Source organism: Oreochromis aureus, linkage group 3 (genome assembly GCF_013358895.1).
Source record: "Oreochromis aureus strain Israel breed Guangdong linkage group 3, ZZ_aureus, whole genome shotgun sequence".
Classification (NCBI taxonomy): domain Eukaryota; kingdom Metazoa; phylum Chordata; class Actinopteri; order Cichliformes; family Cichlidae; genus Oreochromis; species Oreochromis aureus.
Genome location: NC_052944.1, coordinates 101,042,513 through 101,113,518, shown reverse-complemented (window position 1 = coordinate 101,113,518; position 71,006 = coordinate 101,042,513). Strand labels below are relative to the sequence as shown.

At 40.2% G+C, this 71,006-nt stretch overlaps 5 protein-coding genes and 1 long non-coding RNA gene across 7 annotated transcripts; 1 reads left to right on the top strand and 5 right to left on the bottom strand.

The window, feature by feature from the left end:
- The first annotated feature begins 1,701 nt into the window (after positions 1–1,701).
- Positions 1,702–6,790, top strand: LOC120438721. The gene is made up of 3 exons (XR_005612080.1): positions 1,702–1,736; positions 5,344–5,514; positions 6,704–6,790. It is a non-coding gene; the product is annotated as an uncharacterized LOC120438721 (long non-coding RNA).
- A 19,634-nt stretch (positions 6,791–26,424) lies between these two features.
- LOC116331588 (C-type mannose receptor 2-like) lies at positions 26,425–29,239 on the bottom strand. The gene is made up of 5 exons (XM_031754320.2): positions 29,221–29,239; positions 28,963–29,064; positions 28,397–28,774; positions 27,892–28,236; positions 26,425–27,267 (listed from the first exon to the last, which is right to left on the bottom strand). Exons 1-5 carry the CDS (start codon positions 29,234–29,236, stop codon positions 26,921–26,923), a joined length of 1,188 nt encoding a protein of 395 aa, XP_031610180.2. The 5' UTR covers positions 29,237–29,239; the 3' UTR covers positions 26,425–26,920.
- An 8,223-nt stretch (positions 29,240–37,462) lies between these two features.
- LOC120438626 (macrophage mannose receptor 1-like) lies at positions 37,463–40,481 on the bottom strand. The gene is made up of 5 exons (XM_039609050.1): positions 40,387–40,481; positions 40,131–40,232; positions 39,565–39,942; positions 39,049–39,405; positions 37,463–38,280 (listed from the first exon to the last, which is right to left on the bottom strand). The coding sequence occupies exons 1-5, from the start codon at positions 40,472–40,474 to the stop codon at positions 37,934–37,936; spliced, it is 1,272 nt and encodes a 423-aa protein (XP_039464984.1). The 5' UTR covers positions 40,475–40,481; the 3' UTR covers positions 37,463–37,933.
- Positions 40,482–50,736: 10,255 nt separating this feature from the next.
- LOC116331589 (C-type mannose receptor 2-like) lies at positions 50,737–53,359 on the bottom strand. The gene is made up of 4 exons (XM_039609066.1): positions 53,016–53,359; positions 52,450–52,827; positions 51,947–52,291; positions 50,737–51,479 (listed from the first exon to the last, which is right to left on the bottom strand). The coding sequence occupies exons 1-4, from the start codon at positions 53,083–53,085 to the stop codon at positions 51,133–51,135; spliced, it is 1,140 nt and encodes a 379-aa protein (XP_039465000.1). The 5' UTR covers positions 53,086–53,359; the 3' UTR covers positions 50,737–51,132.
- A 1,804-nt stretch (positions 53,360–55,163) lies between these two features.
- Positions 55,164–59,882, bottom strand: LOC116331585 (H-2 class II histocompatibility antigen, E-S beta chain-like). 2 transcript variants are annotated; one of them, XM_039609070.1, is made up of 9 exons: positions 59,770–59,863; positions 59,091–59,163; positions 58,176–58,448; positions 57,585–57,798; positions 56,939–57,006; positions 56,748–56,855; positions 56,477–56,623; positions 55,932–56,037; positions 55,164–55,715 (listed from the first exon to the last, which is right to left on the bottom strand). In XM_039609070.1, exons 2-9 carry the CDS (start codon positions 59,134–59,136, stop codon positions 55,694–55,696), a joined length of 984 nt encoding a protein of 327 aa, XP_039465004.1. In that variant the 5' UTR covers positions 59,137–59,163; positions 59,770–59,863; the 3' UTR covers positions 55,164–55,693. The 2 variants fall into 2 exon arrangements, with proteins under 2 accessions (XP_039465004.1, XP_031610175.1); XM_031754315.2 differs by lacking the exon at positions 59,091–59,163 and having other exon boundaries at positions 59,770–59,882.
- A 1,236-nt stretch (positions 59,883–61,118) lies between these two features.
- LOC116331587 (H-2 class II histocompatibility antigen, A-B alpha chain-like) lies at positions 61,119–65,936 on the bottom strand. The gene is made up of 4 exons (XM_031754319.2): positions 65,858–65,936; positions 65,141–65,386; positions 63,607–63,891; positions 61,119–61,883 (listed from the first exon to the last, which is right to left on the bottom strand). Exons 1-4 carry the CDS (start codon positions 65,922–65,924, stop codon positions 61,768–61,770), a joined length of 714 nt encoding a protein of 237 aa, XP_031610179.2. The 5' UTR covers positions 65,925–65,936; the 3' UTR covers positions 61,119–61,767.
- Positions 65,937–71,006: the final 5,070 nt, after the last annotated feature.

The window sequence follows — 71,006 nt, the reverse complement described above, 5'->3', positions numbered from 1 at the left end:
CCACCTCTTTTGCATCAGGTGTAGTCCCACCTCTTTCCAGGAAGCAGCTAACCTGTATGTTCATGTTTGGTGTCCAGGTGTGGAGTGGATCTTGTTGTTTGCGTGTCTCTGTGAAAAGAAACGGTAAGTTTGCTTTGTTTCCTCCTTTTAACAGTTTGTGTTTAGGAACTTTACTGTTTGTTCAGCTCATGTTTGATTTCTTAACACAACAAATTGTGTGTCTTTTTATTTCCAGGTCTCTCTCTCTCTCTTTTTAAAGTCAGTGTGTAATATTTTCCTGGCTAACATCAGCTGTGTGCAGCTGAGTTTCAGCACAAATCTGCCGCTCCATAATTCACGGTAACGGACTCACAGCTGGACCAAAGAGGCCGAGTTTGTTAGCCGTTCTGAGCTACATTTGTGTACTTATAGTTTGTACTCTGTGAGTTCCATCAATAGTTCACACAGAGACACAGCGTACATGATGACATCACAGCTCAGCTGCATTGTTTTTATCGCCTTTTCCTCCTTTACTGTCACTGTAATTAATATTACATCTGCAGAGCTTTTCGACAAAAAAAATATAGAAGAAAAAAAATTCTGTCAATGAAAAAGAGCATTAATGAGAAATAGAGGAAAAATTACATAAACATTGGACTAATGTTTTTATTAGAATGAATTAAAAAGGTGGAAGAAAGAACTGTACACCACTGTACTAAAATTATTTTTGTCTAGGCAGAGCAGGGCAGACTCAAGCGCAGACTGCAAATCACAAGAAACTTCTTTTTTTGCACAACTGCTAGTGTGTCATGTACTACACTTAAGTTGCTAAACTCTACAGATTCTAGGAAACTGTCTAAGGACAGGGCCTGGGAGTCTATATACAAGGACGAGGTATTTAATACTGAGAAAAGCATAAAGAGAACTCAAAATATTGCAAAGGCCAGGATTACACCGACGCGTGTTACACAATAGTCCAGAGAAGATTACTCACAGCCACTGTCTTAAGTGGCTGACAGACAGGATCATGAATCACAGATGAGTTATTACTTGCAGGTCCCAACACCAAAAGTGGGACCCTGCGAGGAGCTCCATCTAGGTAGAGTGTTGCGAGCAGGGAGGAGAGAGAAAGAAACCAAATCAAAAACGCATGCAACCTCACTGGGCTGACCGGGCAGACACAGGGACCGTGACAGATTGAATATACAGTGCCTTGACAAAGTATTCATGCCCCTTCGAACTTTTATACATTTTGTCTCCTTAAAACCACAAACTTAAATGATTTTATTGAGATTTCCTGTCAACCACCACAAAGTAGCACATTGAAGTGGTATGAAAGTGATACATGGGTTTCAAAAGTTTAAGCAGATAAAAATCAGAAAAGTGTCATACAATGCAATACTATAAAGACTGTTATCTCATTCTGCTGCTTAGCTCTAGCTGCCTTTATGATTTAATGATTTTATGATTTATTACATTCTCCTAATATCCAATAAAGTTCATCCTGTTTTTCCTCAAACTGTTTGAATTCAATCTGTCAGAGAAACATGACAGAAACATGGAGGTGTGTTCATGACAGCATTTGATTCCTGATGTCATAGGAACATAGATTATTCAGCAGAGCTGATGTGGGACTGAGATTTGCATATGAACTCACCTGTTTGTGGTTTACCTTTTAGACTGACTGACATCCACAAGAGGATGATGATGGACAAAGAGGAGAACAGAGCAGAGTCCGGTGAACCTAGACCAACGAGGTCAGAGAACTGAAGTCACTGAGTTAACAGTAATAATTCTAAACTGACATTATAATTAGTGTTGAGTGTGGTTGATTTTGACTGGGTTTGTGTGCTGAGAAGAAATGAAAATGAATTTATAAAAAAAAAAAAATCAGTTTTGTCCAGTTTTCCTGTAAAAAGCTGTAATCTAATGTAAGAGGACTCTTGCTCATAGGAAAAAGCTGCTTTGATGATGATATCTGTGGGGAAAGTCTGTACTGAGCGGGTTCCATGTTTGTCTTTAAAGAACAGAGCTGCTCGGTCTCTGATTCTCATGTCTTTGTGTTTGATCTGTTAAACGGTCTGAGAGGTCACAAAGAGACCCAGGGTAATTTCTAAGCAGCTAAAGCCTGGATCATACTGGTTGCTGTTAATGAAACCTCCATCAGGACAACACTGAGCAAACGGTGGTGTTCATGGAAATCAATAAATTAAATTCAGTGCAACTGTACATTATATTACCAAAAGTAAGTTTTTTTTCTTTAAAACTGTAAGAATATATTTCCCTTGCTTTGCTATGTAAATCTTTAATCAAATTTACTTTGGAAAAGTTGTGATTAGTTTGGTAACCAAACAACCTCTAGTGAAGCGGATGGCACAACACAGAAGAGCTACCTCATCAGGCCAGGACTCTGCAGTCTATTTACACCTACAGGCCAGTGGACACTCTTTCAATGATCAGGATGTTCACATCCTGGATAGGGAAGAACGCTGGTTTGAGCGCGGAGTCAAGGAGGCCATTTACGTGAAAAGGGAAAGACCATCTCTGAATCGAGGAGGGGGCCTAAGGGTACATTATTCGCCATCTTACAATGCTGTGATTGCAGCCATTCCCCAACTCTCTGTGAATGGTACTCATGGCCATTGATCAGTGTTCTTTGATCAGTGGGTTTTGGTCAGTGATTGTTGATCAATGGTCATGGGAATTTGCATAATTATGATTAAGGAACTGACCTCACAGCCCATTGTTCCTTCAGTGGGCTGGTTTCAGTCATTATGCAAATGTACTGTTTATAAGGTTTGGGGAAACCTGCAGTCAGCTGAGACTGAAGAAGTCACTTGGATGAGTGACGAAACATTTCTCCCACAGAACGCTACGTCCAGATGAACAGATTCAACTTTTGGAGATTTGGTTAAATTTGGACAATCCCACTTATTAAGGACCACACCTACAGAGCACGCTGTGAGGTGTGGTGGAAATGTTATTTTTTTGTTTGTTTGGGGTTTTTTTTATTATTATTATTTGTTTGTCAAATGTCAAGGGGGGAATAGGAAGGTTTAGAATGGTTTTTTTTTTTTTATCACTTTTTGAACTTTTGGAATCAGATTAGGTTAATTTTTGTTTATGTTTAGGTTGTAAGAAATTATTGTGTTGAATTTTGGTTTATATTTATCCACAAAATAAATACCATATATTTTTCAAAGATTTAATTTAGAAGTGAGTTCTGAAACAATCCATCTATTTCCACCCACAGCCTTTCCTTGGACCATTTTCATTTTTGGAACTTAAAAGGCCAATACATTTAATTTAAAAAATCATTTGAATTGGATGTCACCTTGGAATTTGGGGGAACTTGGAAGACTGGATGGTTGGACTTGGATGATTGGATCGTCACAGAATTGGCTGAAAAAGGATGCACAAAGTTCACTCAGTAATATTAGTAAAGCCTATAGTCTAAGCCAGTAAAATCTCCCAAGCAGCTTTAATGGTGCTGATGGAAGCTGAGGTGGAAAGAATCACTTTGAAGGCAAAGTTGGACGCATTGCAAGACAAATATGCACCCAAACTGGAAGAAGTTCAATTAAAAGCAAAAGAAGCATTGGCTTTAAGAACTAAGTTAGTGTAAAAATGCAAATTTTCACTTCTGTTCAGAATCAGCAGAGTCTGGATTCCAGGGCTTTATTATTTAGAATTGTTTACCACAGTCCACTGAGAATTTTAGTGAGTAGGTGCATGCACATGAGTCCACAGAAGCTTATGTTGAAGGAAAAAAGCAGCTTGAGTCAAACTTTGATAACAGAGCAAAAATAAAATCTGCATTTATAGATAAGGCTCTGAATTGGTCAGTTTTAAAATCTGATGGTGCTTCAGCATTATGAGCTTACACATTCTTTTTGAGAAGCTGCTTCAACACAATGGATGAAGCCGGGTTTACTGATGAGATGGAAAATTCAACCATTATATCAGGATTCTTGTTTCAAAGTTACCTTTTAGACTTTGCAATAAATGGCGAATGATAGTTGTTGATATAACAGAGAAATGCAATCACGGAGCGAGACTCAAAGAACTTGATTTTCTTGAAAAGCAAACAAGAGCTGCACAAGATCCTGTTTTTGGAGAGAGTCAAAACACAAAGAAAAGATGCCTTCAAAACCATCAAAGGCACCATTTATAACTAAAAGCAGTAGGTTTGCTGCTTCTCTTGCTGTCATAACAGAAAAATGACAAACAGGAATTGGAACAAATTTAATTAAGCCATGAAGACAAAGGGTTAGATCAAACTCAGTCCTTGGTGGACTGGGGATGTTTCATCTTCAGAACATCCTCTATTTGATTGTTTGAGGGATGTCAAAGACTGGTTATCATGTAACTCTCTTACCCTAAATGAAATGAAGACGGAAATTATTGTTTTTTATAGACATATTGCTCTGGGACAACTAACTAGTACACCCGAGCGTGTTGCTAATCACCTCACTGATGCTGCTAAGAATCTTGGAGTTTTTATGGATAGTTCCTTCAAATAGATAAACAGGTGTCTACTGTGGTAAAAAAGTAGCTTCCATCAACTATGCCAATTTCTAAGGCCAAACCTTATATACCACGTAAAGATCTAGAGAAACTTATTCATGCATTCATCACTTCAAGACTATTTTAACTCACTTTACTTGGGCCTCCAATTTTCCCTCCTTCAGCGATTGCATTTGGTACAAAATGATCCAGCATGTCACTTAAACAGCACTAGAAGATATGATTCCATCACCCCAGTTCTTCCCAACTTACATCGGTTTCCTATTAAATATCAAATTGAGTTTAAAATTTTATTGTTTACTTATAAAATTCTAAATAATATAGCGCCTAACTACTTAGCTGATCTCCTCTGTATAGCCCTAAGAGAGCACTAAGATCATCCGGTCAACTGCTCTTAGTGCTACCTAGGTCTCGGCTGAATACTAGAGAAGGTCATGCCTTTGCCGTTGCCACACCCAAATTATGGAATAATCTTCTTCTTGACATTCACACATCTGATTCTATTCAATCTTTTAAATCAAGTCTGAAAACTTACTTGTTTAATCTAGCATTCTAGGCTAATTAGGGTGATTTTCATCCAGCTCTGCATTTACTTTATGTAATTTGTGTGTGTGTGTGTGTGTGTGTGTGTGTGTGTGTGTGTGTGTGTGTGTGTGTGTGTGTGTGTGTGTATGTATGTATGTGATTTTACTGGTAAGCACTTTTGGTCTTTAAATGTGTTATACAAATAAATATGATATGATATATTGCATAGGCAAACTTAATTATTACATCTGAGAACAAACAATGTGGATTTTCTGGTTTTATAATAACACATTTTATTTTCTATAATTAAAGACAGACTAGTTCGGGATTCTCAGAAACTCACTGTGAAGTTATGGCCTCATCTCTGTCCAGCCCCTCCCATCTAACAGAGCTGGACATGAGTGGAAACACCCTGCAGGATTCAGCAGTGAAGCTTCTGTGTGCTGGACTGGAGAATCCAAACTGTCGACTGGAAACTCTAAGGTGAGTTCACTAATTGCAGCTCTTATCGTTATTTACATTTCAGATCTTTGATTGAATTCTTTAGTTCATAATTGTTCAGGAAATGTCTGAAGACAAATGTGAAGAATTTTGAGTGCTTAAAGTCTTTCCAAAAGACAGAAAAAACTGTTTTTCCTTTTGACTTCAAAAAGAAGTCACAGACTTGAGCAGGGTTTATTTAAAGGCTGACAGTGGAGTGGTGATAGGGAGATGTTTGACAATCAGTACACTCACATTACAGCTGATGAAAGAATCTGTGTATATGATTAAACAGCTGATTGCTCACAGCTTGTGCACTGTTGGAGATGTTCATTTGGCTGAAGTCTGTAAAGAAATTGCGGTCCATTTAGTTCACATGGTGTGGCCTCAGAATGGACCGAGTTCCCCAGATCACTGCAGCATCCTTAGCATGGAGGTTTCTTCCTCAGTCTTGGAGTCCCTAAAGGGTCCATCCACACCACCAGGGTCTTCTCCCTTGCCTTTTCTTTGTCCTTGTACTTCAGTGGCTGTGCTGCGTCTATGTTTGTGCAGTGTTGCTCTCCCGTGGAAGTGCTGATGTCCCTGCCTTGAGTAAAGTGCTGGTCTTTCTTCAAGTGGAAAAGCATCCTTCACTGACCAAATGAACAAAGGTCTGGAGTTTGATCCCTCCTAGTAGGACAGGAAACATACTGATAAGAGTTTCAAAGTGTCTTAGCAAGCAGAAATTTGTCAAATGAGCCAGTATACCTAAGGTATAGGTATAGGCAATCACGCCATACCAGTATTTAAAGGCTGTACTGGGTCCTGAGTGGTGGTGTTGTTGCTTTTAGTGTGTGTTTGCGAGCTGCAGCCATTTGTATGTAGCAGCAACTGTAATAATAAATGTATGCTGGAAAGCATGCGTACATGGTCCAGTCTATCGTGCATCTATTACTCAAACTTTTAGTGAAGAGAAGTTGATCATCAGTGACACTGTCTTTAAAATACTCCTGTTAGAAATGTACTAGTTTAAAATGAAAATGTATTTTCTCTTGTGTTTGTTTCAAGCTGCTTCCTGTTGGCTGTTTGGAGTTTCCATTTTCTAAACTATAACATTTTGAACCTTCTTCAGCTCTGGACTGATTATGAAACACTGAATGATTTCAAGCACAGACTTTGTCTAACAAACTTACAACTTTAATTCTTTACACAGATTGGTGAGCTGTGGTCTGTCAGAGATCAGCTGTGATTATCTGGCAGCAGCTCTGAAGTCCAACCCCTCCTATCTGAGAGAGCTGGACCTGAGGTTGAACAACAAGCTGCAGGATTCAAGAGTGAAGCAGCTGTGTGGTTTTCTGGAGAGTCCAGGATGTGGACTTGAAACTCTGAGGTCAGTCACCATGTTTTAGTTGTGCTGAGATGAATATGGTGTGGAAGTTGTGCTGACACTGAACTGCAGACATAAGGCTGATATTATAGTCCCCATAGTGCTTATTCTTCTTCTTCCTCCAGTTTAACAGCAGCTTGCATCCATCGAAGATGCATTACTGCCACCCTCTGGTGTTACCTAGACTGCACTTAGCTCTTTAAATCCTCTTAAACAATCCCGTTCTTCTCAGAAACTGAAGAACCACTCCTTTCCTTTCATGACATCCTTGCAAGTCAACCACCTTTTCAAACCTGAGTTCCCCCCTAATTCCCAATTCTACCCTCATCATTCTCCTGTGGTTACCATACCTTCTGCAGTTAATAAATACATGCTCAATTTTTTCCATAACACCACACCAATTACATAGCCCCGTTAAATGTTTCCCCATCCTAAAAAGAGTGCCATTCAGGTAACAATGCCCTGTTCTTATTCTACACATAACAATCTCCTCCCGCCTGTCCATTCCTTTATTTCTTTTAACTTCTACTGTATTTTGTACTATGCAATTGTCTCCCTCTAGTTTCATTATCCCACACCATTTTCCATAACTTCTTACTTTCACTCCAAACAATATACCTTCCCTCAGATTTAGATAATGGTGTCTGTACCTCTATGTCTACTCTTTTAACAACTTCCTTAGCCATTCTATCTGCTCTTTCATTCCCCATAATGCCTATATGAGCTGGTGTCCACATTATTACTACACGTTTGCCCTGTTCACACACACTCTGTGGTTAGAACACATAATATAACTTCATACAGAATGGTCTGATTGCTACTTGTATTCCCATTTTCTATACTTAACACAGCTCACAATGAATCAGTGCATATTATTACTTTTGGAACTCTGCTGTCTTCCACCCATTCTAATGCCATCAATATGGCATAGAGCTCTACTGCTTAAACACTCAAAAAGTTTGATGTTCTTTTCCCAAACTTGATATTTAATTCCGGAACTACCACTGCCAAACCAGTTGCTACACTATCTGGATCTCTCGATCCATCTGTGTACACCTGCACATAGCTACTGTACTTGCCCTCCAACCTACTATAAGATTCTTGACAAAGATCTGTTGTGATGTCCCTCTTTTTAATATCCACTAACGTTCTATCCACTTTAATGAAATCCCATGCCCAAGTGGGCTTTATAGGCCACAACACCGTCTAGCTGAATTCCTTGTCATAGACCTTAACTGCTCTTGCCCTCTCATCCCCAACCCATCCAAAGCTATTTTTAAATTCCTTACCTCTCTCCCAAAAAATTTTCAACACCTTCTTAACAGGATGATTGTTGTTGTGACCATTCAAATTAACCCAACAATTAGCCATCAACTGCTACCTTCTAATATGCAGAGGCATTTCTCCAGCTTCCACCTGAAGAGCACATACTGGCGTTGTTTTAACCGCCCCTAAACAAATCCTCAGCACATGAGCTTGGATAACATCCAGTTTCTTTAACCAAGTTTTAGCCACTGCCCCTATTTATCTAATTGGAGCGTCATAGGATCTTCAGGCACCCAATCATCCGCATGGTCTGGCACACTTCAATCTGCATAAAAGAGGGCTCGCATGGGTCTCCCAGTAACCAATCATCCACAAGTCTCAGCACACTCTGATTTGCATGAACCAAAAAAAAAGCAGTCTCACTCCATCCAAGGGCCAGGGCCGTAACACCAATTAAGAGTCATTAGTATTTATCTGGAACTAACTCTCTGTGCCTACTCTCTAACTGGAGTCCCTGTCCTTGAAAGAGCTATCAAACCATCCCAAAGATATCCAGTCTAACAAATAAGCGGGATTATTATTATGAACTGAACATTATTCATATATGAACAGAATTCAGTCAACCTGTTTGGTGATTGGACTCTGATAGCCAATGACGGCTGAATGGATTCCCAGCAGTGATGGGGATTAGGCATTAGGGATTAGTCTAGATCAGGGATGGCCAACTACAGGCCTCGAGGGCCGGTGTCCTGCATGTTTTAGATATCACCCTGTTTCAGCACACCTGTTCATTAACACGCCTCTGCAGAACTTCAAGACATGCTGAGGATGTCATTTAGCCATTTGAATCAGCTGTGTTGGATCAAGAACACATCTAAAACCTGTAGAACACCGGCCCTCCTGGCCTGGAGTTCGGCACCCCTGGTCTAGCTGCTGGTGATGAAAATGAAGATGGAGGCTTGGATGGGACCTAAGTAAGGCTCCATCCGAGTACAAAACTGAGGTTATTGTACTCGGCCCTGAAAATCTTAGAAATATGGTATCTAACCAGATTCTTACTCTGGATGGCATTACCTTGGCCCCTACTAACACTGTGAGGAACCTTGGAGTCATAAACAGCATATGTCCTTCAATGCACATATTAAACACATATGTAAGACTGCTTTCTTCCATTTGCACAATATCTCTGAAATTTGAAATATCCTGTCTGAGAGTGACATAGTGATGCACGAATCATGAACGAATTGTTCACTACTCGAGAATCACTTTATAGACTCTTGAATCGTGATTCACAAGCCCAACTGACTCACTGACTCATCCCTGTTGCTGTTAGCAAACCAATTTCATTAGTAGGAATATATCCAGCTTATAATTAAAATTGTGGGGAAAAAAACAACAGCCAGTTTCATAACAAAAAGATTAATGCTCTGAACTGGAAGAAAAAAACCCTGAGTAGAAGCTCACATCAAGACAATAGCTCCTCGGTTCACAGCAGCATCGCTCTGCTAATATGCTAACAGCACATTTTAGCTACTCACCCCCTCCCTCCTGTGCTGAATCGTAGCATAAACGAATGGGAGGCAGAGCCTTCAGTTTTCAGAGCTCTCATCTATTGAATCAGCTTCCAGTTCCATACAGGAGACGGACATTATAGCTAATTTTAAGATTAGGCATTTTACAAAAGCATTTAAGTTAGGGCTGGATCAAGTGACTCTGAATCTTCCCTTAGTTATGCTGCAATAGGTGTAGGCTGCTGGGAGATTCCCATGATGCGCTGTTTCTTCTTCAGTCACCTTTCTCACTCACAATTTGTTAACAGACCTCTCTGCAGGGAATCATACTTGTTATTATTTCTGTGGCTCTCTTCCACCAAATGTCGTTTGTCCGGTCTTCTTTCTTTTACACCAGCTGGTCACGGTAGATGGCCGCCCCTCCCTGACCCTGGTTCTGCTGGAGATTTCTAGCTGTTAAAAGGGAGATTTTCCTTCTTGCTGGCACCAAAGTACTTGCTCATAGGGGGTCATATGACTGTTTTTCTGTTTGTATTATTTTAGGGTCTACCTTACAAAATAAAGTGTCCTGAGCTGATGGTTGTTGTGATTTGGCACAACAACCGTACAATTGAATTAAAATTAATTATGAAACACTGAATGATTTCAAGCACACACTTTTTCTAATTAACTTGCAGCCTTCATTCTTTATACAGATTGGGGAGTTGTGGTTTGTCAAATATCAGCTGTGATTATCTGGCAGCAGCTCTGAAGTCCAACCCCTCCCATCTAAGAGAGCTGGACCTGAGCAACAACAGCCTGCAGGATTCAGGAGTGGAACAGCTTTGTGGTTTTCTGGAGAGTCCAGAATGTGGACTTGAAACTCTGAGGTCAGTCTCCATGTTTTAGTTGTTTAGTTCATTTCATTTCATTGCAGGTGGGATAAAGCAGTTAATTAAAAGTAGTCTAACATAAATGTAAATGATGTAATTTGATTATTTTAATAAACCATGTAACTTGGGTGGATTCGATGCTGGCGTGACCACAGTGCACACGTCTAATGTCGCTCACAGTGGTCCAAGGGATCGCTCAGGGAGTTTGTGTGTTCACTCAGACACATGAAAAATTAGAGGGAACATTGTCAGTGACCCAGTGTTTTTTGTATTTTTACTTTTGATTTCATCATGGATTGTGACTATTGGTTTTTTTTGTTTTTGTTTTTTTTCTCTCATAGTGTTTCTAGCTCCCTAGTTTTGTGGTACTTCCTGAGTTCAGATTTACAGGTTTTGTTATTTGGCTTCCCAGTGTAAATTCTGTGCTCCCTCTGTTCTGTGTTTTTCTTGCCTGTGTATCCCTTCTAATGTAGTCAGGTCTCTGTGTAAAGCCCGTGTCTCTGAGTCTGCATCTTCACGTGTATCTTGAATTTCCTGTTTTATTGTGAAAGTCTGTGTCTTATGCCAGTGTGTTCAGATTGTGTTTCCTCTGTCTCGTCTTGTCAATCAGAATCAGCTCTGCCTCCCTCCTGTGTGTAGTTTCCTCGTTCCCATCAGTGTATTTATAGGCTGTGTCCCAATTAAGAGACCGCATGCTTGAAGTACGCATTTTGAGTGCGATTACGTCACCGCCACGCGACGACTTCTTTCCCAATTCAAAGTGTACTTCAAATGCATACTCCAAATGCGCCGTTGATTTCCCCAAATATCAAGCGTGGTCCGGTGCACGCTTCGTGGTCCCATATATCCCACGATTCATAGCGCGGTGGTGGGTGTGGATAATTTTACCGCAAAATACGGCAGAAGGGAGCAGCCGAAGAGTGAACTTTCAAAAGTAAGTACTGAATATGATGTCATTTATTTATGTGCGAATGTTTAATAACGAAGAACATTAAAACATTACATGCTGCTGTAATATCCTGTAAATATGTGTGTGTGTGTGTGTATATATATATATATATATATATATATATATATATATATATATATATATATATATATATATATATATATATATATATATATATATATATATATATATATATTATATTTCCATTACCACAGTGAGATGATTTTAGTCTCGTGAACAACAATTGTTATTTACTAATCTTGAAATGACTGTTCAGTACAGAAATGAAGCCCAACTATCATGTTTTACAGTCCCGTGGTCTCAGCCTCAGATACTCAACTAATCAAAGTGATATCAGAACAAAAATGAGTGACCAACAAAACATTTTCTCCTTCATTTCTGTCAAACAAAGCTGTATGTAACGTTTCTCGCGGTTAGTATCATGGTTGCTAGGCAACCTGAACAGCGCGATGAAGGCTAGACCGTCCCATTTCACAAGCCTCTCACTTCCGCACTTCTCGTACTTATAGTACACACCGTACGTAGTACGCGTAGTGTGCGTACTTCAAGCATGCAGTCTCTTAATTGGGACACAGCCATAGTGTGTGTTCTCTCATGTTCATCACTAGTCCGTCTGTTTCTTCCCTGCGCTTTCTCCCGAAGTCTTCCATTCAGCTTAGTTTTGTTAGTCATTCCCAGTTTAGGTCACCTTTAGGTTTTGTTTTGCTTGCTGTGTTTCTGTTTATGCCACCAGACTGTAAATAAACCTCGCTCACATCCAAGCCTGTGCCAGCATCTGGCACAGAGCAGAGATTCAGATCTCCAAAATCAAACTGGCTGCATCAGGGCATGTAGTTAGTCTGAAAATTCTGCAGAGTTTCCTGTTTGAACCGACTTCGTGTTAGCCTCAGCTGTTTGGAGTTTCCCTTTCCTAAACTTCTACATTCTGAACCTTCTCAGCTCTGAACAGATTATGAAACACTGAATGATTTCAAGCACACACTTGTCTATTAAACGTATATCTTTGATTCTTTATACAGATTGTGGCGCTGTGGTCTGTCAGAGAGGAGTTGTGATTATCTGGCAGCATCGCTGAAGTCCAACCCCTCCCATCTGAGAGAGCTGGACCTGAGTAACAACAACCTGCAGGATTCAGGAGTGAAACAGCTGTGTGGTTTTCTGGAGAGTCTAGGATGTGGACTTGAAACTCTGAGGTCAGTCACCATGTTTTAGTTGTGCTGAGATGAATATGAAGTAAAAGTTTTGCTGACTGCAGACATAAGGCTGATATTATATTGATTCACACTGAGGATCTTCTGTTCTGCTTTCTACTTCTCTGGGTTAGTCCATTGACTGTAGCAGAAGAATGTTCACATTCCAAGCAGTGAAACTCAACGTATGGCCAGCGGCCCTCCACAAGGTGCCAACCGGGCTACCAAGCTTTCCTAATTCAGATTAACTGGGAACTGTTCTTCCTCACAGTTCTAAGTATCAGACACAACAATGAATATTCCGCAGTTTACTTTCTTAAGCAGGTCAAAAGTCACGGCACACAGTAATTAGTATAGAATAAATAATAGAATAACATTAGGTATTGCACAGTGGTGTTGGTGGTTGTGGAGGTTGTGCAGTCTGTTAATGGAGTGCATTTGAGAGTTCAGAGTTGTTGTGGCTTTTGGGAAGAAACTATTTTTGAGTCTGTCTGTCTATGTGCTCATGCATCTGTAGCCACGTTGAACAGGTCAGAACCAGGGTGGGAGCTATCCTTGATGATGTTTGTAGCTCTGCTGAGGCAGTTGGAGGAATAGATGTCCAACAGGGAGGGGAGAGGGCAGCCAATGATCTTCTATGATGCCTTGACTATTCTGTGAAGCCTCTCCCTGTCTGCCATGATGCACTTCCTGAGGATCCTCAGCCGACTTTACAACTTTTAAAAGTGAAGCCATGTGGTTCCTTGAATAAAAAACTACTTTTTAAAGTCTTATTCGTGTTTTTTATGATAAATGCACAACTGTAATGTGAAAAACTCCATTTTTTCTCATGTGTTTATTTGAAGCTGCTTCCTGTTGGCTTCAGCTGTTTGCATTTTCCATTTTCTAAGCTTCTACATTCTGAACCTTCTTCAGCTCTGAACAGATTATGAAACACTGAATCATTCCAAGAACACACTTTGTCTAATATGCTTACATCTTTCATTCTTTATACAGATTGAAGGACTGTGGTTTGTCAGAGATCAGCTGTGATTATCTGGTAGCAGCGCTGAAGTCCAACCCCTCCCATCTTAGAGAGCTGGACATGAGTGGAAACTACAACCTGCAGGAACCAGATGTGAAGCAGCTGTGTGAGCTTAAGGAGAGTCCAGACTGCAGACTCGAGGTGCTGTGGTCAGTAAAGTGTTGGATTGAGTCTGTGGTGCTTCTGCAGTATTGTACTAAACACAGTCAGCATTAAACAAAGATCCAGTTTTTTCTGTAAAGCTGCAGCTTCTCAGTGAAGCTGTGAGAGGAGAATGGTGACAGGCTTCAGGATTGGACACAAACACTTCCTGTTTCCGCCTGACCTTTCTACCTTTATGGTCACACATGCTCTGATCAAACACTGTCAACAGCCAATCAGCTCTCTGAAAAAACCAGCATGCAGACCAATGACTGCATTCATTTCCAAGTTTAAAGCAGTGAAGAACACAATCTGTAGGTGATGAAGTATTTAGTGAGACCAGATGTTTGGATGCAATTCCTTCAGTGAACAGCAGGAGCCATTACATCTGGATTGTTGGGGTTGTTTTGGGGTTCCTAAAGAGCTCAGAGTGGACAAACCAAGGTTATTCTAATGAATGAAAGTCCAAACTAAGACTAGGAGTGAAAAACATTTTAATGAACTTAAACACTTGTTTATATCCTCTGCTTTTCCTTCTTCTCTCTGCAGGTGGAGGTCATGGTAAACAGGACAGTGTGTGTGCTGAGAGAGGATGAGCTGTGTCCTGGTGATCCAGAGAGGTTGAAGCAGCAGTGTAGAGACACTCTGACTGGGCCATGTTACTGGGAGATGGAGTGGAGAGGAGAGCTTCATCCAGCAGTGACTAACAGAGGATTGTAAAGAAGTGCAGATGATTTTCAGTGCTGCAGACTGATGTGTGTTGTGTGTATCTTTTTTGTGGTGAATTTCCACAACGTGGTTGGCACGCTATCTGTCATGACCATAATCTCATCCTGGTCCTGGTGCGTTCCTATCCTTTCCAAAACAACCTGACCTATAACCCAGGTCATATAATTTACATTATATTCAGTCTATACATCAAATGTATTATTTAAGGTTTAAATGAATACTTCAAATATTGCATCATCCTCATGTTTACATATTAAATCTTCTATGTTCTAAATCTAGTCTAAGGAGCTTGGAAAGAAAAGCATCTGTACTTCTTTCTTTTAAAGAACTCCAGATGCTTTTCTTTCCAAGCTCCTTAGACTACGATGACCTGCATGATTGAGAACCTTCACAGACATGTTCTAAATCTAGTTAACATTCAACCATCACATTTATCAAATATGAGAACTAAACATTCAACTACTCACATATTTAATCAGATACTGGACATGAAGAGGTTATCTGAATGTTATATATTTTAAAATGTTTCTGAAAATATATGAAATCATAATAAATGTATATCATTCAAAGTTTACACTGGGTAGCAAGTGCAAGTTAAACTGAAGCTGCCTGTGTAGTAGCAGAAGCATTTTAGGAAAGTGACATTGCACTTTCTTTTTAGACATAAATGTCATGGTGGACGTTGAACTATCAGGGGAAAAGCTGTTAAAGTCATGATATCAGAGATTTTTTCATCAGATTTGACAAAATATTCTGAACATTAATGTTTGTTGTCCTGTTGACTTTTGAAATTTATGAAAATATGCACATACACAGTGGTTTATTTGGCATCATGAACACATGATCAGATTACAGAACTCATATGGAATCATGACACAAACATGGTGTCAGAGTTTTACCCCTGATACTGCTGTATAAACAGAAGCTCACTCAGGAACGAGGTCACAGAGCTCAAGTTTTCACTCGCGAGAGGGAAGCAGTTGTCTCCAAAACACTTCACACACATTATTCGTAGAGCTTGTTGCTGTATTACCTAAGAGAAATTGCTATATCTGGTTACAAAGTGTAATTGTGCAAGCATGGGTATACAATGTGTGTGGTTATATGATGGGAGTGCAGCCCTCCCAGGATGTTGTCGGTAGAATCTGTTCTTCTCAAGGCTGCTTGTTCCCCTTATCGAGGTCTTGCACGTACTCACATGCGTGGGTTACATAGAGAGAAAACAGAAGCATTCTAGCTTTATAAATGGCAACCTACAACACATGCATTAAACCTAACACATGGTTTTACCTGCTTTTAGTGACAGGCATTGGATTTCAAGCTGAGGATACAACGATGTGATACAGATTTACAGCACATAAAGAAGAAATATTAAACCCATCACCATATCTGAACTAAATCAAAACAAATATCCTGCTACAGTTTAATGATGAACCAATACTGTTGAATATCTGCTGATACAAGCAGGAAACTCATGTTCCCATCAAAGTGTCCAGTTTACAGGTGAATCCTTGATTTTTATCAGTAAGGGTTGATTTGTTTAATGAGCCCCGATCAAACTAAAGGATTTTAGGTGGAAATAATCAGGAGCCCTGGTAAAATGATCACTCACCCATCTGAAGAACCAGAAACAGACTCCACTGCATCGTCGCTCTGTCACATGAAAATGACTTTTCTTTCATTTGGAGGAAACAATGAATCCAGTAGCTCTTCACTGTTTGATGGACACACACATCAGCTCTTTATATTAAACATAGCTATCTGGTTTATCATGCACTGCTATAAGAAATATATGCCATATAATATAAATGATCATCTATTTAAGATTGGCCATGAAGAAAAAAATCAATAGATCAAATGTCGTCGACACAGCACCACTGTACCCACAAACATGAAATGATCCTGCAAGTTTGAAACTTATATCTTGTTTTTCTCTCGTGTTCATGGACACAGCTCTGCAGTAAATAATCATCTGTACTAACACACACTCTCTTTGTACTCAGCATGTCAATATTAAGATACAGATTTCCCCCTGACATAAAGAAACAGTGTAGATATCAGTTATGAAATTACTTGCTTACATTAACCCATAGAAAAAGGACAGGAAACACCTCACTGTGGACTGTCTATCAAGATGAAAGAGGAAGTGTAAATATAATATGTAAATGTAAGTTTTTACTGTTTGCACAGCCTTTTTCAAGATGATGCTGGTGCAGGAGAGAGCTGTGAGCAAAGCTTTGAACACCAGTACCTACTCTTGCATGAAAAGGGGATGTGAATTCCATGTTTGGTTTTCTCCAGTAAACTCTGAAGAAATACCTAAATTATCAACCTTTTTGTTCTTAATTTATATTACTGGGTGTACTGGTCAACTGGAAACTCTAAATTGCCCAAAGATGTGAATGTGAATGCAAATTGTTGCCTGTGTCTCTGTTAGCCCTGCGACAGTCTTGTGACATGTCCAGGGCCTACCCTGCCTCTTGTTGTAAGACAGCTGGGATAGTCTTTCTCAAAGGTGTTAAAAAGTGAATGTCCACAATTATGGACATTCAAAAGTGCAAGCTCCATGAACACGCACAGCTATGGATTCCAGCTGCGTTCGTAGTTCTGCAAACTTTGACCCCCACAGAGTCGAGGTTTTTACTTCAATCAGCTGCATTTCAATTTCGCATTAACTGGCATTAATTCAGCCAGTTAATGCGAGACAAATCCAGCTGCTCATTAAAGCTTTCTGGTTTAATCAGAAAAGAAAACATTGGTCCATGCACCTGAAAGTCCTAAAAACAGGGGTCCGTTCTTCGTACCTCGCTAAGTAAGTTAGCTGGATTTGAATGTTGACGATTTCGCGTGATCTTGGATCGTTCGGTTCTCCGAAGCTCATCCGGGACTTGCTGTCATAGCAACAGATCCGTAAGCGTAAACCTGCTTGGGAGCAGGTTTACTTTATGTAAACAGGATTAGATCGCGGCCACTCAGGTATGTCCGCTTCATTTATACGAAAGCAACAGCGATATTTCTCCACTGTTTTTCCATAAATAAATATTATCAATGTAACTAAAGATAATGCAGCATTTGATGCTTTTATTGATTTCATACAGATACATACAGGTCATTTCCTAAAAAAAGGGAAATGTACTATTAATCATTCTATTACATGTATTTGATTATTTCAGATGTAATTCATATTTTAGAGTAGTAATAGTAAAACACTTCGTGTAATCAAGATGAGAGACCACGGCTATAAAAGTGAAGGTGGATTTGGGAAGTCTGTCGCAGCCATGTCCTGTCCGTTTGTACGCGAGCAAGGAAGGTGCAAGATTGATAAGGAGAGTTCTCAGAATTCAGCGGATATTGCGGGATAGACAGGATCCTTTAGCTCAGCGCGACAGTGTGCACATAGAGAGATATCGATTTTCCCATGAGGGTATTATTTACTTAACTCTCTCTCTCTCACTCTCTCTCTCACTCTCTCTCTCTCTCTACATATATATATCTATATATATATATATATATCTATATCTATATATATATATATCTATATCTATATCTATATCTCTATATCTATATCTATATATCTATATCTATATCTATATATATAAAAAAAAAAAAAACACCCAGCGCGCCCCTGCGGGCGGTTTATCCTTCAAGCTCGGGTCCTCTACCAGAGGCCTGGGAGCTTGAGGGTCCTGCGCAGTATCTTAGCTGTTCCCAGGACTGCGCTCTTCTGGACAGAGATCTCCGATGTTGTTCCCGGGATCTGCTGGAGCCACTCGCCTAGCTTGGGAGTCACCGCACCTAGTGCTCCGATTACCACGGGGACCACCGTCACCTTCACCCTCCACATCCTATCAAGCTCTTCTCTGAGCCCTTGGTATTTCTCCAGCTTCTCGTGTTCCTTCTTCCTGATATTGCTGTCATTCGGAACCGCTACATCGATCACTACAGCCGTCTTCTTCTGTTTGTCTACCACCACTATGTCCGGTTGGTTAGCCACCACCATTTTGTCCGTCTGCATCTGGAAGTCCCACAGGATCTTAGCTCGGTCATTCTCCACCACCCTTGGGGGCATCTCCCATTTTGACCTCGGGACTTCCAGGTTATACTCAGCACAGATGTTCCTGTACACTATGCTGGCCACTTGGTTATGGCGCTCCATGTATGCCTTGCCTGCTAGCATTTTGCACCCTGCTGTTATGTGCTGGATTGTCTCTGGGGCATCTTTACACAGCCTGCACCTGAGGTCTTGCCTGGTGTGATAGACCCCAGCCTCTATGGATCTTGTACTCAGAGCTTGTTCTTGTGCTGCCATGATTAGTGCCTCTGTGCTGTCTTTCAGTCCAGCTTTGTCCAGCCACTGGTAGGATTTCTGTATATCAGCCACCTCCTCTATCTACCGGTGGTACATACCATGCAGGGGCCTGTCCTTCCATGATGGTTCCTCGCCTTCCTCCTCTTTCTTGGGTTTCTGCTGCCTGAGGTATTCACTGAGCACGCTGTCAGTTGGGGCCATCTTCGTGATGTATTCGTGGATGTTTCTTGTCTCATCCTGGACTGTGGTGCTGACACTCACCAGTCCCCGGCCCCTTCCTTCCGCTTAGCGTACAACCTCAGGGTGCTAGACTTGGGGTGAAACCCTCCATGCATGGTAAGGAGCTTTCTTGTCTTGATGTCAGTGGCTTCTATCTCCTCCTTTGGCCAGCCTATTACCCCAGCAGGGTACCTGATCACGGGCAGGGCGAGGTGTTGATGGCCCGGATCTTGTTCTTACCGTTCAGCTGACTCCTCAGGACTTGCCTGACCCTCTGCAGGTACTTGGTGGTTGCAGCTTTCCTAGCGGCCTCTTCATCGTTCCCATTCGCCTGTGGGATCCCCAGGTACTTGTAACTGTCCTCTATGTCTGCAATGTTGCCTTCTGGTAGTTCAATCCCCTTAGTTCTGACTACCTTCCCTCTCTTTGTTACCATCCGACTACACTTCTCCAGCCCGAATGACATTCCAATGTCATTGCTGTATAGCCTGGTAGTGTGTATCAGTGAATCGATGTCTCGTTCACTCTTGGCATACAGCTTGATGTCATCCATGTACAGGAGGTGGCTGACAACCGCTCCGTTCCGTAGTCGGTATCCGTAGCCAGTCTTGTTAATGATCTCACTGAGGGGTTCAGGCCTATGCAGAACAGCAGTGGGGACAGAGCATCTCCTTGGTAGATCCCGCACTTGATGGTGACTTGTGCTATGGGCTTGGAGTTGGCCTCTAGTGTTGTGTGCCACATTCCCATTGAGTTCCTGATGAAGGCTCTTAGGGTCCTGTTGATCTTGTACAATTCTAGGCATTCCAGTATCCAGCTGTGGGGCATTGAGTCATAGGCCTTCTTGTAATCAATCCAGGCTGTGCACAGGTTGGTCAGTCTGGTCTTGCAGTCTCGGCTGACTGTTCTGTCTACCAGTAGCTGGTGTTTTGCGCCTCTGGTATTCTTGCCAATCCCTTTCTGTGCCCCGCTCATGTATTGACCCATGTGCCTGTTCATCTTAGCCGATATGATGCCTGACAGGAGCTTCCATGTAGTACTGAGGCAGGTTATTGGTCGGTAGTTGGATGGGACGGTCCCTTCTTGGGGTCCTTGGGGATCAGGACCGTCCGACCTCGGTTAGCCATTCCGGTGTCTCTCGTTAACTAGCAGCTGGTTCATTTGTGCTGCCAGACGCCGTGGAGTGCGTTAATACAGCACTACGGATATATATAGATATATCTATATATATCTATATATATATATATATATATATCTCTATATCTCTCTCTATATATATATATATATATATATATATATATATATATATATATATATATATATCTCTCTATCTATATATATATATATATATATCTCTCTATCTATCTATATATATATATATATATATATCTCTATCTCTATCTATCTATCTATCTATATCTCTCTATCTATCTATCTATCTATATCTCTCTATCTATCTATCTATCTATCTATATCTCTCTATCTCTCTATCTATCTATATCTCTATCTCTCTATCTCTCTATCTATCTATATCTCTATCTCTCTATCTCTCTATCTATCTATATCTCTATCTATATATCTATCTATCTATCTATCTATCTATCTATCTCCCAACTTACTGTGCATGCTTCAGTCACCTCTTGCATGGGAACAGGTAAAAGTGATGGAGTGTTATGTAAAACTACACACAAAAAAACCCCCACAATGTCAATAAATGTCACAGTACAAAAAGCCGGGGTGTGACGAGGGGGTGCAGGACCACCACCTGTCTTTATTTGCTCTGCCCTTTTCTTGGTTGCTGTTATAAACAAACAAACAGATTATTTCAGGGTCTCTTTTCAAGAGACTAAAAGCAATGTAAGTGATAAATATTACCATTCTGTAGAATATTCTTATATTTCACTTTTACTTGTTCCCATGTTCTAGTGGGTCCTGTTGTGGCTCTAATGTGAAAGAGGATATAATGTAATGTAATATAATAAATTACTTACGAGTTTAATTTGTCAGCAACTTTCTGCCAGCCCTCTCTCCTTGCTTTTGCAGCCTTTGCAGTGTTCCCTTGCGTTTTAATTAAACTCTGAAACTCCTGAAATCCCTCAATCAAGAGTTCTTGCTCTGCTGCCAAAAATACTGAGCGCTCCTTCGACATCTTCGCCGACCAATCAAAGGGTTGCCGATCAATGTTTCTACTATCGATGCGTAGCCCCTTTTAAGCCACCCAGTGATCTCAGATTACTTCATCCAGCTGTACTAATCGTCAACAACAGGTGTGTTCGGAGAACCGGATTAGCGAGCTCAAAGTTAGCACGATGATTTGATCTTGGATGTGTCATTTGATCTTGGATGTAGTAAGCGAGGTACGAAGAACGGACCCCAGATTGTGAATTCTGTCTCGAGTCTACAGATGTATCTGTATATTTCCGTGGTGCTGATGCTGCCATGAGCGGAGAGCTCCTGAAGCATTTGAAGTGTTGGAATGCGGAAATTTCAACATCGCTTGAAAAAACTGCCAGCTAGCAACGTTCCTCTCACCAGTAGGCTAAGTTATTTTTAACCAATTACAAGTTGAATCTGGTAGTTGGAGTTGTTAGCTAAGATACCGTCATTAAGAAGCAGCACAACTAATGTGTCTATGCGAGCTAATTTGCAATGTGCACCGCTGGCCCGGCCATTTATTTTGTAATCCACCTTCTCAGATTAATTCAATGCGTGTTGTGCCCAGGACTGGACTGGGACCAAAAAAAAAAAAAAAAAAAAAAAAAAAAAAAAAAATCAGCCTGGGCATTTTTACTAGAGACTGGCCCACCAGCTATTATAGGAAAAGCCATTAAGGCTTTGAATGAAAACAAATGCTGTTGTGACAGTGATGTACACTGTCTTGTTGGTATATGTATTAAATATACCTGTCCAGTGATTAATTCCTTAAGTACATGGAGGCAGGACCTGACAGCAGAAGAATACTCCATAATGTGTTGCACAGTATTATATGTATATTGATTTATTTTTCCATTTACTGTATTTACCAGTATCAAGAAGTCACAAGCAAAGAAAGACCATACCATGGCACATTTTTAAATCTGGAAGGCTTATTGATTAAATTTGTTTATTAAAAAAGATTAACATAACCATTTTTTCACCCCCAAAAATAAATGTTCAAAGCAACAAAATGGTGGCCCAATATCAGATAGAATTGTGAACTCCACTCTGTACAGTGCGCATTCATAATGAAGCAGTTCATTTTATTTTGCAGATTCAAGCTGCTCTTCCTGTTTCTGGCCACCAGATGTCACCAAAGAGGACTGTTGAAAAGCTTCGCGTAATGAACCGTTTTTCAACAAAAGCTTCTCAAAGCTTCATTTGGCCATCACTACTATTAACACATAAGAACCCAGACCCATTTCTTGTTTATTTCTTATTTGGAAACAAATTTGCCACACAGGTGTTTAGTTATTTGAAAAAAAAAAAAATAATAAAAAAAAAATATTAGAATTTACCTCTTATTTGGATTTCCATAACACATGATGATCATATAGGTGCTGGTTTGGTTTAACAAGAAATTATTTGACAGCTTTGTCTTACATCACACAAAGCTGCATGCTAAAAAAAAAAAAAAAAAATCCGGCTTTAAAATGGAGCTACTTTCAACAACCTGCAGGAAACTGATCAGATTTCTGTAATAATCTAGTAAAAAAAAAAAACATACACATATTTTAAGAAGTGCAAAAAGAGAACAGAAAAAAAACATCATTATCATGCTCATACTATTGTTGTCAGTTCTTAAGGCTGTTTAGCCAAAGCCACCAGGCTAGTGCCAACTTCTGCTCCTTCATTTCAGTGGGTTTTTGGAAACCCAGTTTCCTGTCACAACGGGACTGAACGAAACTCAAGCGCAGGCTCTGAGTAGAGAACAATAAAAAGTCTTTGCTCAGAGAAGCACCAGGTGATCCGTTTACAACGTGGGGGAAAAGATGGGTCCCGGGAACCCACACACGAACAGGGGAAAATATACTTGCGGTCCACATACGCACCCAGATCCACGCTCCGCATGTCACGCTCCTTTTCACACTCCACAAGGAACACAAAAGCTCGCTCCAATCCTCACACACTCGATTGCTCAGGTAACACAGGGGCAGGTCCAGGGAAATCTAGTCACAAAGGGTTACTACAGGAAGATCGCTAGGCAAACACAAGAATTAACTGACACTGACGAGAGTCGGCAACGATCCAGCAACGAGAAACACAGAGCTGCCATTTTATAAAGGGACTAGAACACTGTCGGGTGATGAGCCACAGGTGTGCAATTACAATCAGGTGCGTGGGCCAACAGCAGGAGCCCACAGGTGAGCTCCGCCCAGGCAGTGAGAGAAGCAGGGACAGAGAGGGCAGGAACAAATCAAAACAAAATCAAATGCAGCCACACTGAGCTGACCGGGTAGAAACGGGGACTCTGACATTCCCAGTCATGGCAGAAAATCAACCATGCAATAATAACTAAACAACCACACCCAATTAACTCGTCGGTATGATTGTCTTTGAGCAACTGTCACATCTTTATATTTTTACATGCTGTAGTGCCATTTTGGCAGTATTTCAAGTTGCTATACATCAGTACAACCGTTATATCCGTTAGAAAAAATATATTTTATTTGCTGTGTATTTTGTTTTATGGATTTAATAACAGGCCAGTATATTAAAAGCCACCTTTGAGTTATAAACTGTATCATAGGTCATTAGATTGTTTAGCAAGACTGAAAACAGTGCAGAATAGGAAGCTTTGTGTAGAGTTGCAAATTGCAGAGAACATCGCCTATTTTTATGCTGCTAAAAGAGAACAACAGGAAAAGGCTGTGGGTGAAAGAACGTTGAGACTGTTAGTAAGGTGGTACTGCCTTAGAGGTGGCTGAAGTTAACTGTCACTGATGGATGATAAATATACTCTGTTTACGCATGAGGGGGCGTGAATTCTGACATATAAAATTGTATATCAAAGTGCTTCCTTTTTGAGATCTACCGGGCTGCGCTTTGGGTGGTATCGTGTGGATCTCCCACATATATGTGCTTAATAAATAATTGTTGTTGACTGGACCTGCTCTGAGTACTGGTTGTTTATTCTCAGCACATCATCAAAGAATCGGGACATATCCCAAATTTTATTAGTGTGTATGCATTAAGTCCATAGTAACTACAAAAATTGCAAAAATGTGCAATACCCTACAAAAAATTTGAAATCTTTTTTTACACATATTTCTAGTTAGACAAATTTCACAGGGATACCCCCCAAAACTGTAAATACAGAATAGTTGCACAAAATTGTTTCCAGCCACAGGAACTTCATTTTGAGTGTCTTCATAGTTTTATTTTTGAGATACATCAATTTTTTATATGCTGTAGGAAAATGAAAATAAATATTATTATGCAAATTACCCCCAAAACAGCATGTGCATCAAAATAAACTATTTCCAAAAGTGTAATCTGAGTTTTAAGTATCTCTGAAACTATACAGAAAGGCATGAACGCAAACATGAATTTTAAAAACACCAGCATATCTTTGTAAATGTCCTACAGGAAAAAAAATTTATTTTCCAGGAAAATGACATCACTTCCTGTTTCAGGCAGGTAATGGAGGACATCAGATAGATCATGCTGACGTCTATTCCAACGTAGGAAGTGTTATGAATAGTCGATCAGATTGGCAAACCGTGTTTCTGGAATATTATGTTTTTATTGCTGCAAGTAGTTTTTCTGCAATTTTTGCTAAACTATATGTGTAAGGAAACCATTACCTAGGACAAGATGAATGCATAAGATATTAGTACAACTCCTCCGGTTTCATATGCAAAAATTATAATAATAATAATTGCACTAGCTTATGTGGTTGCAATTTTAGCAGACTTTAAAAATAGTTACGCAAAAGGGATAAGGATACAAATTGCTGAGTGGGTTCAAACTTACCCTTGGTAAAAGAAAATTAGATTTCTAGCTAAGTGGGAACATGAACTGCCCAGGTGTGCTGCCATTTTGGAAATGGTGTCATGGGTTCCCAGAGTCACTTACTTGTCACATGGCTGCATCAGGATGTTCAGTAGATGTCACTTGTTCATTTCATGAATTAAAAATCATGATTAAAACTTTAAAAGGAACTTTTCTCAGTGCTTAGAGGGATGTGGCACCTGTGAGTCTGTGGGTTCTCATTGGTTAATAGTCAGACTTCAGAGTGAACTGACCAACAACACAAAACTTTGTGTGCACCCCTCGACTGCAGCGGCAAGTCATGCTGTAGATGATAAAAGGTGATGTTCCTGGCAATGTGCTTTTTTATAGTTTGTAATATGTTGCTAATCAGTATCACTCTCTTCTCTTCTTAACAACTGCTCTGCTTACACACCCTCTTTCAATTATTTAGTGTTTTTTTTATGTTATTTGCTTTGTTATCTTCTGTAGTTATTTAATGTTTTTACCTGAACTCTGTAGGGTAAAACAAAGGAAGCCAAACATGAATGGACTACATATAGAGGACACGAGAGGATGAACACTAAGGGGGGAATTGTAAGACAACTGACAACAAGCCCCTCATCATCAGTGGCACGCCAGTGGAGAGAGTGGACAGTTTCCAGGAAGATTGCGATGGACCTCTCCCATCCCAACAATAGACTCTTCTCACTGTTGAGGTCTGGGAAGCGCTTCTGCTCCCTTAAGGCTAAAACAGAGAGAATGAGGAGGCGCTTCTTCCCCCGGGCTATTCTGGCCCTGAACCAGGTGTAGGACTGGACTCTCACACACATAACATCACCACACGCACTCTTTTTCTTCTTCTTGCACACTTCCTATTTATCATTTCTTTTCTTTTGACTAATAATCTCTTATGTAAACCTGTATTTGCACATTTTACTGTTATTTGCACATTTTTTCTGTAAATTTCTAAGTTAAAGCTGTAAATTTTGTAGTAACCTGTAAATTTGTATATCTTACTGTAAAGCTACTGTCATTTAATGGTTGGGCACAGCACAGCTACAAACATTTCACCTCATGTCATACTGTGTATGGTTGTGTGTGACAAATAAAATTTGAATTTGAATTTGAAATAAAGATCAAAAAAGTTGCAGGAAACGTTCTGTTAGAATGATTTTTGCACAAGGAATATATTTGCTGTATTTGAATATTAAAATAGTGAACTTTCTAACTTTGTTCTCACCACAGGTTCACTCAGGGACAGACACCTGCTGATCTTCGAAACAATGACATAGTAAACCTTAAGAAACAGAGGTCATACAGACGTCATAAAGAAGTCATAGGGCATGAAATCTGCACCAGCTACTGAATAACTCAGAAATAAGCAGAGTAGAATCCATTTATTCTGAGATTAAATTAACTGAGAATTATACAGACATTAAGAGATGGATGGGGGGGGGGGGTTACATGGTTCTTACTGACCACTCGAAGTACTTTAACTGTTAGTCATATTTTTTCATGCTGTGCTTTTATTATTAAAAACAACACAGTGAATTCCATTAACAAAACTTCATAACTCTGTATTATTACTTCATATAGCCATCACCAGATTTTAACCACAACATCAATATAATAAAACTTACACATGGTATAGTTGTAAAGGTACAGGTGCATGCATACATCATTTTTTCTATAGAGAAATGAACTTTTTGTTTATGTAGGAAAATAAAAAGTGCACTAAATAAAACCTAAAACCTCACTGTGAAAAACTACATCTCCCATAATCCCTCTAAAGAATCCTTTGACAAAACAACCAAAACCTGCTGAGGAGATAAGAAGCTGTTGGTGCTGTTTACAGTGATTTTAATGTTTAGAACAGAAGAAATTAAACTTATTATTATCAGCCTTACTGACCCACTTCTGCTCTCCTGCTGCGTCCATGGCTCCAGACACGTCACAGACATCATCTGTGCTGTTAGAGTCCCAGTTACTATACGCACTGACCTCATCAGTGACCCAGAACCAGAAGCCCAGAGTGCAGGTGTAGCGCAGCCCCAGCCAGACAAAAGGAGTGGAGGCGTTTTTGGCCATTTCCTGGAGCCACGCCTGCTCTTGAAGGCTGGTGATAGAAACCAGGTCATGGTGTTTCTCTCTGCAGTAATAAAGGGCTTCCTCCCAGGTTTTCTCTTCATGGATCAGGATCATGTTATCTGTCACCACAAAACGCAAAGAGCTCTGAGTCTTTGCTGTGCTTTATGAACAATGACAGACATGAACAGTCCACACTTACAGAAACAAGACAGACAGGCACAAACATTAGGACAGTTACACCTGTGACTGTGTAGTGCTGTGTAGGGTGTGTTAGGTACACAGCTCTAATGAACATTTGAGGAAGAACAATGAGAAAAGAGAGAGAGCTTTGTGAGAACGGAGGAAGTTCATGATGTGGATGAAGAAGACAGTTTACATTTATAAAATATCTGTAATTAAAGGTTTTCCTCTTTTTTAATAAATGGTGTAGTTAAATTGTACAGCTCAGAGGAAGCCAACCAAGAGCAGAGCCTCATAAAAGGAGTTAAATAATTTATTGTGATTATAAAAATGGTCATAATAACAGCATATTATTGGTAGAAAATGTAAGTAAACATTTAAGGAATTAATTTACTTCAGACATATAACCGTCAAGATTTCTGTGGTTAAAGCTGTTCTTCATGGAGCTGGAACAACTATCAGCCAAAAATATGCACATATTACATTACTGACCTAAATCCTCTCAGTGATTCCAGCAGTTCATCTATTGGACAAACAGCTGAGATAAATCTGTGTAAACTCACCATCATAGCAGAAGAAAGGCTTTCTTTGGTCACATCCAGCAGAGCTCCATCTTCCTGATCTCTCTAACAGAGTCGTAGCACATGTCCTGTTGTTTAGTCCATCATTAAATGAGTCCATGTCCCAGTATCTGAAAGAGAAGTTACTCCCATCTGACCACCTCCAGCTGTCTCTGAACAGGCCGATCCACAGTTCTTTAGAGGTCTGCAGCTTCTTAAACTCTTCACTGTATATCTGATCGAGTCCACTGGCCAGGTCGGTGTGATGCTGTCTGCAGTAGTTCTGAGCCTGAGTCCAGGTCACAGACGTCTCAATCAAATGAAAGGTTTTATTGTCTTTCGTCGTTTCTGTCAAATCAACAGAAAAACAGAAAAACATCTTTATCAACTAATTTGTATCATTCTTCAAACTGTCTCTTTCAGGAACTAATTATATAACACAGATTATAAACTAGATTATAACATTATTAAATATTGTTTTAGAATATTACTGTCAACATATTCTCACCATCATAGCAGATGAACTGAAATTTGTCACTACATGGATAATCTGCCCACTTGTCTCCTGTCATCACACAGTTCTCAGGGTTTGCACTATAATCATTTGGCTGTCCAGCTCCCCAACAGGTCTTATTTTCAGTGTATTCCTCCCCCGGCAGAGACCAGTGCCACCTCCTGTTGTCTCCTCCTGTGATGTTGTACAGTCCAATCCAGGCTTCTGTTTGACTCTGTGCAGAGTCTTGAAGTCTTCTCATGTCTGTCAGGTCAAACACTTTGGCCAGGTCTGTGTAGTTCTCTCTGCAGTATGCCCGTGCTTCATCCCAGCTCATCTGTTCTTTAATAAAGTGGTACTCATACAGGTGACATGTGATGAAGACACACTGACCTAAAACAGAAGAAATACTGTTGAATATCTGCTGATACAAGCAGGAAACTCGTGTTCCCATCAAGCTGTCCAGTTTACAGGTGAATCCTTGATTTTCTCAGTAAGAGTTCATTTGTTTAATGAGTCCTGATCAAACTAAAGGATTTTAGGTGGAAACAATCAGGAGCCCTGGTAAAATGATCACTCACCCATCAGAAGAAGCAGAAACAGACTCCACTGCATCGTCGCTCTGTCACATGAAAATGACTTTTCTTTCATTTGGAGGAAACAATGAATCCAGCAGCTCTTCACTGTTTGATGGACACGCAGCACTTTATATTAAACACAGATATCTAATTTATCACACACTGCTGTAAGAAATATTTGATTATTCTTAATAAATGATCATCTGTTTAAAATTGTCCATGAAGACAAAAGGAATAGTTCAAATGTGGTCCACACAGCACCTCTGTACACAGACATGAAATGAGCCTGCAGGTTTGAGACTTACATCTGGTTCTTCTCTGGTGTTCATGCAGACAGCTCTGCACTAAATAATCATCTGTACTAACACACACTCTCTATGTACTCTGCATTTCAATATTAATGGATTGAGATAGAGCCTTCCCCGTGACGCAAAGTCACAGTGTAGATGTGAGTTATATAAGGACTTGTTTTTATTTCCCTATGGAAAAAGAAACCACTGAACCTTGGACTGTCTATCAAGATGAAAGAGGAAGTTTAAATATATTATCTGTTTACACAACCTTTTTTAATGTGATGCTGTTGCAGGAGAGAGCTGTGAGAGAGGTTATGACTCGATTTTATATCTCAGGTTTTAAATACCAGTACGTACTCCTGCATGAAAAGGGGATGTGAATATCATGTTTGGTGTTCTCCAGTAAATTCTGAAGAAATATGTTAATTATCAACCTTTCCTTCTTACTTCATAATACCGGGTGTACTGGTTAATTGGAAACTTGGAATGACGTACATGCGCACACCTTCACACATGTTACTACCAAGCACTTCTCTGCAGTATCTCTCACATACACACCTACAGACACTAAGTTACTTTTTGCACAGTAGCCAGTATTTTGCACATTTCCTTTGCCCTGTCTCGTGTCTGAATCAACCTGTTCTGTCTAGTGTTGCACTGCCTTGTCTTGTTCTTTTGTAATCTTTGCACATTGCACTTTACATAGTCCCATGTTTGTCCGTTCTATGTCATATCTAGTACCAGAGTCTCTGAAAAGGCTCTGTTCACTCTGTACTGTACTTGACTTGATTCTAAATTGCCCATAGATGTGAATGTGAATTGTTGTCTGTGCCGATGTGTAAGCCCTGCGACAGACTGGCTACCTGTCCAGGTTACCCACATGGAAAAGAAATAGTAAAAGCCTATAAAAGACTTGCATCAAATGTGGCCTACTTCATATAGTGAATCATATAAGGCTTATATGATTTACTCATGAAGACTCATGAAGGCCACTTTCATATATTGTTTTAGTAAGTATCCAAAACATAAAAGTTTCATTCATATAATTTTTCTAGGGATCTTATATCTGTTTTCAGTCTTGTATGCTTTCATACAAGTTTCACAAAAGACAGATACAAACTTTATAAGATTTATATATATCTTTTCAATATGGGTAGGGTTAGCCTGGACAGCCTGAGTCATGAACAATGGACATCACTGTGGTGCTGGGTTTCCTCCTTTATGATGCTCAGCCAGGTTTTTAATGCAGGAGCTTGTAGGTGTTGTTTGTTTGTGAGCCTTTCTGTCCAAATCCAAAAAGTTGATTCTGTTCATCTGGACGTAGCATTTTCAGTGGAAGAAACATTTTGTCACTCATCCAACCGACTTCTTCAGTCTCAGCTGACTGCAGGTTTCCTCAGCATATCAGCACAGTAACTGAAACCAGCCCACTGAATTAACAATGGGCTGGGAGGTCAGTTTATGATCATTAATACTCTCATGACCACTGATCAAAGCACACTGATCAACAACCACTGATCAATGACCTTAGGCCCCCTCTTCGATTCAGAGATGGTCTTTCCCTTTTCACGTAAATGGCCTCCTTGACTCCGCGCTCAAACCAGCGTTCCTCCCTGTCCAGGATGTGTACATCCTCATCATTGAAAGAGTGTCCACTGGCCTGTAGGTGTAAATACACCGCAGGGTCCTGGCCTGACGAGGTGGCTCTTCTGTGTTGTGCCAACTGCTTCGGCAGAGGTTGTTTGGTTTCCCCGATGTAGAAATCCTGGCAATCCTCCAGCCACTTATCACATTAAGATCACGGTAGACTAAATGTGAAGTTGATTCAATGACTACAATATGAATAGTAAAAGTTTGCTGTGTTTTTACTGGTGAGAGTTGCTCCACACAGTTTACTAAGAGTCTTATGTTCCATATTTCTGGTCTCTTCCTCTGAAGTGTCAACATTTTGTTATGTTTTCATCACAAATGAGCAGAGTCCCACCCTGTTTGTCTGCAGCAGATCAAATGAGCCCGTCTAACATTACTGTACAAGCAGATTACTTCTGACTGGATCACTTTCAAATTCTCTTGGTTTTCTACCCACCTTAATTAGATGATACCACCTTAATTAGATGATACATGATTTTGCTGATCAGAATCAATTTATCTGCCATTTAAAAGTACAGAAACTGTTAAATCTAAGAACCTTGTTATGGCTGAGAGGGCCAGACTGTGTGTGTGTGGACTCAAATGCAGACACAGAGAGAAGCAAGAAGACGTGAATACAGTGCTTTATTTACAGTGCCTAGTTTAATTACAGTGTAGGAAACTATGAAGGCTATGAACTGTGAACAATGAACTGTGAACAATGAGGCCAGAACTATGAAAAGTGAAACTCTGTGTGCTATGACTAGATGCAAGAGTTTAAGAACAGATCCTGGGAAGGGAAAAAGGTGGAGTTGCCTGGGTGGAGGTACACAGAGTCACTATAATGAGAAGAGACGGTCAGTAAGTGGCAGTCTAGTGAATCGCTGCTGGTTGATTAAACCATGATGGTTATGGCTTACGTATTTTGCATCAACAAACAAATTATTGACGTGCTGAAAGCAGAAACAGTCAAATCTGCATGACTCGCAGACTTCTCATACTCACTTTCCATTCATGACATGCTTGCAAAGTTCAAGTCTTTATTAGAGTTAAATGAGCTTTGTTCAGTGTGGCGGGCCGTGGTGTGCGGTGCCGCTGCAGCGGAGATGGACTCACCTGCACAGCATCCGCAATCATGCCTCACAGACTTAAAAGTCTTTACTGTCATTAGAATTTTGTTGTTGTTGTTGGTATGTTGAGCTGTGAGCAGAGAGCTGCAGCTACGTTTTGTACAGTAACCATGTGTGTTAGTAACAAAGAAATGCTGAAAAGCATGAAAACGCCATCAGGTCTGCCGCAGTTTGTTTACATTCACATATATTGGCACATTTTGACAGTGTAAACAGGAACACTTTGACTGACTCGGACACTGCACTGCAAAGACTCGAAATCTTATCAAATATGTTTCTCTTATTTCTAGTCAAAAATATCTCATTGCACTTAAAAATAAGATAAAATCAGCTAAAAAATAACATTTTAGTAAGATATATAAACTTGTTTTAAGAGAGTGAATCTTGAAACCAGAAAACTTTGACTTGCTCCATTGGAAGATTTTTGCACTTAATACATGATATTTTTGCTTGAAATAATTGCAAAAATCTGCCAATGGAACAAGTCAAAAATTTCTAGTCTCGTACTTTAGCTAGAATGGAAAAAGACACAAAGCTGGAGTTATTCTGCATCTTTACTGGCTCTTCTTCTATCATTCTCCCCCCTCCCTCTCCTGTTGCTACTTCAGTCATGAAACTGATCAATGATCAGCTGATCGGCTTTTCTCTCTTGTTTGTTTATCGCCCACTTTGTGCCAGAAAGAAGAAACCAGCAGATAAACAACAGCAGCACGTTTAAGCTTGATCAGCTGTTGTTAGAATTTATTTAATATTACTTTCTAGTATCAGCTGATGTTTGCTGGAGCCACAGCTGTAAAGCTGCTGGTCATGATATTCCTTTGGATATCTGGTGAGAGGGAAACATGAAGATGAAACCAGGAGATGTCCTTACTGAATCATCAGAGCTGAACAGGTGATGGAGAAACAGGTTTACCTTTTAGGTGACATGAATGAGTTGAAGGGAAGTTATGAATATTCTTGAACTTCATTTTGTCTTCAGGGAGAGGTTGGTTGTCCTCGAAGCTTCTTTTTCAGGATAAGATGTAAATGCAGGCAAAGCTGTTAATTCTTCAGCCAAAACACGGGATGGGTATGATTCCAATTATGATAAGATAAGATAAGATAAGATAAGATAAGATAAGATAAGATAAGATAACCTTTATTAGTCCCACCTCTGGGAAATTTGTTTTGCTACAGCAGTGGACAGTGCAAAGTTACATGGAGAATTAGAAAAAGAAAAACACTGGAATAAGATATCAATAGATACTGTACACAATAGAATAGAATAAAATAAAATAAAATAAAATAAAATAAAATAAAATAGAATACAAATGCTTTATACAATTGAGTATAATACAACGATGCCAGAAAAGACTTGCACTTGCACTTAGTGTTATTGCACATGTGTGGATGTGTGTGTTTGATCGGTTGAAGTCTTTGTTGTGGAGTCTGACAGCAGTGGGGAGGAAAGACCTGTGAAATCTCTCCGTCCCACACCGTGGGTGCCGCAGTCTCCCACTGAAGGAGCTGCTCAGTGCTGTCAGAGTCTCATGCATGGGGTGGGAGATGTTGTCCAACAGGGATGACAGCTTAGCAGCCATTCTCCTGTCACTCACCACCTCCACTGGGTCCAGAGGGCATCCTAGAACAGAGCTGGCCCTGCGGATCAGCCTGTTCAGTCTCTTCCTGTCCCCAGCAGAGATGCTGCCGCCCCAGCAGACCACACCGTAAAAGATGGCTGAGGCCACCACAGAGTCATAGAAGGTCTTCAGGAGTGGGCCCTCCACTCCAAACGACCTGAGTCTCCGCAGCAGGTACAGCCTGCTCTGCCCTTTCCTGTAGAGGGCGTCTGAATTATGAGTCCAGTCCAGTTTGTTGTTCAGATGAACACCGAGGTACCTGTAGCTGTCCACAGCCTCAATGTCCATACCTTGGATGTTCAGTGGTTGCAGTGGAGGATGTTTGTGCCTGCGGAAGTCTACCACCAGCTCCTTGGTTTTACTGGCGTTGATCTGGAGGTAGTTCAGCTGGCACCAGTCCACAAAGTCCTGAGTCAGTCCTTTGTACTCCTTGTCGTCCCCATCAGTGATGAGGCCGACTATTGCAGAGTCATCAGAGAACTTCTGCAGGAAGCACTGGGTGGAGTTGTGGGAGAAGTCTGCAGTGTAGATGGTGAAGAGGAACGGAGCCAGAACCGTTCCCTGTGGGGCCCCCATACTGCAGACGACCCTGTCCGACACACAGCCCTGAGTCCTCACATACTGTGGTCGGTCGGTGAGGTAGTCCAAAATCTAGGTAGTGAGGTGATGGTCCACTCCAGAGTTCTCCAGCTTGTCCTTCAGAACCGAGGGAAGAATAGTGTTGAAGGCACTGGAGAAATCAAAGAACATGATTCTCACAGTGCTCCCAGTGGTCTCCAGGTGAGCGAGGGAACGATATAGGAGGTGAATGACGGCATCATCCGCTCCAATGCCAGGCTGGTAGGCAAACTGAAGTGGGTCCAGTGATGAGCTCACAAGGCGCCTAAGCTGAGCCAGGACCAACTGCTCCAGGGTCTTCATCAGGTGGGATGTCAGAGCCACCGGCCTGTAGCTGTTGAGGTCCTTGGGGCATATAGTCTTTGGCACTGGAACAACACAGGAGGTTTTCCAGAGCTGTGGGACTCTTCCCAGCCTCAGGCTCAGGTTGAAGAGGTGCTCCATCACACCACACAGTTGGTCCGCGCAGGACCTGACGACCCTCGAGCTGATGCCATCTGGACCCGCTGCCTTCTTGGCTTTAATCCTCCTCAGTTCCCTCCTAACCTGGGTGGTTGAGAGAGACAGGCTGGAGCCTTGTGTTGGGTGTTATTATGTTAATCTGTCACTTTACTCTGACCGCTGTGCTCGTGGAGGAGGCTGATCAAGGTCTGTGGTCACCTGCAATTGACACACTAAGACATTTATTACATTTCATTTTCATCACTACTTATTACCACTTTCATTCTCTGATTCTTTCATTCACTATTTAACACATCTCTTTCCATCATTCATCCTGCACACATCAGCTGAATTAACTCTTTTCTGTCTTGACATTTCTGTTTTTCTCACACAACATACTTCATGCACACTTTCCCACATTTCATCACAATCAGAAATGGAGTTTCCACCCAGACTATGGGCCATCCCATCCATGACTCCTTTGCCATGGGGTTGAGCGCAAGTCATTTTCGCAACAGGAGGGTCCTGCTTGCGGCCTCCTCTTCCGTTGCTTGGTGCTGGTGTAAGGAGCGTAAGGACCGAAACAGAGCACTCAGCTCGCTGAGGTCACAGGATCACGCACTCAATTAAGGGTCTTCTGTCAACTGAAACCCAACTTGTTGAGTGTTTAAAATAAAACTTCACCAGTACTAAATTTGCGCAATTTTCCAGTGTCGGATCATGGATCTGCGCACCCCAGCGTCGGACTATCAGTCGTGCTCTCTTGGGCATGCGCCCCTTGTCGTCTGGTTGAAGACTCTCTCCCCCAATTCAAAACCTGCTCACCGTTTCTCTCTTTTTCTCTTCCCCTCTTGGCTCTTTAACTATATGCATGTGTGAGTTGCTGAAGTAAGTTTTGCAGTTCCCCCTTTTCTACTTTTTTCTTAAATTAAAAAAAGAAAGGAGGGACTGAGGTCATTTTCCCTCAGGATGGCTAGTCACTGGATCCCCGTAATTCAGCAAAACTCAGCCGAGGAATCCTATTTGACAACGCCATATTGTTATGGAAATTAATAACCTGCAAAACCCCCAGTGAGCATCTTTTGAAGTGAGCTTAATAAACACATTGCAATGTGGAGAGAAACATCCCAGCCAAACACCAGGGTGATTTCTGCTCATGGCTGCCATCCTGAACTCTTATATACACACACAGACAAAGGCATTCCACAGCTCTCATGTGTTGGCCCACGTCACGTCCCCAGAACCTTCTCCCTCACAGAGAGAGAATTATGACTTTTTCCTGCTTAGCGTCAATGAGAGATTTGCATCCCTGATAAGCAGAGGGAGTCTCACTATCTGTTTAACGTCTCCCATGAACTTACAATGGCCCCACTGTGTGTGTGTGTGTGTGTGTGTGTGTGTGTGTGTGTGTGTGTGTGTGTGTGTGTGTGTGTGTGTGTGTGTGTAGACCACATGTGATAGAGCATAAGACACATTTGTGAAGCTAACCCAAGTAACAAAGTGATACTACTATTACTACAGTGATATGGTTAAAATATGTGATCGATACATAAGAAATGAAATCTGCCAGTACATTCAAATGACGTCCAACCATGACCCAACCTGGAAGTTAACACGTCGTTTAACACTTGGACTTTGGACTGAGTAATTTTTTGTACGTCAATTGGACGTCTGTGACAGGTGCAGGAAACTGACATGATTAGTAAATATAATGTTTATTTGTGGGTTTTTTTTTTTACAAATGTCAACATGACACAAATGAATACAGATGATTTATAAACATAAATGATTCATTATATGTTGGCCTACTGATTTATTCAATACATGTTCCTGTTTTTAACTTGTTTATTTATTTTAATTCATCACCTTATTTGTTTGTTACCAGATTAAAACTGTCATTCATTTAAATCTGTTGAAATATTGAAAATGTTGAAACCATGTTAAAATATAAAATAATGATGTTCAAATTATTTAGATGAATTTTGAAATTCATTTTAAAAGGAGTAAAATGTGTTTAACAAGTTTAAAAGAGCGTTTGAATTATGTATGGTTCATTTGTACAAGTCTCCTGCTTTATTGCTCATGATTGTGAGAGGAAGTGTGTAGTTCTCTTATAATATACAGCCTATATTATAAAAACAACGTGTACAAGTATAAGGTTGATGTTGAAAAGATGTCCACAACGAACACATTTTAGGTCATATATTTAAGACTTGTGTTATTATTGGGTGACAGTACGTCACAATGTTCCAAAGTGCTGATGTTTTTTGCCTTTTGGTGGCTCCATAATGTGCCTCCAATCATCATGCATCATGATGACTATCCCCAGAATCACCTCGGATCAAGTTCACACAAAAAACTAATTTCAGTGTCTTATTAACAGCTCGAACCACATAACATGGCAGTGACATCACTTCAAAGAAGCAGGGCCTCATTTGTCTTTGGTCTATGGATATTCTAAAGAATGATACGGGCCTCAACACAGGCTTCATTTGGACACACTTGTGCAACACAAGATAAATGTCATCATTACATTAACTGCAGCTAATTGCATATTACTGTGACATATGTAGTGTGTACCTGTAAATCCAGGTAGTTGTGGTATTGCATGTGTTGGATGCACATTTGCTGTAACTGGCTTGAAACCAGCTTTAGAAACACATCATGTTGACTTTGCTGTTAACTGGTCTCATCATTAGGAGGCGCTGTTTGTATTAGCTCTTGTGAAAGCTGAAACAGTGACAGACTTGGTTAAATTAAGATGTATAAGTCATTTAGATTCTTGCAATTACACAGTGGTTTATTTGTCTTCATGAACAAACATGATCAGATTATAGAGCTCATATGGAGTCATGACACAAACATGGTCTTACCTGCTTTTAGTGACAGGCTTTGTAATTCAAGCTGAGGATACAAAGGTGTGATACAAAGATTTACAGCACATGAAGCAGAAATATTAAAACCATCACCATATCTGAACTAAATCAAAACAAATATCCTGCTACAGTTTAATAATGAACCAATCCAGCAACAGTGAAGGAAGAAACCAAGATGCTCCTGACTCTGGTAAAGGAGAGGAAATGAAACACAGACTGCTCTCTGCACATATCGAACCTGCAGGTAATAATCTGTTGGTCATTTTTCTCCCATTTCAAACCCAGAGACTGTAAACACTGAGCAGAAACACAGAGTTCACCCCAGAAAATCTACATGTGCAGCTAAGAAGTGACTTTAGGTTTGAACCTCAGTGTTTTATACAAATAAAATTAAATGTCTCATGTTTCCTCTGACTGACCCACTCGTGCTGCCCTCCTGTGGTCATGGCTGCAGACATGTCACAGTCTTCAGTCTTTCCCCCTGAAGCCCACCTCTCATAGCACACTACATAATCAGTGACCCAAAGCCACAAACGTGCAGTGCAGGAGTAGCGCAGTCCCAGCCACACGAAAGGAGTCGAGGCTTTTTTGGCTCTTTCCTGGACCCATCGCTGCTGATGAGGGTTGTTGATTGAAACCAGGTCATGGTGTTTCTGTCTGCAGTAATTCAAGGCTTCCTCCCAGGTTTTGTTTTCTCTGATCAGAATCAGTTTATCTGCCATAAAATCACAGAAAACATGAAAATGAGTTAAAGCTGAATGCTATTGTGCACTCTGAGGCAGCTTCGAAAGAAACAGCTTTATTTGTTGTAACAAAATATGTCAAACAAAATACTAAACAAACAAAGGAAAAACTAGGAAACTTGAAAGATCCAAGGTAAAACAGATATACAAAGCAAGATGGCAGAGCACTGGGATAGAGGAAGCAAAACTGAAGTCAGCACAGGCAGAAAACACAGGGATGGGACTAACAGCGTAAACAGCCATGGACACAAAACACAGAGAGAACAGACAGGGACTGAAAGAATAACAACACTGAGTAAAAACTTGAACCGACTGGAAATGATGGGAACAAACATGAACAATAAGAAATATAGAACTAAAAATGTAAATACTGAAAACTCAAAAGCACAAGGAAATATACAATTAAAGAACTCATACAAAGCTAGAATATGCAAATCCCTGAAGTCCAAAAGAACAAGTCATAAAACCATAATAAACACAAAACCTGGACAAAGACACATGCTAGGTCCAGTTTTACACAAAGAACAAAGAAAAAACATTTCAGTGATTTTTCAGATGAATCAGTCGCTCTACAGAGAAATCTCTGTTCCAACCATCAGCTAAACATCTTCATCTCTGACAGAAGTTCAACATACATGCAGAAATAAGTGGCTGAAGAAACATACTGACCTAAATCCTTTGAGTGATTCCAGCGGTTCATCTATTAAACAAACAGCTGAGATAAATCTGTGTAAACTCACCATCATAGCAGAAGAAAGGCTTTCTTTGGTCACATCCAGCAGAGCTCCATCTTCCTGATCTCTCTAACAGAGTCGTAGCACATTTCCTGTTGTTTAGTCCATCATTAAATGAGTCCATGTCCCAGTATCTGAAAGAGAAGTTACTCCCATCTGACCACCTCCAGCTGTCTCTGAACAGGCCGATCCACAAGTTCACCTTAGGGGCTTTAGAGTTCAGCAGCTTCTTAAACTTTTCACTGTATATCTGATCGAGTCCACTGGCCAGGTCAGTGTGATGCTGTCTGCAGTAGCTCTGAGCCTGAGTCCAGGTCACAGACGTCTGAATCAAATGAAAGGTTTTATTGCCTTTCATCGTTTCTGTCAAATCAACAGAAAAACAAAAAACATCTTTATCAACTAATTTGTTTCATTCTTCAAACTGTCTCTTTCAGCAACATATGATATAACACAGATTAGAAACTAGATTATAACATTATTAAATATTATATCGCCACATTAATGTCCACATATTCTCACCGTCATAGCAGATGAACTGAAATTTGTCACTACATGGATAATCTTCCCACGTGTCTCCTGTCATCACACAGTTCTCAGGGTTTGAACTATAATCATTTGGCTGTCCAGCTCTCCAACAGGTCTTATTTTCAGTGTATTCCTCCCCCGGCAGAGACCAGTGCCACCTCCTGTTGTCTCCTCCTGTGATGTTGTACAGTCCAATCCAGGCTTCTGTTTGACTCTGTGCAGAGTCTTGAAGTCTTCTCATGTCTGTCAGGTCAAACACTTTGGCCAGGTCTGTGTAGTTCTCTCTGCAGTATGCCCGTGCTTCATCCCAGCTCATCTGCTCTTTAATAAAGTGGTACTCATACAGCTGACATGTGATGAAGACACACTGACCTAAAACAGAAGAAATACTGTTGAATATCTGCTGATACAAGCAGGAAACTCATGTTCCCATCAAACTGTCCAGTTTACAGGTGAATCCTTGATTTTCTCAGTAAGAGTTCATTTGTTTAACGAGTCCTGATCAAACTAAAGTATTTTAGGTGGAAACAATCAGGAGCCCTGGTAAAATGATCACTCACCCATCAGAAGAAGCAGAAACAGACTCCACTGCATCGTCGCTCTGTCACATGAAAATGACTTTTCTTTCATTTGGAGGAAACAATGAATCCAGCAGCTCTTCACTGTTTGATGGACACAGCACTTTATATTAAACACAGATGTCTAGTTTATCACACACTGCTGTAAGAAATATATGATTATTCTTAATAAATGATCATCTATTTAAAATTGACCATGAAGACAAAAGCAACAGTTCAAATGTGGTCCACACAGCACCTCTGTACACAGACATGAAATGAGCCTGCAGGTTTGAATCTGGTTCTTCTCTGGTGTTCATGCAGACAGCTCTGCAGTAAATAACCATCTGTACTAACACACACTCTCTTTGTACTCAGCATTTCAATATTAAGATACAGACTTCCCCACTGACACAAAGACACAGTGTAGATGTGAGTTATATAAGGACTTGTTTTTATTTCGCTATGGAAAAAGAAACCACTGAACCTTGGACTGTCTATTAAGATGGAAGAGGAAGTGTAAATATAATATCTAAATATAACTTCCTACTGTTTGTACAGACTTTTTAATGTGATGCTGGTGCAGGGGAGAACTGTGATAGAAGCTATGACTCGATTTTACATCCCAGGTTTAAACACCAGTACCTACTCGTCCATGAAAAGGCGGTGTGAATATCATGTTTTGTTTGCTCCAGTAAATTCTGAAGAAATACCTAAATGATCAACCTGTTACTTCTTAATTTACATTACTGGATGTACTGGTTAATTGGATACTTAGACATGAGTATGGGTGCAAATTGTTGTCTGCGTTAGCCCTGTGACAGACTCGTGACCTGTCCAGGGTGTACCATGCCTCTCACCCTTAGACAGCTATGAAAACCAGAACAAAAGGAAATAAACATCACAGTATAAGAAATGACCTGAATTATCTAAATCTAATTAATCTAATTTGAGCTGATGCTGATTTTGTTCAGGAACAGGAATCCAGTGTAGAGAGGCCCAGACTGAGGTAATATGCTCCTTCTGTTTTGTGCCAGTAAGCAGACGAGCAGCTGCATTTTGGACCAACTGGAGACAATAAAGAGAGGCCTGCTCCAAACCAAAGTACAGAGAATTGCATGAAGGCCATAGAGTTTAGTTTGGGTCTGAGAAGACCACCTTCTGTAAAGAGGACTGACTGTAAATGCATGACACACACTTCAGATCTTTATTCGTAAAAACTTTTGAAATCCATGGATAATTTCCTACCACTTTACAGTCCTGGGAAATCTCCCCAAACACATTTAAGGTTGCCGTGGTAACATGATAAATGTAGAAAAGGGAAAGAGGCTTTGACTTGTTCATAATGATCTCGTTCTTATATGGTTACATTTGTTGCTGCTGTCCCTTTAAATAGTAAATAATTAAATGTTCTGGACTTCCAGTAAATCTCAGCATTGCATGTTCAGAGCCTTTTTTATTTCTTTATTTAAGATTTTTGTGATGCAACTGTAGAATAGTCATTTTTATGCCTTCAGTTCAGCTCACAAACTGTAAAACGTTTCTGTATTAAAGGTGAGGTTTCAAACGTGTGATTGTTTTTATAATCATTTAATTTAGTTTGTGAGGAATAGTTCATTCTCGTCACCAGCCAAAATCTTTTAAAGCACTAAACAAGGAAAAATACTGTGAATGCACTCTACACATCACCCTGTTATTCCCACAAATGTAAAATACTGTGACATCTTTTAAATTGCATTAATATAAAGCAGTTTCTAATAATAACCACTGCCAGAGCCTTATGATGAATGAATATTTGATTTGTCGTACACTTCAGTAGAGTTGGATGTCTCGAGACCGGTCTTACCACTTTTATGTGGTCTTGGTCTCGGTCTTGGTCTCGCTGTCTCGGTCTTGCGTTCTCAAATCGACATAGTGTTCGGGAGATTTGGAGTCAACCATCAACGGAGCGGGGGGGTGGCTTACTGGGCTTAAGCCCGGGTCATTTTTTCAGAAGCATGGGGTCTTTTGGAGTGTAATTTGTTAGTTAGATGCCTGACTGACAACTGTATAAAACAAAAACAACACACGAAGCACAGAGCGCACCGTTGTAAATTCCCCCTAATTTTGGTATGATCCGAGCTCAGGCACTAGGCGACTGAGCGCAGCACGCATGTGAGCGAGGGGGGAGAAGCTGCTGCCTGCGAGTTTGCTGCAGACAGAGGAGAGCTTAAGTTTGACCAGGTACCAAAGCAAATCATTCGTACTGAACTAATAATGTAAATATGACGGTGTATCACAAAAGATTGATATCAAATTGATCACTTGGTTGCGTTACTTGCTCTTCGAGTGAATCAACAAATGGATATATAAAAAGCCAAACAACAATGCTGATTTTTTAGAGAGTCTTAGCTTACATTTCATATTTTCAGTTGTTTCCCTCCACGGCTAAACAAACTCTCTAAATCGGTTTCAATTGTGTACTGATGAACACAACAATGGACATAAGGAGCTTCTTTCAAAGAAAAAACTCTGGTAGATGTTATTTTATATATTATGCTTTGTATGTTGTTCAGTATATTTCTATGCAAAACAAGAGGAATATAATACACAGCAGTATATTCACAGCTGAAACCAGATATTTACATACACTTTAGGGAGAAAACATAAACTTTTTTTTACTGTTAAACATCAATTTAGAGTAAACTTGTTTTGTTTTAGATAAATAAATGTTGAAATATCTTTTGAATTAGTTAAATGTCAGAATAAAAAGAGGGAGCTGTCTATTTTAATCACTTTCATCAAATTTAGGAGTACATATACACTAAGTTTATTGTTAATTAATAAGAAAACTCCAGACGATTCCATTCTGAGCTGAAGAAGCTTCTGATAGGTTAGTAGAGTCCATGTGAGTAAATTGGTGGCACACCTGTGGATGCATATAAGGCAACACACAGAGCCTGTTTCTTTGACATGGGAAAATCAAGAGATGACAAAATACAAAAGTTAACAAATATGTTTTTTATATTTATCAATCTAAAAAAAATAAACATTTAGTCTGATTTGATGTTACAATTAAAAAAGTGTTTGTGTTTTGATCTGAAGAGTGTGTAAATATCTGGTTTCCACTGTATATTTGATGATGTTGGTGTTTGGCTTGATTGTCAGCACAAAGAGGAACAGAGAGGAGCAGAGAGGGAGAGAGAGGGAGAGAGAGAATGGCGACAGAACAGAGATGGAACCAGAGCAGGTGAGACACACATGTTAGTCAAATGGTTGTTTACCAAAACTCATCAGAACATGTATCTAGTGCCTAGTGTAACTTTTTAGATACCATTTGTTACTTTTCAAATTCTATATTTATTAAGTTATGCAGGCTTGTTTGAACAACAAGGCTAAATAATTATATAAACCTTTCAGAATCTAAATAGTGGACTTTGGTAGAATTAAAAAATAAGTGTAGTGCAGGTCTATGATGATTTTTAGTGCTGCTATCATCTAGTTCTGATTCTGGTTCTGTCTTGGTTACTGTTGTAGTCCTGTTTTAATTCCGGATCAGTTCTGGGTCTGGTTGAATTGGGGTTTAGTCCTCGTGTCTTGATACAGCCCGACTTTGTTCTGCCTTGCTGCTTAATTAAAAACTAGTTTAAGGTGTCCTGCATATGTGATATTTATTTTTTTCCTATATGAAGTCATTCTTTATTGAACAAAACTCAAAACAGAGCCTATTAATCTTTCAGTCATTTCTACCCTCACTTAATTTCCTTTCGCTGCTCAGCTCTCACACAGTGGCTCAGCTATGCTCCAATCCCTCCATATTGTGGCCAATCACATGCGAGGATATAGGATAATATCATTATGTGAAAAACAGAGAGGGTGAGAGACGCAACAGTCAAGTGGAGCATCCGTCTGTCCTCTCAGTAAGTGAGTGAGACAGTAGACAGCGGTGAGGAGGGCTGTGCGAAAGCAAAAACACATGAATATGCCTGACACCTGTAAACGAAGCAGCATCTGGCTGCAGTTTAAAGACTTTTTTTGTCTCGGTCTTGGTCTCGTCTCGATTTGGTCTTGGTCTTGGTCTTGTCTTGGTCTCGGATTAGGCGGTCTTGACTACAAGTCTACACTTCAGACCACTTCACTGTCTCACCGTATGAATCAGGGAGACTGTTTAGACTTTATGCTTAGAAATATATAAGATAAGATAAGATAAGATGGCCTTTATTAGTCCCACAGGTGGGAAATTTGTTTTGTTACAGCAAAAGTGCAAAGTTATGTAGCAGAAATTAGAAAACACTGGAATGCAATAAAATACAATAAAATAGAATAAAATACTATATACAATAGAATAAAATAGAATAGAATAATATATACAATAGAATAAAATAGAAATACAAATACTATATACAACTGAGTAGGAATATTTTTATATGCTTAGAAGTATATCATCATTTGTAGATTGAAAGAATGTCTCATCCTAGGAGGTCTGTAACAACTCTGTGTAGCATGAAGAGGGGGGTGCGTTCACTCCTCTTCAGAGTGTTCTGGCATAGATCACACACCTCTTGGGATCATGAGCAAGGTTGTATCTTCTCTTCTGATATATGGTATAGCAAACACACGTATGTCTGTTTAAGTATAAGTGCCTTTTGTTTAGATGAACTGCTGGACTACCAGACCAGCAGGTTTAGGGAAGTTGTTTATGGGGTCAAACTCTGACACCCCCCCCCCCAACACACACACACACACACACACACGCAAACACCAACACACACATACACACACACACACACACACACAAACACACACCGACACACACAGACAAGGTACTCTTTGTTTGTATGTATACTTATGTAAGACGTCATATGTTAATGAACCTATGTATATTCATATAACCTCAATAAAAGAGCAGTGTTACGAGGGAGCGGACGAGAGCAACAAGCGAAGGAACAGCGTTTGTCGAGTTGGTCTTCCTCGTATCCGAGAAACAAAGAACTTTGCCTAATCGTGTTTTGCTTTGCTGTGTAGTAGAATTGTCTTGAACGTTCCAGCGAATAGCAAGCTCTCTTTAATGGTTGTTTTTTCTTATTTTAATGACTGCATCAGAGCACAAACATGTGTCACAGCAGCTGGCCAACAGGAAAAAAAAAGACATGTAACTGGTATTTGATATCAAAATAGCCAATGTGAAATATGTCTGATTTAAAACACTCATTGAGTTTACAGTTACTATCATAGTCCATGTGAGCTGCTGGTAGTTTTCCTGTGTCCTGATTCAAGTCCATGTGCATACCTTGTTTTTCTTCTGCTACAGCTCTGCGGTCATGCCATGTGTGGGAGTCTTTTGAGTTGATTTTGGTCAGTCGGTTGGGTTTAACAGCTTTCTGCTCTTGTTGATTGCTTTGTCTTTTTGTTTGTTTATTGGATCTGATAACATAAAAAACTTCAAATAGCTTAACAAAATCTGCTTTTCATGATAAAAATATTTGACTCTTTAAATTTAACAAAAAATATATTATTTTTTTAAATAATCTTAAATTTTTATTCTACAAAATGTGCAACAATTGAATTTGTTTATTCTTTTTAGCTGATAGTCTGTGGGACCCAGGAAGACTGTATACCTGCATCTCTACCAGTTTCTGTGCATTCCAGCCTCTTCTGTTCCATGCAAGAGGATTTTCTCTAAGGCAGGAGAAATTGTCTCCATGAAAACATGCAGACTTGGCCATTTTTACTTTACAAGTTCACAATCAATTCTACCTCCAGGTCTAAAACACGTATAGAAAATTTGACCTAATATAATACTATTTATAAACATACCTGTCCAGCTGTCCAGTGGTCAATTCCAATAAGCACATGGAGGCAGGATCTCAGAGTAGAAGCGTACTCCATAATGTGTTGTACATTATTATATTGATATTATATGTATTTTTCATCTATTGTATTTACCAGCATCACGGTGGCACAAGCAAAAAAACACCACACCATGGCACATGTTTAAATAAGGAAAGGTTATTGATGACATTTATTTGTTAGAAAAATAAACAATTTTTTCACCCCAGAAAATTAATGTTCAAAGCAACACAACGGTGGCCCAATATCAGACAGAGTTGTGAACCGCTGGCCCGGCCATTTATTTTGTAATCCACCTTCTCAGATTAATTCAATGCGTGTTGTGCCCAGGACTGGACTGGGACAAAAAAAAAAAAAAATAAAAAAAAATCGGCCTGGGCATTTTTACTAGAGACTGGCTCACCAGCTATTATACGAAAAGCCATAAAGGCTTTGAATGAAAATGTATTAAATATACCTGTCCAGTGATTAATTCCTTAAGTACATGGAGGCAGGACCTGACAGCAGAAGAATACTCCATAATGTGTTGCACATTATATGTATATTGATGTATTTTTCCATTTACTGTATTTACCAGTATCAAGAAGTCACAAGCAAAGAAAGACCATACCATGGCACATTTTTAAATCTGGAAGGTTTATTGATTAAATGTTTATTAAAAAAAAAAAAGATAAACATAACAATTTTTTCACCCCCAAAAATAAATGTTCCAATCAACAAAGTGGTGGCCCAATATCAGACAGAATTGTGAACTCCACTCTGTACAGTGCGCATTCATAATGAAGCAGTTCATTTTATTTTGCAGATTCAAGCTGCTCTTCATGTTTCTGGCCACCAGATGTCACCAGAGAGGACTGTTTTGAAAAGCTTCGAGTAATGAACCGTTTTTCAATACAAGCTTCAACGTTTGGCAATCACAACTATTAACACATAAGAACCCAGTAACATTTCTACTTTATTTATTCCTTATTTGGAAATGAATCTGCCAGACAGGCCTTTGCTTATTAACACAGAATTTAGTTCTTATTTGGATTTCCATAACACATGATCATCATACATTTGCTGGATTGGTTTAACAACAAATTATTTGACAGCTTTGTTTTACATCACACAAATGTGCATGCTAAAAAACAAATCTTGCTTTATATTAGAGGTATTTTCAACAACCTACTGCAGCTGCAGGAAACAGACCAGATTTCTGTAATAAACTAGTAAAGACACACGTATGTCAAGAAAAGTGCAAGAAGAGAACAGAAAATAACATTATGTATCATCAATACCATGTTCGTATTATTGTTGTCAGTTCTTAATGGTGTTCAGCCGAAGCCATCAGACTAGTGCCAACATCTGTGTGGAAGCTTCTTTGTCTCAGCAGGTTTTGCAAACCTAGTTTCCAGTCATGGAGATAAATCAACCACACATTAAAGGATACGAATGCTGATTGGGTTCAAACTTACTTTTGTTAAGAGAAAACTAGATTTCTAAAATTGGCTAAGTGGGAACATGAACTGCCCGGGTGTGCTGCCATTTTGGAAATGATGTCATGAGTTCCCAGAGTCACTTACTTGTCACATGACTGCATCAGGATGTTCAGTACATGTCACTTGTTGATTTCATTAGTTAAAAGTCATGGTTAAAACTTAAAAGGAACTTTTCTCAGTGCTTAAAGGGGCGTGGCACCTGTGAGTCTGTGGGTTCTCATTGGTTAATAGTCAGACTTCAGAGTGAACTGACCAACAACACAACACTTTGAAGAGATCTGATGTCTCAACAGGACCTGGAAAAACTAGTCCATGCATTCATCTTTAGCAGGCTTGATTACTGTAACAGCATCTTTACAGGTCTACCTAAAAAATCAGCCAGACAACTACAGCTCATTCACAACTCCGCTGCTCGAGTCCTCACTAAGACCAAAAAAGTGGACCACATCAGTCCAGCTCTGAGGTCTTTACACTGGCTGCCTGTCCGTCAGAGGATAGACTTTAAAGTTCTGATGCTAGTCTATAAAGCTCTGAATGGTTTAGGACCAAAATACATCAGTGACCTCCTGACCCAGTATGAACCTTCCAGATCTCTCAGGTCATCTGGATCTGGTCTGTTATCAGTTCCCAGAGTCAGAACCAGACACGGAGAAGCTGCATTCAGCTTTTATGCTCCATATATCTGGAACAAACTCCCAGCAAGCCTCAGATCAGCTGAAACACTCAGTTTATTTAAATCCAGGTTGAAGACTCACCTGTTCTCAGCTGCATTTGAATAAAGCACCTAAACCACTTTTAAGCTTAAATTTCAAAACTTGCATTTTAACTACTGATTTTATCTACTGTTCTGATTGTATCTACTGTTTTTTAATCAATTTTAAATCATGATTTTTATTTGTTTCTGTTTTTAATGTCTTTGTAAAGAACTTTGAATCACCTTGTTGTTGAATTGTGCTATATAAATAACTTGCCTCACCTTGCCTTGAAATTGTGCTGTTTTGTTGGCTAATTTGGGATCATCAGTCAGATCTGCCACTGTATCACCAACCAAAACTCTCAACAACTGCTCTGCTTACACTATTTGAATTATTTTCTATTATTTAATATAATTTGCCTTGTTATCTTATGTATTTATTTGATGTGTTTACCTGGTCTCTGGTTTTTCTTCACTGATGATGTTTCTTCAGTTAAAACTGATATCATGTTTCAAATGGTGGGCTCATTAGTGGTGTGTGTGTGTGTGTGTGTGTGTGTGAGAGAGAGAGAGAGAGACTATGGCCATCTCACTTATGAAGAGCCACATGCAGATATGCAGAAGCTGCCTGAGGTATAAAAAAAAAAAAAAAAAAAAACACTCTATGTAACTTATGTAACACTGGTGGTGCTACTTCTTGCCTTCTTTGCATGTACTACGGCAGTGTAGTTACCTTTAACCACAGTACGAGGACAGAAGGGAGATATGCGCCAGATCAGACAGGTTCTAGATTCGTAGGAGCCAAGGGTGTATGACAACAGAGGACTTGTACACAGCAGGTGTAGAAAACACAATTGCATTTATTAGCAATTATTAAAATTTAGCAGGTTGTGCACATTTAACAAAGGTAGAGCGCGCTTTTGAAAATAAAATAAAATAAACCCCACAAATGGTCGACCCAAGGATGTATTGTCTGTTGTGTCCTTTTTTAAAGTCAATTTCAGTCTGTCAATGTTCAATAGTCACTCAGTGTGTTTGTAACCAGTCGGGTTACAATCTACCAGTTCATCCGGCTCTTTGGGCTGGGCTCGCCATCCAATACTGGAAAAGGGATCCTCGATTCTTCTCAGGTCCTCAAAACCAATTCAATCCAAATAAGCAAGGGGAAAAAAACCTGACCTGGGGACCAGGCCAGAACACAGTAGTTCAACATTTAAGCTATCATGTCTATAACTTATTACTACTACTAGTTGCTTGTAGTGTTTCTAAATTTCTTTCAAAATATTCTATGTTGTACAACAAATTATTCTAATTTCAAGGGCAAAAAGTGCATAGGAAACACACATTTAAAATAATACCAAAATAGCTCAGCAGTGCATTAAAACACACATTGGCTTGAGACTTATCAAGTTTCAGCTAAGTAAAGTGCAGGTGAAGGCACTTAATTTCACGTTGCTAACACTCAGTGTGCAGAACTATAATTAGCACCATGAGAAAAGTGAACATGTGCCAACATAACTTCGCACAAAACCATACATTATACATCAATACCACAGTAATATGACATGAACCTTTAAAGAACATTTCGTATAAAGTGCAGCAGACTCAGTGCTAATGGCTTTAGCCTCGGAAAAAGGCACTTTCATTGCAAAATGGCTAGCGGAAGTTAGCATCGGAGCTAGCAGCAAGTAGCATGCTATGCTAGCGGACGTGCACTGCCTGGGACTTACCATGTGAAGCAACAAATGCTACACGGGGCTTCACAGTGATCACGCTGGCTCACGGCCTCTGGAATACAGTATCACTCTTATTATTTCCACCGAAAACAGGACTTTTACTATCCAGCTAGCTTCTTCACCGCACGGGTAACCGAATCTTTCACCGTCTGTGTCTCTGGCGTTTCTGACTGGCACACGCAGGCACACACAAGTGTCTGAGCAGCGCACACAGACTGGGGGAGGGTCAGACCAGCCAATGATTGGTCGCTCAGTGGATCTAACAAACACACTCCACAGGACTAAGTCCTGCCCCCACACCATTTATATATTACATATACATACGTACATATTAATTAAACTTATGTTTACATGCTTTTTATCAGTATTTATTATATTTAAGTTCTTTTTATCAATATTTATTACCATTATGAAATTAGTATTTTAATCAAATGAGTATTAATATTTATGCTTTTAATCCCGTTTTTAACACTGGGTTACATCTATCTGTTTAGTTGTTAACTATACACATACATACATATACGGAGAAGGTGCGATCAGGGAAAGTGGAGACACAGGTGGACAAAATGACAGCAGACAAGAAAAAGGAAGCCAAACATGAATGGACGACATACAGAGGACACGAAAGGGCTGAACACTAAGAGTGGAATTAACTGTAAGACACCCGAGGACAAGGTTCAAAACTAAACACCTCAAAGAATACATATCACAAATATAAGTATAAACATTAAACAAACCACGAGTCACAAATATGAACAAGATCCATCCCATCCCATCCAAATCTCAATTTTTTTGTGAATTTAAACTAGCAGATTTATAAGAAGATTAAAACAGGGATGTGGGGATATGTAGTTTTATAAAGTCTTCCTGATCACTCAAAGTACTTTAACACTTTGTTTCATGATGTAATTTGATTATTAAAAACAACAACTGTGGTTTAACAGTTTATTCATCAACAGTGAATTCAATTAACACTTCATAACCTTTTTGTATTATTAATTTATATAAAACCATCACCAGATTTTAACCACAACATCAATATAATAAAACCTACACATTGTATAGTTTCTGTGTGAATAGATTCTTTTTCAATAACAAAATTAAGTTTTTGTTGATGTAGGAAAATAAAAAGTGCGCTAGATAAAACCTAAAACATCACTGTGAGAAACTACATCTCTCACAATCCCTCTAAAGAATCCCTTCACAAAACACAACCAAAAACCAGCTGAGGAGATAAGAAGCTGTTGGTGCTGTTTACAGTGATTTTAATGTTTAGAACAGAAGAAATTAAACTTATTATTATCAGGCTTACTGACCCACTTCTGCTCTCCTGCTGTGTCCATGGCTCCAGACACGCCACAGACATCATCTGTGGTGTTAGAGTCCCAGTTACTATATTCAATGACATCATCAGTGACCCAGAACCAGAAGCCCAGAGTGCAGGTGTAGCGCAGCCCCAGCCAGACAAAAGGAGTGGAGGCGTTTTTGGCCTTTTCCTGGAGCCACGCCTGCTCCTCACGGTTGGTGATGGAAACCAGGTCATGGTGTTTCTCTCTGCAGTAATAAAGGGCTTCTTCCCAGGTTTTGTTTGCTTGGATCAGGATCATGTTATCTGTCACCACAAAACCCAAAGAGCTCTGAGTCTTTGCTGTGCTTTATGAACAATGACAGACATGAACAGTCCACACTTACAGAAACAAGACAAACAGGCACAAACATTAGGACAGTTACACCTGTGACTGTGTAGTGCTGAGTAGGGTGTGTTAGGTACACAGCTCTAATGAACATTTATATAGTAAAGATGAGAAAATGACAGAGAGCTTTGATAGGAAGAAAGAGGTTTAAATATATAAAATATCAGTAGGTCTGCACTGAGTAAGACTCACTGTACACATGCAGTACATTTGTTTTGCAGTTAATAATTAAAGGTTGTCCACAGTTCTAATAAACAGTGTGGTTAAATTGTACAGCTCAGAGAGAGCCAAGCCAGATACAAAAACATACTGACCTAAATCCTCTCAGTGCTTCCAGCAGTTCATCTATTGGACAAACAGCTGAGATAAATCTGTGTAAACTCACCATCATAGCAGAAGAAAGGCTTTCTTTGGTCACATCCAGCAGAGCTCCATCTTACTGATCTCTCTAACAGAGTCGTAGCACATGTCCTGTTGTTTAGTCCATCATTAAATGAGTCCATGTCCCAGTATCTGAAAGAGAAGTTACTCCCATCTGACCACCTCCAGCTGTCTCTGAACAGGCCGATCCACAAAGCTGTAGACTTCTGCAGCTCCTTAAACTCTTCACTGTATATCTGATCGAGTCCACTGGCCAGGTCGGTGTGATGCTGTCTGCAGTAGTTCTGAGCCTGAGTCCAGTTCACAAACGTCTCATTCAAATGAAAGGTTTTATTGTTTTTCATCGTTTCTGTTGAGTCAACAGAAAAAAAAAAACATTTTTATCAACTAATTTGTTTCATTCTTCAAACTGTCTCTTTCAGCAACATATGATATAACACAGATTAAAAACTAGATTATAACATTATTAAATATTATTTTATCATATTAATGTCCACATATTCTCACCGTTATAGCAAATGAACTTAAATTTGTCACTGCATGGATAATCTTCCCACTTGTCTCCTGTCATCACACAGTTCTCAGGGGTGCCACCATGATCATTTGGCTGTCCATCTTTCCAACAGGTGTTATTTTCAGTGTATTCCTCCCCCGGCAGAGACCAGTGCCACCTCCTGTTGTCTCCTCCTGTGATGTTGTACAGTCCAATCCAGGCTTCTGTTTGACTCTGTGCAGAGTCTTGAAGTCTTCTCATGTCTGTCAGGTCAAACACTTTGGCCAGGTCTGTGTAGTTCTCTCTGCAGTATGCCCGTGCTGCATCCCAGCTCATCTGTTCTTTAATAAAGTGGTACTCATACAGCTGACATGTGATGAAGACACACTGACCTAAAACAGAAGAAATACTGTTGAATATCTGCTGATACAAGCAGGAAACTCATGTTCCCATCAAACTGTCCAGTTTACAGGTGAATCCTTGATTTTCTCAGTCAGAGTTCATTTGTTTAATGAGTCCTGATCAAACTAAAGTATTTTAGGTGGAAACAATCAGGAGCCCTGGTAAAATGATCACTCACCCATCAGAAGAAGCAGAAACAGACTCCACTGCATCGTCGCTCTGTCACAGGAAAATGACTTTTCTTTCATTTGGAGGAAACAATGAATCCAGCAGCTCTTCACTGTTTGATGGACACGCAGCACTTTATATTAAACACAGATATCTAGTTTATCACACACTGCTGTAAGAAATATATGATTATTCTTAATAAATGATCATCTGTTTAAAATTGTCCATGAAGAAAGAAGCAATAGTTCAAATGTGGTCCACACAGCACCTCTGTACACAGACATGAAATGAGCCTGCAGGTTTGAATCTGGTTCTTCTCTGGTGTTCATGCAGACAGCTCTGCAGTAAATAACCATCTGTACTAACACACACTCTCTATGTACTCAGTATTTGAATATTAAGATACAAATTTCCCCCCTGACACAAAGACACAGTGTAGATGTGACTTATGAATGGACTTGTTTATATTAAGCTATGGAAAAAGGACAGAAAACACCACACCTGTGGACTGTCCAGCAAGCAGAAACAGGAAGTTTTATTCTAATTTCTAAAAATTATTTCCTTGTTTTTTTAACATTTTCTTGATGTGGAGGGTGGAGGGTAGGGCTATGACAGCAGAGGTACACCAACACACATCGCCACCCTGTGACAGTGACACACTCCACTCATGCTCACATTAATCTATATGACCTCACAGGCCAAATCTACAATATAGGATTTCAAGCCCAAAACCAGCTTTTTAAAATTAAACGGCCGCACTGGTTTCAATTCAACTTTCTTTATATAGCGCCAAATCACCACAACAGTAACATAGACCTTATAGTAATACATGCAGCGAAAAACCAAATAACCATATGACCCCGTATAAAGCACTTTGGTGAGAGTGGGAAGGAAAAACTCCCTTTTAACAGGAAGAAACCTCCGGCAGAACCAGGCTCAGGGAGGGGCGTAATCACTCTAATCTGAACATTTGCTCACACTGACATACGCACAATATCATAAACTAGAACTCACATCAAGCAACTAGTGTAGAACCGTTCATATAAAGCCATTATTAAACAATGTGTTCATTGGTAATTGCATTTGCAGCTCCTCTCACCTCAACAACACACATAAAAAACATTGTAAATTGAAAAGATGTATGAGCCTGATTAACCTTACTGCCACAAATACCATTTGTGCTTCATTAGCAAAGCTACTATACTTGAAGCTCACTTTACCTGCTACCAACTTTGATTACTTTTAATCAGTTTCCAAAGTTATGCTTTACTTTAACATGTTTACAACAGTCTTATCATTTTTACTGTTTTACATAGGAGTCATTTTGAGGACAATTACTCCACCTGGGTAATAAAATAAAGAGGCACGGATCACGACTTTGTTTAAAGCTTCAACTACAGGATTTATTCTGCAGGCTTCCCTATAAGGCAGTATACATTCTTCCTGATAGTGTTTTGGCATCTTTAGGGAATCCAGTTTGATAAAACTTCAAGTGTAATTAGATAAAAACTGAATCTGAACAAAAAATATTACTGGGGTGTCCATTTTTTAACTTGCTTTAAAATATGAACTGAACTGTAATCCCCATAACTTATGCACCGTTTTTATATCTCCTGACTTTTTAACTATTATTTCAATCCATAATTATGTCTTAAAACTACATGTTTAACCTTTCACAAAGACTATGTGGCATAAGTACCACACTGGTCTTTTTTTGGATCATCATAATTACTTAAAGCTGGCCTATGTTCAGCATTGCAAGTAACTAATCATGACTAAAAAACTAGTCATGTTTTACAATTATAAAAAAACTTGCTGATGTCCACTCAGGAAAAGGGGGATTTATGGTCAGGGTTGGGGGTTAGGATGTGATCGTTGTTATGGTTACAGAGCTGTAGGGCGGTTTTGGGATTAGAGTTTGATGTGTTGTGTGATGGTGTTTACACACTGCAAAACTGTAATATCACCACAATGTGATTGGTCACTTGGACCGGCATCAGTTTGATGATCCAGGAGCAACACCGTCAAGAGGATACACATTGTGCTTCTTTTTGAGCAGCTTAACTTTGTTAACAGAAAGTAAACACAGACACACAACGAAGAGTGAAAACTACTTTCCCTCGTCTTTTATAGTGTTTGAAGGAAGACACCGATCACGTGACTGTGGAAACTGTTTTATTGAGGAAAGGATCAGGAAGTGAAAATACAACAAACAGCTGACAGCTAAGAGTGTGGTTTCATCTTTACATCCATCTGTGTGTGTGTGTGTGTGTGTGTGTGTGTGTGTGTGTGTGTGTGTGTGTGTGTGTGTGTGTGATGACACTGGAAAGTCAAACACACAAACACCCACAGAGCTCTGCCCCGTCCAGCCTTACATCCAAACAAAGCAACCAGACACTGAGTTTCCCAGCACACACCTCGCTGTCCTCCAGCCAGCACAGACCAGGTCCATCCTGGAGGCAGCTCACCTGAGCAGTTCCTGCTGTCAGACAGGTTTAAAGACTCTGAGAACACTCTGCACACACTATATGATGACTCCACCACTGAGGCTGCAGCAGACACACCTCGGTCCACATTCAGCCTGACTCTAACAGCCTGGATCAAACACAGAACTGCCAGCTGCTGCTGCTTTTGCTTCCAGCTATCAGACAGAAGCAGATCCAGCTCCAGGTCCACAATCAGGATCAACTACTGGGAACCAGCATCAGTCCTGGGGCACAGACAGAGAAAACAAGGAGATGGCTCATCGTTAGAACAGGTCTGACTGCTTTAAACCAGGATGTGTATTGCGTTAACCAACAGCTCCACACTGGTCCCCACAGTCTGCTGGTGTGTAGCAGCAGATGCGCCGGCACAAAAACTATAAATCTTTTATGATCTATTCAAATAAATCATGAGGATAAATCAAAGCAGTCTGGAGCAACACCTGGTTTTGAGTTGCTTGGGGAAGAAGTCGTAGACTCTGCAGAGCGCCAAGGCAGGATGACGACCACCAGAGGGCGTCATGGAGTGAAGCCTGACCAATGGCATCACTGGAACATAAAAAATAAAAAAGGTCTGAACACAGAAGGGAAACTTTGACACGTAATAAAGTGCCAGCTGTTGGCAGCTGTTCATGAACACATGAAGAAGAAGCTGAGACGTCTTCATTTAAAGTGCTTTTATAAAACCTCCACATGTACCCGAACACATTATTCTCCATGAGACCAACATCTCACTAACATCTAGAAACACCTGGTACCCTCACACAGTTTTAATGTCTCACTGATGAAGTTGAATTATGAATCATTTTTTCCAGTGGGCTGTGTGTGAGACACCAGGCTTTACTGTGAAAGGAGCAGAACTCCAGACGACACTAGTTTTACAGAAAGATGAAACCATCAGCAGTGTGTTCAGTCAGGAGCTGATCCCTCAGTGAGGACCTGAGCTTTCATGTGATGATCTGATGATGTCACAGAAACACTGAGTCACCTGACTTAGGCAGAACATTTGTGAAGCAGAGCTCAGAGTCGGGTTTGAAGAACTTCTCCTTCTGAGGTCTCCACAAGCTCAGAGCTGCAGCATCTTTGCTCCAGTCCTCTGCCTGTTTCTCACTGAACCTGTGAGCCAAAGATGCATCTGCAACACAGAGAACAAGGGTCAAAGGTCAAAGGTGATGGTGATGATGATTTATTAATTTTAGTCTGATTTGAACTGGTTTTATTCTCATTTAAACTGGTGTTTGACTGAGTGCTGGTCTGACCTCCACTCTTCCTCCTGTAGATGACTCCAGCCAGAAACAAGATCAGACCCAGGATCAGTCCTACGGCTCCAACGATGATCAGTCTCTCTGTTTCAGGCATGGGTGGCACTGAAGACACACAGGTGAGAGTCACACAGGTGAACGGACACACAGGGAGGTGTACAGGTGTGTCGATACAGACTGGTATTTACCCCAGTTAATAATCAATGGTTTCTCCAGGCTGGCGTGCCCCACCACACAGGAGATCTTCTCTCCAGACCTTCAGCACAAACACAAACCAACATCACTGATATTTATCTGTTTATCTGATTTGTGTGATCAGCTGATGGTTACCTGATCACCTGCAACACATTTTATATGATGGACTTGACTCACAAAGATGTGGAAAAGAGAAATTATGGAAATGTTCACATAACTGAATCAGCAAACGTCCCGTTTTAAACTTTCAACAATATTAAAAACAATCTTGGGGACTTCCTGTTTTCGATCTGAATTTTCAGACAGTTCCTGCTGAAACACTCGTCTCTGCAGAAACTGGAACGTCGGATGGATTCAGTTTTAGCAGGAATGAGGAAGAAGAAGAGGGAACAGGTTTCACAGGCTGAGCTGTGAATATGGGATGTTGTGGTTATTCAAACTAAAGTCAGTGAGCTGGAGCCACAGAAGAAAACTTGGACAAAGATCAGAGTTAACAGCCTGAGCTGAAGGATCAGACCCTTCAAACATCACCATTGAAGGAGTTTGGTGCTGACAGTGGAATTATCCTGGAGAGGGCACACGTGGTCAGACTGTCCAGGCAAACAAAGAGTCCTGGTTCCAGATTTGACCTGGACTCACCTGGGCATGTACTCCAAGTGGGAGTGGACCTGGTAGAGCCAATCACCATTTGCAAACTCTTCAGTGGAAGTGATGTCAGAGGTTATTTCCTGTCCATTTCTCAACCAGCTCACTTTGATCAGTTTGGGGTAGAAGTCATAAACGCTGCAAACCAACATGGCAGGATGGTGACAACCAGGAGCCATCGTGGAGTGAAGTCTGACTGATGGTTTCACTGGAACATCAGGAAGAGGAGGAATGTTTTTACTTCATTCAAAGTTAAAACTGCAACACAATAAAGCTGAAGTGACTTTATAAATATAACAAGCCTGAAATGGTCAGACTGTTCCTGTAAAACTACCAGAACTACAGAGAATGTGTAGCTTTAACTGAATGTGTCAGATTAAACCTTCAGCAGTGTTTGCTGTAAACTAAGTGCTGTTGTTGTTGTTGTAAACTAACAACAACAACAAATCAACGCACGAGCTGCAGCAGTGTAGACGGAAGCCCGATACAGAAGAGGAGTACAGTCAGGATTTGTGCTGACGATGATGCATCAGTGTGATGAGGTTTATTTGATGATCTGATGATGTCATAGAAACACAGACTCACCTGACTTAGAAAGAACATTTGTGTACCAGAGGTCAATATTGTGTTTGCAGTACGTCTCTTTCTGAGCTCTCATTGCAGCAAGGTATCCCTGATCTTTGTTCCACATCTCCGCATTCTTCATACCAAAATCAGTGTATCCAACAAACTTCCCCACATCACTGCTGAATCTGACAAACTCTATCTTGTTGTAATAGCAAGATCTGATGAACTCGATGTCTTGCAGCTCAGTGGAGTTAAACAAGCAGCGATCTGAATTGTAAAGTTCATATCCATCTGAAACACAAAGATTAGAGAATCACTCTCCTGTAGTAGTCTGGGAAACCTTTAAGAGCAGATTGTTGTTAAGCTTAATAATCTAAATAAGGTGAAGATATCATGATGATATGATTCCAACAAAGTATCAATTCAATTTGATATATATAACAACGATTAACAAAACAGACCCTAATATTAGAGAGGTTCCCTGGCTGTGTGTGACTCTCAACTTACACGTACAAATTTTGACTCGATTTTTCTTCCTTTCAGCTGATTGGTCAATTTCTTGTCAATCACAAATTTAACAACCCCTCCGACAGCCAATCCCATCTGTTCTCTGATTGGATTGTTAAATTTGTGATTGACTTGACATCGACCAATCAGCTGAAAGGAAGAAAAATCGGGTCAAAATTTGTACGTGTAAGTTGAGAGTCACACACAGCCAGGGAACCTGAGCGCAGAGATTTGCACGTAGCTTTTTACTTTGTATCTGTAAACAGACCTAAAAAAAAAAATTGTAACTTGTGTAAAAAAATATTTACAAACACAAATCTTTTATCTCTAGATGCACATACATAAAACTTTCACATATTTTGGTTTACAAGGTTAAAAAACTCAGTTCACAACTACACATTTGATTTACAAGTACAAAATATTTACCACAATTTGAGTCCATACCAATCTGTCTGAATGTAGGAGAACACATCCAGGTGTTTATGTCTTTAAGACATACCTGTATGTTGTGGCAACATTTCAAAACAATGTAATTTGATTAGTCACACGTGATGTTCCAATGTGTAAATGCAATATTGCAGAAAAGTCTCAGTGTGACTGGATATTAAATAGTGTGTTTGTAGGGAGAGCCTGAATAAGGACATGCATCTTCTGCATATAAACTGACATTTACCTTCATTTACGTGGGAATTATCCAGATGGACAGTTAAAAAACAGAGAACTGTGGAGTCTCACTGTTTGTATAAGTACAGTTAAGAAGAAGAGGTGTTAACCACTTCTCACTTTATTTCATGAGTCATTTGTTTCTAGTGCCTTGTCTTTATTTTTACTTCCCCTCTCCTTGTATAAACTACATTTACTCAGTATTACACATTGCTTTTTTTCTCTAGAAAAACAACGCTGTAAAACTTAATGATAGCTGAAACAGTAAACTCCAGCTCTGAGAGGCAGATGACGATCATCATAGATGAAGATTACAAAAAAAATGCTGCTGTGCATCAACCACAATAAAAATAATATCACATCTCATCCTTCACTTTCCTCTAATCATTGAACACTCTGTATCTGTGACTGATCATGTGCTTGATTAGTATATTGATCTTACCTGCTGTGCAGATGGTGATGAAGAGAAGCGTGAGGCATAAAAACATTGAAGCCATGTTCCTGAGTTCTCCTGGCAAACTCTGACACAGTCTGACTGAGAGCTGCTGTGGAAACCAGAGTGCAGGGTCACATGACCTCAGCATCAGCTGTTACCAGGAAGAAATTGCTTAAATATTTTATTAGGTTTTTATAATATTATGCAAAAAACAAACAAATATTTTGTTATATTGTTCTGACAGTCCACGATGTGAACTTTCAATAGGCTCCACCTACCCTGCATTGCTATTTGGATAAGCTGAAGAGAATGGATGGAATTTGTTAATTATAAATCAGAAGCTATTTGACATTATTTTGATTACTGAGAGTTTGCTGGGGGTTTGCTGATTTGCTATGATTTGGTAAAGTTTACAGTGATCAGCTATGTTGGACTGGTACAGAGCAGCTGTGGTGTTCATGGTCAGTGTGAAGTTACATGAAAGGCAGCAGACATTTATATTTGATGTGATGATGCTGAGTAAATTCACTCACTGAATTTGACCTTTTACACTAGCTTTATAGAGTCTAGTGGTTGAATATCAGTCAGATAACCTGTGAAGCATCAGCTTATGCCTTGTTGTATTCAGTTGAATCAGCTGATCAGCTGATGAAGAAGAAAAATCTCCTGGAGCTCAAAATGCAGGTTTTTATGTGACTTATCTCTAAATGACTTTTTCTTATCTCCACCATTACACATGATCTCACATCCACCTTTGGTTGTTAGGCTCCAATAACACTGGACTAGTTCACCAATGACAATAAAGGACCTCTCTACGTATCACACCTTTAGGGAATATCTTTAAAAAAAAACTGTTCTTAAAGAAAGAAAGAATGGACCACCTTCCCCCAGACTCCCCAACCAGTAACTTACCTGTGAAATGAAAATTGCCCTCAAACATCCACCACCAGTAGCAGAGCTCAAATGCATCTTCAGTCAGCCTGAATGTTTCATTTTGTATTTAAATGTAATACTTGGAAGCTGTTTTGGGCTTTTTTCACATAACGTTGATGGAGTGATATGGCATTTAGGTGACTAAATAAAGTGTAGTTTGAAAGCTGAAGACTTATTCTGAGCTGTCAGTATGAAGTCAAAAATAGGGCTGTTCACTATTTCCTTCATCTGAGCTCAGACAAAGTGCCTTCTGTTCCAGCATTCAGTGACACAACACTGAATCAGGGAGTCTTTGCACTCTGACTGGTTTTTGTAGAAGAACATCTTATAGTAAAACCTGAGCAATCACATTTTATCATCAATAATTACAACAATAAATAAAAACATGATAACAAAATGAATAATAATAATGTATAGTTTATTGATCCCCATGGGGAAATTACTTGTTTTTCTCTGCATTTGACCCATCCACTCAGTGAAGCAGTGGGCAGCCACTAAGCACTGGGGAGCAGTGTGTAGGTACCTTGCTCAGGGGTACCTCAGGGTAACCGTTCAGTGGATTCGAACCCCTGACCTTCCGATCATGGGGCGACCACTCTACCTACTGAGCTATCCCTGCCCTGAAAGGAACTGAGATGAAAATAAATGAACTCAAATCTTTGTCAATAAATCTTTAATGAAACAAAAAACCTTCTGGTTCACATCACTGTTCTCTACCATCAAAAAACTTGTTCTGATCTCCAGCGGTCTGATCTCCACCCAAAAACTCTGCCCTGATCAAATGTGATATTATATCAAAAAAACTATCAAATTAACATTCTGTCTAAGTGAGGATGAGGACTGAAATGTCTGTGATCATTCTGGCCTCCTGCCGCTGTTTTTAAGGACAGAGTTTCTTCCAGATGTTTAATATGCAATAAAGCATGTAAAATATTGGGATGTAAAAAAATTCAAGAGCAGCAGTTAATCTGAAGATGCTGTCTGCTGGCACCAGAGGTAAAACTTCAGTTTCTGTGTAATTAGATTGCAAAGTGCTCAATTTATTAAAACATCAACCCCAACCATTCAGAGTCACTCGGTTGCTCTGATGAGTAAGAAGATTCCTGCTGCCACACCGAGGACACCGACAGTCAGACCCACTCCACAAAACATGGCAGGTCCAAGAATGAGATCAGAGTTCTCCACAGCTGCAGACAGAAACACAGAGAGTGATGTGAACCTTCGCATCTGAAAACTGATGGAGTCCCTGGGACTTCAGTGCTGGGAACTATACTTAATATTTCAGGCAATACTATTTGAAAACACTGCCTCATTTTATTACTATGCAGATGATACTCAGTTATATTTGTCTATGAAAACAGATGAGACAACAGGAATGTCTTAAAGACATAAAGACCTGGATGACTTCTAATATTCTGCTTCTTAATTCAGATCAAACTGAGGTTATTGTACTCGGCCCTGAAAATCTTAGAAATATGGTATCTAAGCAGATCCTTACTCTGGATGGCATTACCTTGGCCTCCAGTAACACTGTGAGGAACCTTGGAGTCATTTTTGACCAGGACATGTCCTTCAACACACATATTAAACAAATATATAAGACTGCTTTCTTCCATTTGCGCAACATCTCTAAAATTAGAAATATCCTGTCTCAGAGTGATGCTGAAAAACTAGTTCATGCATTCATTACTTCCAGGCTGGACTACTGTAATTCATTATTATCAGGATGTCCTAAAAACTCCCTGAAAAGCCTTCAGCTAATCCAAAATGCTGCAGCAAGAGTACTGACAGGGACTAGAAAGAGAGAGCATATTTCTCCTGTTTTGGCTTCCCTTCATTGGCTTCCTGTTAAATCCAGAATTGAATTCAAAATCCTGCTCCTCACATACAAGGTCTTAAATAATCAGGCCCCATCTTATCTTAATGACCTTGTAGTATGTTACGAAATCAGTTTCACCGTGGTTCTTTTGATTCCTCTGGGATCCAGAGACGGCACCGGAACTCAGTACTTATTTCACAAAACCTTTATTCATCTTTATTCATCTTCATTTAAGCATGCATCTTCTAGAAGGGAAGATGTGCCAGGCCGGTGTCCCTCTGCAAAATCTTCACTCCTTTGTCTGTGAAACGCAGTTTTGTAGAAGCGACCCCATCATAAAACCCCCATGGTGTGCTGCAAACTCTGTGTCTGTGTGTGTATGCATGAGCACGTGAGTGCCTGTGTCTGCGCGTACCCGTGTGTCTATGTGAGTGCACGTGAGTGACTGTATACGCGTACCTGTGTGTATGTGTGTGCATGTGAGTGAGTGTGCATGCGGGTGTGGGTGCGTAATAGTTAAAGCACTGTCTCTGTATACGTGACTTCCTGGGGGTCATAAAAGTAACCCTCTCACCCAAGCTACCCCAAATTCTTCTACGCAACATAGAAACAGAGTTAACATATTACATCTTGTTGGCTTACATTTACAGATAAGCAGGTGGAGAGTCTCCTGCAAACCTATTTCCAAGTTATGGCAATTATGAACTTTTATTAAAGGTACAAGCATCAGCATCAGCAACCCCCCAACTGTAGCTTCCTGTCTCCTTTTATGACAGCAGACCCCCAGTGTCCATAAATTCCTTTCTCTCTAAACAATTACACACACTCTCAGGCCTACAGCTAAACCAAACTGAAACACAGACAAATCCTTTCCTATTCCTGTGATCTAAACAAATTTAACACAACCTAGAGTATTTAAAATTAGATTATCAAATAGTAGTACTAGTAGATGAAGATTAGGCTTAAAACTTTCCTTTATTTTAAAGTCTTCTCTCTGATATTGTTGATTTACCTTAGAATATAAAGCAACTTGAGATCACTGTTGTTGTGAAACTGTACAATGTAAAACAAACTGAGTTGAATTTTCTCACCATAGAATTTGGTCATTGGTTGTATCAGGGCCACATGTTCCACAGTGCAGCTGTAGACGTCTCCCTGCTTTGGGATGAACTGAAGTCTGGACGTCTGTTTGAAGGAACCATCTTTGTTGGGGAAGGGAATGCTGGTGTTCGTTCCTTCTGTCACTTTCTGCTCGTTTTTGGTCCAGGTGACATTGACGGGAGCAGGATAGAAACCAGTCACATGACAGATCAGAGTGTTTTGGACTCCGAGCTCCACATTTAGTACTGTGTAGATGATCAGGCTGGAAGGAGGATCTGTGGACAAACATGTACAGTTTACTCACAACACCACTCACCAGGACACACTGAATTGCAACAAGGAGTATTCAGTATGTACAGGACCTGCACTGACTCTGTGGCAGTTTTTTCTCCCAAATGAATTTAACTCACAGAGCGAAACACTTTGAGGAGTGTGAGATTGCGGTTATGAGCTTACTAAAAACAAGAAGAGAAAGCACAGAAACACTGGATGGACCTGAGCTTCTGCTGAAGTGAGATGAGTTTTCACCTGAACAAACAGAGAACTGAATGTTTGAAGAGCCTCAAACTCTTGTAATAAAGAGGAAATTTGATCTTGGTGTTCCCAGTTTCACTCCTGTGCGTCTGAGGTTTTTGAGTCTCTACTGTTGTGTCTTTCATTAGCTACATGAAGCTCAAGTTCTGTTTGTGTGTTTCACCTCTGAAAGTTTGCATGTTCTCTGTGTTTGTGTCATCAGGTCTTCATGGCTGTTGCTGCAGGTTCAGTTTTGTCACTGAGGATAAAGCCTGATGAATGTTGTTTCTTGAGTAGATTTATTAAACTCCAACTGCAGCACCTCATGTGTGAATGATCTTGATGAGATCAAATGCAGGAAAGTGTTTCCTGATATTTAAATATTTCTGATAAATGTTTGCAGGTTTATGCTGGTAGATTCTGGACACTTAATAAAGAGAAGTACTGATATGAATACAAACTTGGAACTCTGTGACAATAAAGGTCACCGTGTTTGTTAGCTCACCAAAGACGTGATGAAAATGTTTCTGCTCAGATCATCTTTGTGAATTATATTTGAAATCTGTAAATATGGCGAATATTGGTGCTTTCTCTCCATTTAAAGAGCTCTGTATGTTGTCAACAGCTGAGAAAACAAAATATCTGTTTATCTGAGTGTCAGTATGATGACAACATAGTTGAGTTGAACATGAAGAAGCCAATCACAACTGTTAGTTTAAAACATTGACTGATAAAGTGATTTGGTAATATTGGCTGAGGTACTGGAATCAGCCCATAGAATCTGGAGGAATTAACAGACATTTAAACCCCGAAACACAATCCGATTTTATCTAAAACTTCAAACAAATCAATGGATGTTGAATGTACATAACTGAAAGCATCTCCAATGATCTAACCTGTCAGCCTCTGAAAAACGCTCTTTAACACAACAACACGTTTTATTTACCTCCGGTCTCTGAATGTTTTTCTGCCCTTTACATACGGACTGTGTGGTTAAGGATTTGAGTTTACCGAGTTCTTTGGGAAACTCCTTCATAGCCTTACGAGTCACCATCAGGTTTTGTCTGCAGATCTCTTGATAGGCCACAGCTTCTTCATAGGAACATGGAAAGCTTATTGGATCTGCAAAGGCAGGCAGAGAATTGACTCCTGTCTGTTTGTTGAAGTCGGCGTACCAGATTGCCTCATCATCCAGGATCAAAACGTTCTCTCCATCAGTATCTGAACAGCCAATGATGGAGTTGCTCCCATGAGCATCTGAGGAGAATAAGAAGGCTGATTCAGTGCCATCAGTGCCTTTGTGTCACTTAAGTGAAATAAAATGAATTAAAACTGTAATTTGACTATAACGGTTTGTGTATGTTGCACTTAGACAGTCCCTTTGCAGCAATCACACTGCCAGCACAATGCTCAGAATGATATTTTCATGGAAATGTTGCTAAAAGTGATGCTGTTTGACTTTACACACACACACACACACACACACACACTATCTGGCAACTTGGGTAACATAAGAGAAGCATAGCAAGCCCTTTGCAACCCACCTCCCACTCAGCTCCTTTTCATGTTTTCATGCTGTTAGTGACGAAATCACATGTGTAGTTACTTACTGATGTCTGATCTGTTTTGTGTTTTAAGAGTTTCTTTGGTTTCACTTTGACGCTCTCGCCATAATTTCTTAATGAAAGGGTTCAAATACAAGAGTTCATGAGAGAATTAGAGACTCACCATCAGCAGAGACGCAGAGGACCAAGGAAAGGACGAGGAGCAGCACCCACAGCTTCATCTTTATCATCAGCAGCAGCTCTGTGACTCTCTGAATATCTGTGAGCTCGAACACGCACAGCAGCCAATCACAGAGCAGGGACCACATGATGTCATCAGTGACCAGACACACACAAGCAGCAGACACACATACAGACACTCATACAAACGCACACAGTTAAGATCAGAAATTATTTTCATATAAAATAATTTTGACCAGTGCCTGATGAAGATCACAGGTGTGAAAAATGAAGATCTGGTAAAGAAACACAGAGTCAGGTGACTCAGGTGATCTGGGACTGCTGATACACTGAAGACACCTGGTGGACAGATGGAGAACTGCAGAGGTGATCTGGCGACACCTCCGTAAAGCCAGGAGGAGTTTGATGCTGAAACATCATCAGGCCCTGAGAGGCTGAACCAGCTCTAGGCCTGCTCTGTCTCCAAACTACAAACTACTGAACTCTGTCAAGACTTTCAGAATAAGACTTACTCTCTGAGCCCATGGGAATCAAGATTAGTAACAGGTCATTTATTCAGACTTTCTAACCAATGTCCCTGCTGTCCCAGTATGAGCCAACTCTATGGACGAACTGGTGCTTTTGCTTTCACAGTACCTGAAGCTCCTCAATAACTTTATTTAGATTCTGACTCTGTCTTGCAGAACTTTCAGCACCATCTTTGTTGGAGCTCTGTTTGAACAATAATTCCCACCATGAGCTTCCTCTGAGGACACTCCTATCTCTAAGGATTACTCATGCCTGTTACAGATGTACAGACATATTATTAGAAACATGATGAACACTAACCAACTTTAACTATGAGGAGAGATAAAGATGTTTCCAAAATAAACCTGTTTTACATCTGAAGAATCCAAACACTGACCTCCTATCTATCCTAACCACTTTTCCTTGATCTTGGTGGAAAACGATACGAGGTGAAGGAAAGGTATGAAGGAGGATTAATAAGGACTTAAGACAAGAGAAGAGCAGTGCACTGAGGGTCTGACTGCACCTACACTCAGACTCCATGACACCATGGATCTTTTAAAGGAAACTACAATCTGCAGAAGACAGACTACAAAATGTTCATGTCACTTCACTCCAGTGTGTTTTAACGCTGTTGTTTTATGCAGGTTGTGTAAAAAAGATCATGTGTGAAAAGTTTCCTTTCATTACTCGTGTTGGAATTTGAAAGAAACAGGAACATGTAGGCGGAGGGTCAGCCTGTGACTGTGGACGGGTGTTTGTGAGGCAGGAGTTAAGGTGTGTTCACACCAAACGCGATAGACGCGACCAGAGCGTCAGGTTTACATGTAAAGTCAATGGAAAAGCGCGATGATGTGCGATTGCGGGTCCCGCGTAAATTCAGTCGCGTCTGGCACCTTTGACTCGCGAATAAAACCATGCGTGTCAGTTTTTGTGTTGCATTTTGTGCATTTGTGCGTATTGCGTCTAACGCTCGAGTCGGAAAAATCTGAACTCCAGCGTCAATTCACACCGCGACAACCAATCAGGGGCCTGGTGACGTGGCTCTGACCTAGGTCAAAGGGGCAGGTCCAGCCAAAGCCCTTCATACTTCATTCAATATGGAGGAAAGGCTAATCATTGCAGTAGCAAACCACCCGGAGCTGTATGACACCAGCTGCTTTCTGTACCGAGACAGGAATATAAAGGACCGAGCTTGGAGGAAGATATGTGAAGCTGGCAACCTGGTAAGTTCATTCTTTTCTGTTTTGAAATTTTTTGACTGACCCGGGGAAGCTGCACAAAAGCTAGCAAGCCACCGCTATTTTCCCACTGATGTACAAATACCTTTCCGCTCTTATGCATGTTGTCATATAGGAATATATGTTATTGTTTATTAATAAACAGCACACAGTGGTCCCGCTCATCCGTCACTGCCTCGCTTTTTCGCTGATTTTTTTATTGCACCATACAGCTTTCAACAATGCGCATTGCATTCTGCAGCCTATTTGACAAATCTCCTCCGTGTCGTGTCTCCTGTGCTTGCCAAATTTGTCATGTTTGGTTTTGATAACGATCACAACCAATAGAAAAAACAGCACAAAAACACCCATAACTATGAGCCTCATTCGGAAATAGACACCTGCACCACGAGGGGAAAAAGCGCACGAAAGTGGCAGGCAGATGAAGACAAAACACGGCATAATAATACTTTTACGTTTTGAAATCTACAAAGGTTTGCACTTTGAGAATCAACTTGTGAGAACTGTGAGTAATGCTCATGTGTGTGAAAAAAAGTGTATAAAGTGCGTGGCGAGGGGCTAGTTATTCTGAGAACCCGTGCTGCAATAAATGAGGGACCACTGTATATACTTTCTGTATGACTATTGTTTAAAACCTGTTACCATTTCCCTCCGCTCCTGCTGCTGCACCCACAGGTATGTACAGCAAGCACTGATGACTTTTTACTCGCTTGGATTCCCTTGTGATCACCTTTACTAAATATCTACAACCGATCTGTTTATATCCTGTTTTTTTCAAAGTTGAAAATGAAAATCTAGTAGCAGCCTTCTCATTTCTTTTGTGTTTTGTGCTGTGTTTTACAGACACACAGAGGAGGACAGCTCCGAGGCGGACGAGGGACGGGTCCCAGGACGGTCCATCGGCAGTGGAGATGGCCATCCTGGTGTCTCTGAAGAGGCCACACCAATCTCCAATGGAGCATTTCCTCCCCAGCCTTGTTCCTGCTCTGGAGAGCATGCTGCCTCACACGAGAGAATTTGTAAAATTTCAAATTTATAAATTAGTTTTGAAAACAGCAAAGCTGTGTTAAATTTGGAAACATTGGACCCTAGCAATCAGTAGTTTTCTGATGAGGCAGCAGGCTCTCCAGGGCAGAAACAATGTTCTTTTTTTTCTCCTCCTTCTCCCTGAGGCTCTTCCACTTTAAGCTGGGACCTTTTTATTTTTGTCTCTCTGTAAATAGTTATATTTTATATATTTATGTTTAATGTTTTTCTGTTTGAGAATTTTAATATTATTTGAAATAACGTTTTGTAATGACTAATGTCTCAGTTCTACTACACAGCAACACCCGACTTGACACATGTAGAATTTATTTCATATTATACTAATGACAAAATATACTAATACAGTGGGATGCAAAAGTTTGGGCAACCTTGTTAATAATCATTATTTTCCTGTATAAATCGTTGGTTTTCACAATAAAAAAATTTTGTTAAATATATCATATAGGAGACACACACAGTAATATTTGAGAAGTGAAATGAAGTTTATTGGATTTACAGAAAGTGTGCAATAATTGTTTAAACAAAATCAAGCAGGTGCATAAATTTGTCCACCACAAAAAATTAATTAAATAAATATTTAGTGTATATCAGACCGATTTTTCCAACTCGAGCGGTAAACGCGATATGCGCGAATGCACAAAATGCAACACAAAAACTGACGCACGTAGTCCAGTCAACTCTGCTGAGCTTAAATGGAATTTCCCGCTGCCTGATGGGATGTACCACTGTGAGAGGGGTGCTATGGAATAGTCCAAGTGGTAGCAGCTTTAATTTCCCGCTCAACCAGAACTCAATGGTTTTTCAATGTGATTGTTGTCACCTTGTCAACTATAAATAGATCAACAATCAACAAAAACATAACAGTGAATCAATGTTATTTTAATGTCAATGTCATGTTTCATCAGTATTTTAATGTTGTTTTAACATTGATTTTGCACTGACATATCAATCCTGATTATTCTGATGGATCAGATGAAAAATCAACATCACTTCAATGTCTCCTTGCTATCTGGGTAGTTGTTAAAGCTTCATGGGCTGGCGTTGTTGGGTATCAGGACGATTGAGGTGAATTTGAATTTCAGATCAGCTACTGATCAGAAGGTTGGTGGTTCTATTCTTGGCTTCCCCCAGTCTGCATGTCAAATATCCTTGGGCAAGATACTAACTCCATGTTGTGCTCCGATGCGTTCATCGGAGTATGAATAGGTGTGAAAGTAGTTTAGGTTGCACTTGTGTTTAGATGTGCTTGTATGAATGGGTGAATGAGGGATGTTGTATACAGCGCTTTGAGTACTCCGGGAGAGTAGGAAAGCGCTATATAAGAATCACTACCTTTTTTTGGAATTGTGTTTGGTTTCTTTGATACCCCTCTTCAAGGTTCAAGGTTCTTTATTTGTCACATGCATAGTTATACAAGTATAACACACAGTGAAATGTAATCTGACACGCTCCTCGACATGCGCAAAAATAGGGGGGAGAGGAAGAACATTATATATATAGTATATACATTAAGTGAATTAAATAAGAATAGACAATCTGACTATTTTACAGAATAGACAATATAAACATTTTGGGAAGGGGGGGGGTTGGTTTAGGGCCTGGATGGCTTGGGGATAGAAGCTCCTCTTGAGTCTCTCTGTCCTTGCCTGGATGATGCGGAACCTTCTGCCGGATTGCAGAAGTTGGAACAGTTTGTTGCCAGGATGGGACGGGTCCTTCAGTATCTGCACTGCTCTAGTCCGGCATCTCCTGGTGTAGGTGTCCTGAAGCGGGGGGAGAGCAATCCTGCAGCAGTGTTCTGGTGTATGGATCACTCTCTGGAGAGCTTTTTGGTCCTTCACACAGCTGTTCCCAAACCACGATGTGATGTTCTGTGTGAGGATGCTCTCCACAGCGCCTGTATAGAAGATCCTGAGGATCTTTGGAGAGACCCTGAACTTCCTCAGTTGTCGTAGGTGATACAGGCGCTGCCTAGCCTTCTTGGTCTGGACCTGAATGTGGGCAAACCATGTCAGGTCTGAGGAGATGTGGACACCGAGATACTTGAAGGACTGCACCCTCTCCACTGGAGCTCCATTGATGATAATGGGCTTGTAGTCTCTGTGCTGACTCCTTCTGAAGTCCACCACCAGCTCCTTAGTCTTGCCGACGTTCAGCTGGAGGTGGTTGTCGTGGCACCATGATGCCAGATTCTTCACTTCGTCCATGTAGGCCGCCTCATCGTTGTTGGAGATGGCACCCAACACCACTGTGTCGTCAGCAAACTTCACAATGGTGTTGGAGCCATGGGTGGCCACACAGTCTGAAGTGTAGAGGGAGTAGAGCAGTGGCGAGAGG

Excerpts from the sequence above, each read along its gene's own strand:
- LOC116331589 (XM_039609066.1), bottom strand. The coding sequence starts at position 53,085 with ATGAAAGAAAAGTCATTTTCCTGTGACAGAGCGACGATGCAGTGGAGT. Across the intron at positions 52,828-53,015 it reads GTTTCTGCTTCTTCTGATGG|GTCAGTGTGTCTTCATCACA; the intron begins GTGAGTGATCAT and ends CTTCTGTTTTAG. Across the intron at positions 52,292-52,449 it reads TAAGTTCATTTGCTATAACG|AAACGATGAAAAACAATAAA; the intron begins GTGAGAATATGT and ends TTGACTCAACAG.
- LOC116331585 (XM_031754315.2), bottom strand. The coding sequence starts at position 59,824 with ATGGCTTCAATGTTTTTATGCCTCACGCTTCTCTTCATCACCATCTGC. Across the intron at positions 57,799-58,175 it reads AAATGTTCTTTCTAAGTCAG|TGAAACCATCAGTCAGACTT; the intron begins GTGAGTCTGTGT and ends CTGATGTTCCAG. Across the intron at positions 56,038-56,476 it reads AAATGTTCTGCCTAAGTCAG|TGATGCCATTGGTCAGGCTT; the intron begins GTGACTCAGTGT and ends TTTATGTTCCAG.
- LOC120438626 (XM_039609050.1), bottom strand. The coding sequence starts at position 40,474 with ATGGTTATTTACTGCAGAGCTGTCTGCATGAACACCAGAGAAGAACCA. Across the intron at positions 39,943-40,130 it reads GTTTCTGCTTCTTCTGATGG|GTCAGTGTGTCTTCATCACA; the intron begins GTGAGTGATCAT and ends CTTCTGTTTTAG. Across the intron at positions 39,406-39,564 it reads TCAGTTCATCTGCTATGACG|AAACGATGAAAGGCAATAAA; the intron begins GTGAGAATATGT and ends TTGATTTGACAG.
- LOC116331588 (XM_031754320.2), bottom strand. Across the intron at positions 28,775-28,962 it reads GTTTCTGCTTCTTCTGATGG|GTCAGTGTGTCTTCATCACA; the intron begins GTGAGTGATCAT and ends CTTCTGTTTTAG. Across the intron at positions 27,268-27,891 it reads GCCTTTCTTCTGCTATGATG|ATAACATGATCCTGATCCAT; the intron begins GTGAGTTTACAC and ends TTGTGGTGACAG.
- LOC116331587 (XM_031754319.2), bottom strand. The coding sequence starts at position 65,924 with ATGATAAAGATGAAGCTGTGGGTGCTGCTCCTCGTCCTTTCCTTGGTC. Across the intron at positions 65,387-65,857 it reads CCTCTGCGTCTCTGCTGATG|ATGCTCATGGGAGCAACTCC; the intron begins GTGAGTCTCTAA and ends TATTCTCCTCAG. Across the intron at positions 61,884-63,606 it reads ACCAATGACCAAATTCTATG|CTGTGGAGAACTCTGATCTC; the intron begins GTGAGAAAATTC and ends TTCTGTCTGCAG.